The sequence below is a fragment of the Cibotium barometz genome, chromosome 12 (assembly GCF_041138505.1).
Source record: "Cibotium barometz isolate CiBa-2024 chromosome 12, ASM4113850v1, whole genome shotgun sequence".
Lineage (NCBI taxonomy): Eukaryota > Viridiplantae > Streptophyta > Polypodiopsida > Cyatheales > Cibotiaceae > Cibotium > Cibotium barometz.
The window spans coordinates 16,724,788-16,796,876 of NC_141057.1; the positions used below are offsets into that span (position 1 = coordinate 16,724,788).

Sequence of the window (72,089 nt, forward strand, 5' to 3'; positions counted from 1 at the left end):
GGAGCTTCTCTGTACCCAATGCTTTGGTGAAGATGTCAGCTACCTGATCTCTGTGCTGACATAAACAAGGTCAAGGTCTCCTGCCAAGACCTTCTCTCTGACGAAATGGTAGTGGACCTCTATATGCTTTGTACGAGCATGAAAGACTGGGTTCCTGGCCAACTGTATACTGCTAATGTTGTCACAAAAAATGACTTGTCTATCCATTGATAGACCCAAATCTGCAAGTAGCTTTCTCAACCAAGCTACCTCACATGCTGCCATAGCAGCTCCTCTGTACTCGGCCTCTGTACTCGATAGAGCAACTGTAGGCTGCTTCTTGCTGCTCCAAGTCATAGCAGCACTCCCCAAAGAAAACATGAATCCACTGGTAGATCTTCTATCTGAGATACTACCAGCCCAATCAGCATCTGTGTACCCATGTACACATATCTCTATCCCAGTCTCATAGAATAGTCCACAATGCAAAGTAGACTTCACATACCTCAGTATGCGTCTCACTGCATCCAAATGCGCTTTCCGTGGAACCTGCATAAACTGACTCACCAACCCAACAGCATAGCTCAAATCTGGTCTGGTGATCGTCACGTAGATCAAATTTCCTACTATGCGCACATAGTAGGATCCTCCAAGATCTCTCCTGAATCTGCACTCAACTTGCCATTCTGATCCAATGGCACAGAAATAGGCTTACAGCCTGTCATACCATACTTGGACAACATGTCCAAGCCATACTGTCTCTGCAGTAATCCAATACCATGTGGTCACCTCTAATCACCTCAATGCCCAAGAAGTATCTGAGCTCCCCCAGATCCTTCATCTCGAACTTCTGTCTAAGCAAGATCTTTACATCAAAGATCTCTGCATCATGGTCCCCCGTAATGATCAAGTCATCTACATAGATGATAATAAGCACAACTCCTCTATCACCATGTCTCACATACAGCGAGAAATCTGCATTGGCTACATGAAAGCCAATAGTGACAAGATATTCAGAAATCTTGTCAGACCATGCTCTTGGTGCTTGCTTTAAGCCATACAAGGCTTTCTTCAACCTGCAAACATGCTCGGGGTGACCCACATCCTCATAACCAGGTGGCTGCAACATATACACCTCTTCTTGAAAATCCCCATTGAAAATCCCCATGCAAGAATTCATTCTTTACATCCATCTGATGTAAAGACCATTGCTTTGACGTAGCCACTGCTATCACAACTCTCACCGTTGCCATCTTGGCAACTGGGCTGAAAGTTTCCTCTGTACACCCACTTGCATCCAATGGCTTTCTTGCCTTCAGGCAATTGCACTAAATCCCAAGTTTCATTTCCATATAGTGCATCCATCTCCTCATCCATAGCTTTCTCCCAACACACATTTCCAACAGCCTCATCAATGCATGTGGGCTCTACAACCTGCACAACCTTTGCCATATATGCATAGTGATGTGCCACATAACCATCATATGTAAATCTCTGCACAGGGTTCTTCACTCTCCTTGATCTTCGCAGCTTTTCATTCATGGCTTCCATATCCTTCTTTACACCACGTGTTCTCATAGTAGTTGGGATCCCAAGTTCCTCATCCAGGCTCATATCTGAGCCACTAGACTCTCCATTAACATGAGAATGCCCTGCAGAAATGTCAGGCATACCAAGGGGCTCAACCACTTTCTCTTTTCCTTTACGTGATGTACTAATCACATTTGCAGGACTGGTATTATGACGTAGCCTGCCACTCCATGGTCTATCAATAGACCCACTAGATGAGGACTCTCCTGGTCCACTCAAAGACTGTGATTGCTGACCTGCATTCTGTGCAACCACACTTCCACTCACATCAGCCCCAACATCTTCTTTTTCAGCAACATACCAGCTGCTCATCTCATCAAAGACAACATCCCTGCTTACCCTCAACTCACGTGTAGCAGGGTTATAACACCTGTATCCCTTTTGCTCAAGGGAGTATCCAATAAACACACATTTTTCAGCTTTTGGATCCAGCTTAGTTCTCAGCTCATCTGGCACATGCACATATGCAATGCATCCAAAGACTTTCAGATGAGACAAATCTGGTTTTCTGCCAATAAACCTCTCCTCTGGAGTTACATAATGTATGGCTGCAGTTGGAGTCCTATTCATGATGTATACTGCTGTAGAAACAGCCTCAACCCAATAGCAATGCGGCATATTCTTCTCTTCCATCAATGCTCGCGCAATCTCAGCAATGTGTCTGTTTTTTCGCTCAGCAACTCCATTTTGTTGTGGAGTGCATCTGCATGTAAACTGTCTCTGAATACCATTCTTCTTCAAAAATTCAGAGAACTCATTGGAGAAGTACTCTCCCCCTCCATCTGACCTTAGGCACTTTACATATTTCCCTGTTTGCTTTTCAACCAAAACTCTGAAATTCTGAAAGTGAGTGAACACCTCACTCTTCTCCTTCATGAAATATACCCACACTTTCCTTGTGTGGTCATCAATGAAAGTCACATAATACCTACAGCAGCCTCCCATAGATATGGTCTTCGTAGGACCCCATACATCTGAATGCACAACATCTAGTGCATTTCTGCTCACATATCTGTTACGTGGAAACACATGCTTTGTTTGCTTCCCAAATTGGCATGCTTCACATATTTTCTGCATACCTTCCACTCTAAATTTTGGCAGCCCTGTCACAATTCCTTTTGTCTGCATAGACTTCAATCTCTGCACATTTACATGTCCAATCCTTTTATGCCAAATGTCTGTGTCTGCAACAATTCCTGAACCATTTGCAAACATCGCAGCACTCATTTCAGGCATGTCTACATTCAATGTAAACATTCTGCCCACTCTGTTGCCTTTTGCAACCAACCTGCACTTGTCTTTAAAGTCTTCAACATAACAACCATCAGGGTTAAACCGAACCTGCAAACCTTGCTCAATCATCTGGCCAACTGAAACCAAATTCTTTGTTATGTTCGGAACGTGAAGTACATCTGCAAGGTACTTCACTTTGCCATCCTGCATAGACAATGGCACATCTCCAACATGAGCAATTGGATGAGCAGTGTCATCCCCTGTTTCCACAAAACCTGGTCTTTCCGGGTTTTTCATCTCCTTGAACCACTCCCCATGACTTGTCATGTGGTTCAAAGCACCTGAATCCACATACCATACATTATCTTTTTGTGCTGCATCAACATTTTCAGACATGGCATTCACGACATGCTGCATAACAAACAACCTTTCATTATCCTCATTATTTCTGCTTGAGGATGCATAGTTGTTTTGCTGCACTTTCGCATTTTGCATATTAGCCTGCTTCTTATAACATTCTGCCTGCACATGTCCAGGCTTACCACAATAATAGCATTCACGTGCATCATTATACTGCCTTTGCCAATTTCCACGGCCTCTTTAACTCCCCCTGCCTCTGAATTTGCCTCTTCCACCTGCGTGTTGTTGTTGTTGTTGTTGATTCTGGGACTGTTGTTGTTGCTGCTACTGTTGCTGGTAGCCATTATTCTGATTACCTATTCGGCCACCTCCTTGACCGCGTCCACGGCCTCCTCTACCTCGTCCTCTTCCTGAACTCGTGTAGAAGGCATGTTGCTCTGAACTGTTTTTGCTTTGTGAAGACTGTTGGTCTTCACCCAAGCTCTTCTCTTCGATAATCAACATAGACACCAAATCTGTAAAGTTGGGAATGTTTTCCCGAGTCTGAATAGACGTCTTGAACGCCTTGTATTGTGGTCGAGACCACGTAGACAGACCTCCACCTTATCATCATCATCTACTGACACGCCAATAGATGCAAGGGATTCCACAATACCCTTTATCTTCAACGCATAGTCATTCACAAACATGCTCTTTTTCTCCACAGTAAGGAGTTTATTCTTCAACTGTATCTTGCGTGCCTTAGTATTTGTTTCATAAAGCTTTACCAAGGTGTCCCACGCCTCCTTGGGGGACTTGGCATCCTGAATGTGCCCAATCATGGTGTCCTATATACTAATGGAGAGCCAATACATAACCTTCCTGGCTCCTTGGTTCCAGTCTTTAAATTCTTTCACATCTGCAGAGCAGTCGGTATTTATATCCGGTATCTCCGGTGCCTCTTCATGCTCACCTTCTATGTAGTCCCAATAGCCTTTTCCCATCAGGAAATTCGTCAACCTGAACCTCCAAGCATGGAAGTTATTCTTATCAAGCTTCTTAGCCACAATCTGGGTTATCCCATCATTTGACATCTTGCCAAACACACAATTTTACCAGAAACAGCACTTTGGTTTTTTCTGCACAAACTGCTGTATTTTTTGCAACGGTACTGTAGTACTCTCAAATGTCACAACCAGTGACATTGAAGTCACAACCAGTGACTTCAATGTGCATACATACACCCAATGGCAACTGTAGACCTCTTTGCAGCACCCACAATGTCTGCACAGTCAATGTGTCCTCCTGCAGTTCTTAAAACAGAGTTCTGCAGAGAATCGATGACTTACCCGCAGTGCTCGAAATCGCCTGCTTTCTGAAAAACGGAGGTCCAGACGTGCCTGAAACGCGTTTTCGGCCCAGAAAATATTATCCGATATAGCTTTACTCCCGCGAAGAAAGCTCCTCAATCAGAGATCGTTGCCGGTGCCTCCCGTAGAGCTCCCGACAAGGGTGTAGTCACCAACACAAATAGGGAAGAGTAGTTGAAGCTCTTACCCTCGTACCGCTTCCTGTGGTTCTCTTGCTTGTAGCTCAGCCCTTAGCACGAACCAGGCTCTGATACCATGAAAAGATGTAGGGGGAAGAGAGCTTGAGCTCTTGCAAGCACACACACACACTCACAAAACCCTAATAGAGAACACACAAGGTGAGAGGCTGAAAATCTTCTTCTTCTTCTTTTTCACTCAACACTCAACACACCATATACAAGAATAAGAGTACACACCATATGAAAAGTACTCAACCAAATACATACACGGGTTCTCTATAGTGTGAACCCGACTAAATGAGCTGGCGCTATAACTATGCCAGTCTCTAAAATGGCTGTCACACAGCCTGTCATCCCACTGGCCGCATATCACCCAAGATCTCACCAACCATGCCAGTGGTGTAAGTGTGGGGCCTATCCCCCAGGCGGGTCATCAGTGTCCACCGCCTCACTAGACGAGCTTGATATCTCAACACGGTGGGTCTCTTTCATGGAAAACGGGCACTACGGCCACACAGCGCGACGGCCGTGTTGGGTTTGTTTCGTGGGGTGTATCGTTGTTTTGTGTTTTTTTTTTTTTAAATAACGGGCCGGGCCAGCCCTCGCCGCTTCGGGCATGGCCGCCCACCCGTGGGGAGTGTCCACAACGCTGCCCAGTCTGGCCGGCGATCGCCTGGCCGCCCGCTGGGCCGGTCGCCTAAGGCTGGCCGCCTGCCTGGCTGCCGCCTGGGCTGGCCATTTGGGCTGGTCGCCTGGGCTGGCTACGCCTGGGGTGATCCACACCTGGCCGGGTCTCAGCAGGGCGCTCCAACTCTGCCCGCCCGCCATCCACCCGCCCAGCAACACCAGCGCCATCGTCAGCTGCAGAACTACGAGTGGTGGCGTTGCAGCCGTAGGTTTGCCCACAATGCCGTCAATCACCGCCTATGCAGGACTACGAGTGGTGGGCATCATTCCAGTCAACGGTACTGCTCCTGGCGTTTCCAAGGGAAGCCCAAACGTTGCATTGCCCGCAAGTCGTGGGGCTGGTCTTCGCCCCCCCACCTCCCCCACACACAGTATAGAGGCGGCTTCTCTTTCTACGAAACGAAATTGATTCGCAGACAATTTCAATGCAGAAAAGAAAAAAAATGAAAATTGCTTACCTGCGTTTTGCTTGCTGTGTGTGACGGGGGGAGAGAGAGAGAGAGAGAGAGAGAGAGAGAGAGAGAGAGAGAGAGAGAGAGAGAAAGAGTTCTTCCCTTCAAAATCTGTCTTGGCCGCCTCCCTCCACACACTCCATTGGAGATAAGGATGAGAAGATGAATTGTTGAAAACCATTGAGTGGGCTCCGGTCATCACGGGCGGACTCTGACGACCCCATCGAATCGATGCTCTGATACCAGTGTTAGATACCCGTAACGCCGCTACTACGGGCGTTACCACAGGAGGTGATGGCCTCTGGCTCACCACCCAGCCATAGAGGAAGAATGAGGATTGCCTCTCATCCCCCAGGCTATATAGTGTGTGGCCTGCCGTCCACACTAGCCTGGCCGCCCATGACTCCGCATGGGCGTCCTCTCCCACTGAACCCTGGACATGGCCATCCGGTCTGCCGCCGTCGATCAGGCATTACAGCCTACGTGACAATTATTATTTTGTCATATGATATGTAACCTTAGGGAAAGAAAATGTGACTTTTGGGATCTTAGGAGAAGTTGGAATGTCTTTTGGCGTTGGATATAAATCGGCAGTTATGTTTGTGCGCAAAGAGGATGTAGATGGATGTAAGCGAAACTGTGTTTTGTGCGCAAAGAGGATGTAGATGGATGTAAGCGGAACTATGTTTTGGGCAATAAGGAAGTCAGCAAGTTTGTCAATTTGTCGGTTGATGTTTATGTTTTTGAAGCTTTGACAGTAATGTTTATCAGTCTCATTAATGGAAGGTGTTCCTCTCTTTATAGTACTCTGTACAATGTTGTTTATCTTTGTTTATCTTAGAGAGAATGTGGAAGTTAGAGTTTTTTTTTGTCAGATCATAAGGATAGGTTCTAGATTGTACTTATCGATATGGTCGAAGTAGAAATTAGATACACCATTGGAAAGTGGGAGGTAGGTGGACCCAAATAAGTGGGTGCTTTCTAAACACAACCTAAAATTTGTTTGAAAAAATTAGTAAACTTGGGTAAAATGAGATTTTTATTCTAGAAGAAGCAAAAATTCCAATAGAAATGTCTACTCCATGATCAAGGGATAGGATGTCTATAGTCTCTCTAAGTCATCGATATGACTTTTATGCATGGGAATTATGGAGGGGACACTTCCTTGGAGGAATCATATGCATTTCCTAGTACGAAGTCTATTCCAAAATAGTTACAAGAGAAGCTATTGGAATAGCTCACATATGCATTTCCTAGTACGAAGTCCATTCCAAAACAGTTACAAGAGAAGCTATTGGAATAGCTCACATTTGAATTCTGTCTAGCGAGGCCCTCGAGTGGGATGCTCTACCCTTATGTTAGTCATCCTTGTAGCTATTTTGAGTGTTTATAAGGGGTGGGAATCAGAGAGAGAGAGAGAGAGAGAGAGAGAGAGAGAGAGAGAGAGAGAGAGAGAGAGAGAGAGAATTTTCCAAAGCATTTATAGTAGATAAAAATCTATGCCATGGGAGTCTGAGAGAGAGAGAGAAAGAATTTTCCAAAGCATTTATAGTATATAAAAATCTATGCACCATAATTAAATCAACATAAAAAAGAGAAAGTTTGAATTCTATCATAGCGAGGCCCCCGACTGGGATGCTCTACCCTTATGTTAGTCATCCTTGTAGCTGCTTTGAGTGTTTATAAGAGAGAGAGAGAGAGAGAGAGAGAGAGAGAGAGAGAGAGAGAGAGAGAGAATTTTTCAAAGAATTTATAGTAGATAAAAATCTATGCACCATAATTAAATCAACATAAAAAAGAGAAAGGATGAATTCTGTCATAGCAACACCCCCAAGTGGGATGCTCTACCCTTATGTTAGTCATCCTTGTACGTGTTTTGAGTGTTTACAAGGGGTGAGAGAGAGAGAGAGAGAGAGAGAGAGAGAGAGAGAGAGAGAGAGAATTTTCCAAAGCATTTATAGTAGATAAAAATCTATGCCATGGGAGTCTGAGAGAGAGAGAGAGAGAGAGAGAGAGAGAGAGAGAGAGAGAGAGAGAGAGAGAGAGAATTTTCCAAAGCATTTATAGTAGATAAAAATCTATGCACCAATCAACATAAAAAAGAGAGGTTATAGTATGTGTTTGAAAAGGGGATACCAACCAAAAAGTAGTCAATGACCCTCTCACATGAATCTTGATGCAAAGTGGAGATCGTAACTATTAATGATTTGGAAGATTCTTGTTCCTTTTGTGGTGGCTATCCTTACCTTACTATCCTTCTTTTGGCTTTTCTAGTGATTGTTGATGCAACAATTGATTTTACCAAGAAGTGCTTGAAATTATATTAGTATATGCTCTAGTTCATAACCATGCAAAAAATTCAAAAGCTTACACTCATAAGGGTGTCACACATTACTTACTTCAAAAGCAAACGTGGAACTTACACAAAGGATGACATTCTTTCAAATGCCATCGTACACTTTCACATGTTTCTCTCTAAGGTTTGTGGTGTGCTTTCATATGTCCAAATAAATATATCCACTATGAATAAATATGAACGCTATCCAAAATGAAATAAATGTCACGTGTTGCATAAAATCAAGTAATAATCCATCAACACACAAAAGTTAAGTGTCACAAAATCTTCCTGAGCACTACCAGCTCACCTCTGTTATCCAATCCAAGGATCTGCACTCACACGAACTATGCCAATTAATTAATGAATTAATTGATTTAAAATATAAATAATCATACGTAACTCAATAAATCAAGACGATGCAACCCATACTCTCACACATGTACATCACCCATGTATGTGCAAAGCAAGCTACTATTGCTGAAATTTAGAAAGCCATTCCAATCTAAACATGTATAGGAGAATTTATAAATAACGAGAAACATGAAAATATTAAATTCCATCAATTTACTCCTCATGGGGGTAAGAAGAAACTATCCTCTGTTTTTATAAAATCTGAAAAAATCATGGGCGAGTATGAATATAAGATGCAATCAAGGATAGATAGGTAGCACGACACGAGGGCCTCTTCAATGGGTTAGCCTTTATTCCTCACTAGATATCTATGATAAATATTTTATCTTGTTGTTGTTGTTTGCTCATAGTCTAAAATAATTTCAGATTCTATGATCTCATAATCTTCGTCGTTCGACGAGTAATGGAGGGCCATTATATACTATATATGTGGGAAGAATGCCTCTAAATGGTCTCAATAGATTAATTTAAAAAGAGTTATGAATACACCAATGGAATGGAATATCCAAAAGAAAAGCATTGTTATTAATCTTTGTGTTGAGAACCCTGAATGGGCCATAAAATAAAGGAGCTGATTTAACTACTGGGTGTTTCTTTACACTTTTCAATCTTCTTTTTTTTAAGCGAAGCAAACATAACCACCTTCTTGAAAAGTGACTACCTTGCATTGCTTATAATAAGGAGCTCTACGAGGTGGTTGACTACTAGAGGGAATCTTAATGGTATGATCTTTTGGGTGAGATGTAGCTAGTCCTGGGTTAGGTCATCTATAGAAGTATCTTTGAATTAATCTAGAAAGCTTGTTGACTATGTCACAATTTGTACTTGGTTTCTTCAATTTTGTTCATGTAAACCATGTAAGATTTCTCACGTTTCCTTAGTGTATGTTTTTCTTAAGTGTGTGATAACAATGGATAAAGTTCATAACATCACTATGAAGAGTTAAAGTTTCATTATAATAAGTGATCCACATCATGTGTAGTAAATTTGATGATTAAACTGATGAGACAAAAATGCATGCCTAAGATGATATCACTAGTGTGCAAAGGTGCAATCAAGAAATTTCTTTTCCTTTATAAGGACCAATGGCAATTTTTAACTGTCTAATTTCCTTAGTACCATTATAACGTGTACCTTGAAATGTAGACTTGACCTTATAGAGAGATGGATGTATCTTTAATTGTAATTTTGTAACAACACGTTTAGAAATAAAACCATGGGTGCTTCCATCATCCTGCAACACTACAACATCATGACCATTAATTTTACCCTCATTTCAAGCAATGAATAAGCTAAAATAGGGTTACCTAGCAGGTCATTTTGTTTGGGGTCGTTACAATGATTGTGTAGCATGTCTTCAGACCAATTTAGAGCATAGTCACTATCTTTGTTAGGCACCTCCTCAATGTTGTGAAGTTAAGTAGCTGGCTATTTTGAGCTCTTCCAACATCAAGCAGTAAAGTGACCTAGTTGATTTCACTTATAGTACATAGGGTGAGGCTTTTTTTCAGTATTAGTGTTGTGACTAATAGGCAGGGGTTGAATTACATTGCTTTAATCATTAACAGCCTTCACATTTTGAATAGGAATAGTGTGTGCATTACTAGGTGCTACCCAAGGCTTTCTATTTGCATTAAAACCATTAAAAGAATGTGATCCAATTGGAGCACGTTAGTGATGAGGAGCTCAGGATATCATTACATGACCTTTTGGCCAGACCATCAAGATGCTATGTGGGATAAAGGGACCCCTGCATGGCAGTGAGACAGGTGAGCCATGGGAGGAGATGAAAGAAAAGAAGAAGAAGAAGAGAAGAAGAGGAGAGAGAAAGAGAAGAAGAAGAAGAAGAAGAAGAAGAAGAAGAAGAAGAAGAAGAAAAAGAGAAGAAGAAGAAGAAGCGGAGGAGAGAAAAGGAAAACAAAAAGAAAATAAAAGAAAGAAAAAACGATTATCATCAGCATTGAGATTATGTATTCTAGCCCCCTCGTTAATAGATATAAGGATTGCTCTAGTGGCATCATGAGTGATGAGATCAACTCAAGCATTATTATTATTTTATACAATTTTGACAAATCGTTCGATTCCATGGTTTTAGATATTTTCTCAGCTCCGCAAGGGCTTGTGATTAGGGTAGATTATTTTCATATTAGGCACCTAGCTCAATGCCATTATTATTCTAGGATGTGTGATTATTTCTTAAGCAGTTTATGTCATAATAATGAAGATAATAGTCTTGAAATTGTGCATGACGGTAGGCATGTTGTTATTTATGGTGTAAGTATGAGGTGTAGGTTATATCAATGATCTCTACCATGGAGCCATGTTAAGTTTTCAATAATTATCATCTCGACTTACACACAACAAGTCCTCATCTTTATCGAATAATTATGCTTTTAGTTATTCACAAATTGTTTTAAATTATTTATTTCTCTTAACTTTTTCATTTTGTAGCCAATAATACATCAAGGTAAGACCCTCTTACTTTTGGATTTTATTTTACATCATCAAGTTTTATTTAATATTTGTTATTTAAGTTTATTTCACTTAGACTCAATATAATCGACGATGATGAAGAATAAGACTACCATGACGACTACTCTACCATGATCAAGTTTTATTTAATATTTGTTATTTAAGTTTATTTCACTTAGACTCGATATAATCGACGATGATGAAGAATAAGACTACCATGACGACTACTCTAACTCTTAGGGTAACATATTCATTTGATTATCTCTACAACAAATTTTATTTAAGACTTTTTGTAAATTTCAAGGAGAGTTCGTATGCAACAAAGTATAAATTCTTGGAGGAACTGGCCCTTCCATCTTGAACTATACTTTATGATTTTTTCACTATGTATTATTCTTGTGATATGGGACACGAGATTAATCATGTGTGAAGTATTCCAATGCATACTTATCTCTAGATTTATGTGGGATAATTTCTGATGGTATGGTACGTTAGAACTAATTACACATAGAAGTCCTTGATATAATGTCTCTTTTACGTGTCTATGATGAATACTTAGTGAGATTTATCTATAAAACAGATAACTTATCACAATTAAGTGCTGGTTGTGAGTGAATCCAACCAACTATGATATATGTGATACATGTTAGGAATGTGTGAGTCTAATTGTGAGTGAATCCAATCAACTCTTCTAAATTAATTTTTGATGAGGGTGACCTAGTGTGGTATAATAATTAAAAGCAAATCTGATTCTTTAGAGGGTGACCCTAGTTGTTGTGAGTGAATCCAACCAGCTATGACACATGTGAGATGTGTGATGTACTCTATGAATACATGACACGTATGAAGACATTGTGAGTGAATCCAATGTAGGATTTTGATTGTGAGTGAATCCGATCAACACTAAGACATGTGTGACACGTGTAAACATTATGGGAGTTTCATTGTGAGTGAATGCGATAAACTCCAAGACACATGTGACATGTGTAAAGGTTCTATGAGTTTGATTATGAGTGAATCGATGATGTGTGTAAAGACATTGGGAGTGAATCCAATTAATTATTGTGAGTGAATCCAATGTGGGAGTGATTAATGTGTTTAATCTCATGTGTGCTCTGAGGATGGTTGTCTCCTCAAACGGGAGGATTGTCTCACGGTAGTGAGATTTTTGAAATATTTTATTATCATTCTTTAACAAAAAGAAAGCTTGTAGAGCAAGCTTGGACTAAAATAGCCATGTAACCTATTTTTGAAGTAATAAAAATCTATAAATACTCAAACGGGAATGCTTTTGGGCACATGCTTGGGGAGGCAGTTGGGACCTTATATGGTGTTCTCTCTCGGGCCTATCTTTTTAGGTTGGCACAGTTCTCGAGGTCCCATGTACTTTCCCATTTCAAAGGCATTGCTCGAGGATGAGCGGTTTTTATTGCTTATCTTGAAGTATTTGTTTGAGGAGTTGAATTCGGTTTTCAATGGTTGGTTGTGGAAGTGGAGAATTGGAGAATCCACCATCTCGAACATTAGCATCTTCATTGTTAGTGTTGTCTCATTGGTGGCTTGATTAAATGCAGGGTTCAAATCCATTGGGTTGACTTAAAGAAACTTGATTCAACACTTATAAGTGGCAAAGAATTGTGGTAAATTGCTTTAAAAACCTTAAGAAGATTTTTAGCAATTTTGGGTAAATTTTATACCTTTTTGGGCGACTAGTGCTATTTTGGACTAAAAATTTATTGGATTTTTTTTTGAAAAATACCATGATTGATTTGGAACCCTTGGAGAGCTTCCAGAAAATTTCAAGCATTCAGATCTTGCACCAAACTCCATGTACAGGTGATTTTTAAGCCTCAAAACTTAAAAGCTTGTATTTTTGAAACTTGAAAACCATGGTTTGAAGCAAAAACGAAATTATGGTTGAGGGAAGCATTTTTGTAGCCACCACTAGCCCTTGATTAGGAGAAGGAGATGAAAACCAAGCTTTGGGTGATGTAAAAATGGTTTAGCAATTTCCAAGCCTAGCCAAACACATCTATGAAGTCCGATTTTGAAGAGGATTGAAGAAAGTGGTTTGGCATTTTGAGTGCATTTGTGAAACCAAAAATGGTTTTCCACCTCCTTTTTTCCTTTTGGTCATTACCCAATGGACATAAAAACCATTTAATTCTTTGAGCTTTGAAAGAAACCTTCAATTAAAGGAACTTGCCTTTATGTTTCTTCAATTTCTTCCACTTGTCTTTAATTGTTTCTTCAATTTCTTCCACTTGTCTTTAATTGTTTCTTCAATTTCTTCCACTTGCCTTTAGTTGTTTCAAGTTTATACAAGTACTTTATGTTGGTTAAGGCTCTAATACCATAGTTAGACCCTTCAATATTAAAGTACATAAAAATGAAAGAGTAGAGACCAAAACACGACATTGGGTTTGATTTTCACCCACATAAGAGTGAACCCACACTTTTTCTTGGTATATTTTAATTATATTGACTTGAAATAGCTTGTGGGGCTCAAAATAAGCTCCCTTTTATAAATATATTGATTTTAAGCAAAAATAGCTTGCTTTATTGAACATGCAACCTTAACTACTCAAAAGAGGCGTGAACCTTTAACCATATAAATGTGTACAACCTTTGTGATGTCAAATATCCATAAGGAAGCTTTCATATGTCCAAATAAATATATCCATTGTCAATAAATATGAACGTCATCCAAAATGAAATAAATGGCGCACGTTGCACAAAATCAAGTAATAATCCATCCACATATGAAGTTAAGTGTCTCAAAATCTTCCTCACCACCACCACCATCTCGTCTCTGCTATCTAACCCAAGGATCTACACTTCATGGACTATGCTAATCAATTGATAAATTAATTGATTAAAATTATAAATACCATACGAAACTCAATAAATTAAGATGATGTAATCCATACTCTCACGCATGTATAGAATCTCCTATATATGGGCTACTATCACTCGAATTTAGAAAGGCATCTCAATATAAACTTGTCTAGGAGAATTGATAAATAATGAGAAAGATAGGAATATTGAATTTTATGAATTTACTATAGGAATATTAAATTTTATGAATTTACTCCTCATAACAGATTACACCACGTCACTTTGTGTAAAAAAAAGTTAATGTTCCAATGAGCTTGGCCTTCCTTGTATAGGCACTATGCCTAGGGAGGGGGAGTCCTTCACATGTATGCTTTTAGATGCTTGCAAGTAATAATCCACTGACATCCGAAGTTGAGAGTCTCAAAATCTTCATGACCACCACCATCATCTCGTCTCTATTATCTAACCCAAGGATCTGTACTTACATGAACTATGCCAATCAATTGATAAATTAATTGATTAAAATTATAAATAACCATACGAAAGTCAATAAATCAAGATGATGCAATCCATACTCTTATGTATGGGCAAAGTAAGCCACTATCGCTCGGGTTTAGAAAGGCATCTCAATATAAACCTGCCTGGGAGAATTCATAAAATAGGAATATTAAATTTTATGAATTTACTCCTCATAACAGATTACAAGTCACTTTGTGTAAAAAAAAGTTAATGTTCCAATGTAGCTTGGCCTTGTATAGGCACCTATACCTAGGGAGGGGGAGCCCTTCACATGCATGCTTTTAGTGAAAACCAGATGTTTGCAAAAATGCATGAGCCCTAATCTTCTACTAGGCTAGTCATGTAGTCATCTTTCTATAAAGAAAGAAACTGAAAAGGGTGAGAAAAAAGCTTAAAGCCCATGATGTCATCCACTTGTTAATAACTTTTTAGAAAGGGCTATCTATGTACTGAATAAAGGAGCAACAAAATTCCATTTGTAAATGAATTAGAATTTGCAGCTTGTTTTCTTTTAGCCTCTTTTGTCAAGGGAGACTTTTCATAGAGCCTCTTTTGTCAAGGGAGACTTTTAGCCTCTTTTAGCCTCTTTTGTCAAGGGAGATTTTTCATAGAGCCTTTTCATGCAAGAAAATTTTGTTGCCTGCCAAACCAGATTTTGAAGGACTTGGCGGCTAGTTTTTGACTCCCAACAACATGTAAAAAACACAATAAGAAGTAATTTGATTGATAGAGAAAAAGAGGGATGTGGGCATATACTTTTTTGTAGCTCATTGGTGCATGAGGTGACTTGTTCATCTAGATCAAAGAAGGTGGGTTAAGCACTAGGCCACCAAATGTTGGTGAGGTTGGACTTTCCCCCAAAGTCCAACTAGCTATTGCCCACGAACCCTAGATTAGGCATTTAGTTGCAAGCCAGAAGTTGGTGACAAAAATCTTGCAATAGTTTTTTTGAAATAAAAATTGGAAATCCCCTAGATAGGCATAAGATTGTAAATCCTTTTTGCTTTTGCAAGAGGTTCGTTCGGAGAGGGATTTCATTTTTTATTCAGGCTATTGCTTAATGTGCTCTAAGGTTCATATTGCTCTCTCTCTCTCTCTCTCTCTCTCTCTCTCTCTCTCTCTCTCACATAAAAAACACGTATCATAAAAAACACGCCGTGAGAGGCAGAATCGTCTTATCTCTTTCTCTCTGTTCGCTCTCTCTTTGCATCATTGTCCTCTCTCTCTCTCTCTCTCTCTCTCTCTCTCTCTCTCGTCATAGCGGCAACGTTCTCTCTTGCTCTCCCTCTCTTCGGGGGGCTTTTGCTCGGATGGAAAAGGTGATGTGAGCTCCTTTTTAAACCTAGCACAGAAGCTTCGAGAGCCACCAAGCATCCAAAAGGAGAAATTTAAAAAACCCGCGAAATAGAAAAACCCAATGCATGTGTCAAACTTTCCCCAACCTTTAGAGCTATTTAATTAAGCTAAGGTTAAGGTAATTCTCAACTAATTAATTAATATGAAAGAAAATATTCATACACCTTGTGGTGTGAAGAGGAAGAGAGAGATTGTCAATTGCCTTCAAGTGTGTAAAGACCCTTAAAAATGCTGGGGTGGGGACAATCATTGGGTAACTCCTGCAGCTTGGTATTAGATTATTCCACGTGCCCAAGTTTGCAGCTATGCAAATTTTTAAAGCCCCATACATCGTAGGCATATGATCTGTGTAGAGAGAGAGAGAGAGGAGATGGGGTACAGGGTTAAATCTGCGATCTCTGGCAACGACAGTGGAGTCCCAAGCTGTGATCTCTTTGTTGAGCCTTCGCTGCCTTCTCCAGAATTACACTCTAAAGTAAGGTACGAAACTAGCAAAACTTAGCACAGGCTCTAGCCTTTCTGTTCTGCGTCCTTGCTTCCCAGCTTTTGAAGCTCTTCTTTCTTTTCGTCGTGCCGCCATCTTGTGTGGCTGATGGGTTCCTTACCTTGTGTGACGATGCTGTCGGTGTCCACAAAGGTCTTTAGTAGCTCCTCTGCATCCTCGGGATCAGCTAAGTCCTCCAGGGTTTCTTAAACTCTGCTTGCCATGGGTTTTCTTAAGCAAGCATTTTTGTTTACAGTAATTGTTTTTTGTATACGCAGACATGTATGCCGAGCTTTGATAGAGGAATGGGCCCATATGGTGGATGATGAGCTATGTGTGACCCATGTGTCCGGAGGGATCACTAATCTTTGTAAGTCAATGGGATGCCTTTCCTCCCCCCACACACTCACACACAGAGCGCCTCCACTTGTACGCTCATTTCCTGCATTCAGTAGTGAAAACTTTATCAAAAGGATCATTAACCATGATTGCATGCTCAAATTCAATTATTTATCGCGAATTCCATCACCCATTGTCATATGTTTCAAATAGATCAAATGAGCAACCGTCGCCCACATTTACATGGGTAGACAATATCACCCATCACCATGCATCTAGGAGATTGAACTAGCACAGTCACATATATTTGCATGTTATGGAAAGATTGAATCAGCCAGAGAGGTGCAAGAAATAATCCATTTACTTTTGTGAACATTCTTCAAAGATGTTAGGGTATATTATGTGACATTTAAGGGTTGTACCCTTTCCATGTATGGTTGAAGATTGAGCACTCATATCAAGAAGGATGAGTGATCCCAAATATTTCTTTTTCCACTTTACTCAAATGGATGACTTGGTTCAAAAATGTCAGAATTTTTGCTTGTCTGATTTGTGAGAATAACTTTCCACTTTGTTCAAATGCATGACTGCAATTAAAAATGTCGAAATTGTGGCTAGTCTGAAGTATATTTATACTGGCAGTACTGAAGGTGTCCGTCAAAGTAAGTGAAGACGAGGATGATTCAGTGACAGTGAGAATTTTTGGCCCCAACACTGATGCTGTTATTGACAGAAAACGGGAGTTTCAGGTCTGCCTTTGTTTAACTTCTGCTGCTGTAAGCACTGGCCGAGGGCTACATTTGAACTGTTAGTTTTTTTGGCCTGCATATTTATACATGCTAGTTTGTGTGTGTGTGTGTGTGTGAGAGAGAGAGAGAGAGAGAGAGAGAGAGAGAGAGAGAGTTATATTATTGTCTTCAAAAGACCCAAAGGGTCTATGAGACCAAAATGATGTATATACAGTGTCCATGAAATCTCGTGTGTGTATGTGTGAGAGAGAGAGAGAAAGAAAAGAAAGAAAGATATATTAAGCGTCTACTAAAGACCCAATGGGCCTATGAGACCAAAGTGATACGATAATGTCCATGGCATATCTCATCATGGAACGGAAAATAAAATAGAAAGAAAACATAAACATAGCTATCTCACTGGGAGAGAGAGAGAGAGAAAGAAAGAAAGATATATTAAGCATCTACTAAAGACCCAATGGGCCTATGAGACCAAAGTGATACAATAATGTCCATGGCATATCTCATCATGGAATGGAAAATAAAACAGAAAGAAAACATAAACATAGCTATCTCACTAGGGTGATACAAAACTGTCCATGGAAACTCATCATGGAATACTAAGAACATAGAAACATGAGAGCAACATCAGCTCTGAGTAGATGGTATACCACTCTCCAAAATATCAAGCATGGGGCTAATGAGTATGGCCAAGAGGTCTCCCTTAGCTATGTCACGTGGAAAGGTAGCTCTATGGTGGTGGAACATGTCCTAGATCTGGAGCTGAAGAGGTGATCGTGGCCGACGGGGGGGGCCGAGGGCGTTGGGCATGCTGGAGTGTAGAGGCTCAATCCGAGGTAACTCCTCTCAGGCGAGGTAGGTCAAGAGCAGCTCGTGGAGGGTCCACAAAATCCACTATGTCGGTGTCCTCCACCTCTTGGGTTCGGAAGAAATTGGTGATGGTTGGCTGGAGAGGGAGGGGACAGGGTGGTTGGGGCCGAAGCACTCTTAAGAAGGTGTCCTTGTGTCTGCGGAGCTCACGCAGGAAGAGGCCTAGGCAACTCTGGTTTTGGAAGTCAATGATCTTGAAGAGTGGACCAAATCCCTCACGAAATAGACAGTGAAACCTCCCGCGGATCTCATAGTATACTGGGCAGTGGCATATGTAATTCTCCTTCGTCTCAACCTCTGTGTGGCATAGTTGGCAGATCCTCTCCTGTTTGGGTCTCCGTATGAGCTTCCCGGCTCTAAAGATGCGCTCAGCTCTACTTGTCTCCACTTTGAGGCGGTGGGATGAAACCCGTATCTGGCCAATCGCAATCCGCATGGCATGGGACATGTGAACACTCAAGTAGCCCGGCTGCTGGATGAATCCATCCTGAGTGAGTGTGAGAAAGTGATCTCCGTAGAAGTGCATCTTCGTGGGGAGCTCCCGGAGGTGTGATCCATGTGCAATGTGTGTAGAGGTTGAGAAGATCTAACCGGATAACCCAGTTGGTATCCTCGTGAGACAGCTAGAGAAAAGGTTAGTCCAAACTGTACTGAAGGGAGAGTAGGCTGTCCATGCGGAGCCCATATACTGAGAACCAAGTGAAAACTAGTGCATACCATACTCCAGAGTGGCCCTCAAGTGCTAGCTGTCTGGAGGACTCCAGGGCAAGCCTCGGGTACCTATGGGGATCCATGTGATTGATGCGATGGAGGTATGTGACTGTCTGGAAGAGTGCATCCACTATCATCGGGGCTGTAGCAAACTCTGCCTGGATAATCTGGTGTGGGACTGATGGTTTGCTGCAGATGTGAGAAAGAAGAAAGAAAGAAAGAAAGATATATTAACCTCTACGAGAGGCCAAAGTTGGCCTATGAGACAAAAAATAATACAACTGTGTTCTTCCGGTCATCGGAAGAAAAGAAAGAAAAGAAAAAGTGTGCATGTGTTTGGATACAACTGTGAATCATCATGGATCGGTGGAGCCCATATACAAACAATATAAGGGGGGGTGGGGATGTGGATGGAGTGCTAAGGCAAGATGCATCTCTATATGCTGAAGGGGTAGTACAAGCATGCTATGCAGATCTATGTCTAACTCCATCCAGTGCCATAAGAGGGATATAAGATATCATACATCGCCGATGCTGAGGCTGTGAATGGCGTGAGCATGTACCCTGAGTCTGAATGAAAGCGAGCTAGCCTCTCCTGTGTCTCCATCTGGTGTCTCATTCGGATAGCTGCTATCTCTCGGTGATGGAGTCGGGGTGCTCTATGTCCAGTCTGTCTAGGTCTCCTCCTGGCTCTCAATTCCTCTGCTCTCTGTGCGGTCACCCCACGTGGTACATCAGCTGGCACTGGCATAGCTCTCTGGAAGAAATCTGTGAGCTGGGACTGTCTCCCACCCCTAGTGGGAGCGGGTGTCTGGAGGAGTCTCTCGAGAACTATGAAGCTCTAGTGGTAGTGGGCTCTTTGGTGCTGTCCATGTCTCCTGTATGTAGTGCTGCCATATGTCCTGTCTCATCACTCTGTTCCTCTCATTGAGAGAGAGGTAACCCCGTGGAGCAGACTGATCATACTGAAAAGTGGCAACCGCTCAATGTCTATCCCATGATGTGAGAACCACTGTAGCATCTGTGCATACCAAGATCCAGTGTGTCCAGTCTCGGCCATCTGTCTGGATGCCTCAAAAGCTCGGCGGGATAATCTCTCCGTGGGCATCTCCCTCATCCTGTATATAAAGGAGATCGTCTGGAACAATGCCTCCACTGTCATAGGTGGTGCAGCAAACTCAGCTCGAACAATGTCGCGTGGGATGGATGGTTTGCTGCGTATCATCCTCGAGAGCATCAAGATCTGTGGTCTCTCCAGCTGTACCCATGTGGAGGCTGCAAGCCCTGGTGCCCAAACCGCTGCTGCATACATCAAGGCTGGTGTCACTAATGTATCAAAGAGCCACCCTTTCGTGCGGGGTTCCTGAAAATGTGCCTGATGACACTGACGCTCAAGGCCAGCAAGAGCTGCATACCCCCAGGTCACTCTGTCTCGGACTGCCTGAGCCATGGAGAAGCGTCCAGCTGAGCTAGTAAATGTGATGCCAAGGTAAACATAAGAGCTCACCACCTCGACCCGCCCTCCTGCTAATGTGAGAGTAGTGTGGCTCCTGACTGCGGGTGAGGTGTGGAAGATCATAACCTTGGTTTTCCCAAGGTTCACTGTGAGCCCTTGCTGTGCGCAGAAGTCATCAAGAGCCACAAGGTGTCTTTGAAGCCCAACCTGTGTGTCGGATACCAAGATGATGTCATCAGCATAAAGCATAACATGGACAGTAATACCTGATAGCTCAACCCCAGAGCCTCCTCCCTGTGTGATGTAATCGACCACCTCATCAATATAGAGCCCAAAGAGTGTGGGGGAGAGCGGGCACCCCTGCTTCACACCAATGGTGCTAGCAACTGTGTCGGACAAGCCTCCTGGGCATCGAACTCTCCCAAAGACCTGCTCATATAGCCTGTATATGCCCCACATCATGTCTGAAGGTATGCCTAGTGTCTGTAGTCGCCGAAAGAGGCGCTCTCTGGGCACAGTAGCAAATGCCTTGCGGAAATCCACAAAGCAACAATAGAGCCGTTGCCTCCGTGCCTTGGCCTGATCAATCAGGCACCTCAATGTAAAAATGTGGTCGATGGTCGAGAAGGCTCGACGGAAGCCTGCCTGGCCTGCTGCTCTCAATCCCCCAACCTCTGCATGAGTGCTCAGCTCTGCCTCCAAAACTGTCCCGTATAGTTTGGCCAATATATGGCCAATCATGATGGTCCTGTAGTTCTCGGGGTCTAGTACATCTCCCGCTTTATGGATCGGCACAATAGTGTGCATCGTCCACTCAACCGGAAACCCCTCTGACAGAGCTCTGTTGAAGAGATGAGCAAGAAATGGTGCCAATGTATCAATAGCATAGATGAGATGCTCTCCCTGTAATCCTGTATGATCTGTCGCCCGTCCATGTTGGAGTCGGCATATGACCCTCCTAACCATAGGTGGGGTGAAGAAGGTGGAGACTGTGGAGCATGGCTCTGTGGGCTGTGGTATAGGGGGCTGTGCAAGCACATCATAAAGTCTCTCTGCATATGTCTGCCAGGTCTGAGGATCGGCAATAGGTGTGGGAGGACGGGGCTCTCTGAGTCTCCTCCAAGCAGCAGCAGCATCTCTGCTCATGAGCATGTGATATGTGTCCCAGTACTGAGCCTCCTCATAAGCTCGCCGCTTACGGCGGGTGAGAGTATGCATCCTCCTGCCTGCCTGCCTCTGGGTGATCTCCCCGCGAGCCCTCTGCACTCGGAGACTGCGGTAAAGGTTTCTGCACTCATCATCATACCATCGGTTCTGGGGCATGCTCCCAGATGTAGGTGGCCGTCCTGTTTGTATGTGGTATGGGAAACTCCTCGCGGCTACGGAGTGCAGTACATGTGAGAGCTGGGAGGTGAGCATGGCCATGGGTGTCGATGGATCTAAGGCAAATAGCTGATCATGAACATGATACTCGTACACCTCGGCTATATATATATATATATATATATATATATATATAGAGAGAGAGAGAGAGAGAGAGAGAGAGAGAGAGAGAGAGAGAGAGAGAGAGAGAGAGAGAGAGAGAGAGAGAGAGAGAGAGAGAGAGAGAGAGAGAGAGATTTTATTAATGTCTTCCAAAAGATCGAACTCGGCCTATGAGACAAATCGGAGTACCTGTATGGGGTATCCTCTGTCATCCCAACAAAATGAAAAAGTACTGAATAAAAAAGTTGAATCTGGGTGTGTAGGGGATGGAGCTCTATTACTAGGAGAATGCAAAGCTATATGCATGGAGTATACAATCATGATATACAACCTAGCTAGCTCCATCCTGTACCATACTGGGGGTATAAAATGGTATACATCAGTGAAGGGGGTGTCCACAGCTCCCTGAAGAACATGCCTGGGTGTGCTCTGAAGCGAGCCAGTCGCTTCGCACCCTCTCTGTGAAACTGAGCTCTGATCTCTGTCATCTCTCTCTGGTATAGGCGTGGTGTCCGAAAGCCAGGTGTCCTCTGTCTCCTGCGGGCTTTAAGTGTCTCTGCTCTCTGGAGAGTAATTCCCTGCCGTGTAGGGGCTGAGAGAGAGAGAGAGAGAGAGAGAGAGAGAGAGAGAGAGAGAGAGAGAGAGAGAGAGAGAGAGAGAGAGAGAGAGAGAGAGAGAGCTGTATTAACGTCTACTAGAGGCCGAACTCGACCTATGAGACAAATCAATGTACAATTGTCAATGTCTTCTGGATGTCTGGAAAAAAAAGGACAAAATGAACATGAAATAAGCTATGAAAGTACTGAGCTAGTGGGGGGGTGTGATGGATGGAGCACTACTGCTAGAGGCTCAGTATGCAACCTATATGTGTAGGGTATACAAGAATGCAATGCAGATCTGTCTAGCTCCAACCAGTACCATAATGGGGGTGTAATATGTGATACATAGGCGATGGCGAGGCAAGTGAGCTAGCCGCTCTTGGATATGGTGTTGATGTCGAGCTCGTATCTCTGTGATCTCCCTCTGATGTAGTCCGGGAGTCTGGTAGTTGGTGCTCTCGGTCTCCGTCTAAAGTGTAACCCCCTCCTGTGTCAGGGTAGGCACTGGAACACAAAGTTAACCGTTACTGATCCTTGTGAGCCAGTTGATGCCTCGCAGTACCGAAAGTTGATTGGTTCATTGATCTGGTTGCTGAACACCAGATTGGACTTGAGCTTCTCCGTGGGGCTGTTGAGCTCTTTTATGCAGACGCTATTGAAGACTCATTGGGACGCAGGATTGCGGATCTTGCGGTATCTGCAGAGTACGAAGGATCTGGGACTCTTTTACACAGGAGGGAATGGAGTCAGGCTCCAAGGTTGGAGTGACTCAGATTGGGGAGGAGATCCGGACACGAGGAGATCTACTTCAGGATACAGTTTTATCCTCGGCTCAGGAGGAGTTTCTTGGAGTAGCAAGAGGCAGCCAACTATTTCCCTTTCTTCGACAGAGGCAGAGTACCGGGCTGCTTGTGGTGCTACGAATCCGTTTGTACCGGACTATGTTGGTGGTAGTAGGTGGGTTTGCAGGAGCTGGAGATGGTGTGGCAACTGTGGCAGAAGGTGCTTTGTCGGCTTGTTCCGCTTGCCATTTGTGGCAATCCTTCTTACCATGCCCTATGATGTGATAGAAAAAACATCTGTTTTCTGATTGGTATTTCTTTTGCTCCTCTGGAGGAAGATAACCTCCAGTAATGCGTGCCTTAGCCTTTTCATCGGGGGTTTTCTTAGGTTTAGATTCTTTATCCTTCTTACCCCTTGAACTGGAGCTATTACTGCCGTCCTTCTTAGCATCTTTAGAAGATGCATTACCTTTCCTTGGTTGTGCAGTAGATTGCTGCTGCTGGGGTTTAGTACTGGACTGGGATGACTGCTTGGGCTTGTCTCCGCTCATCTTCATTTCCTCATTTTGAGCGAGAGTCAAAGCCCGGTTATATGTACTGGGTTCAAAGTTGCGAACTGTGAACTGGATGTTGGGATCCAATCCACGAATGAATTGCTCCATCTTGGCCTGCACAAATAGTCCTAACTGCTGTGCTAAAGTAATAACCTTTTCGAAAAACCGAAGCACTAGAGACCCGTTCTGTTTGAGTCCATAGAACTCCTCTGCCAGACCGGTCATATACTGGGGCGGGAGAAATTTGGTCTTTAGGTCGTGAACAAACGTATCCCAGCTAAAAGTTGTGACACTTGTGGTCTGGTCTGTATGAAGATTAGACCAGTGCTACCACCAAGTGATTGCCTCACCTGTGAGGTGGGGAGCCGCTATGTGGACTCTATCTTGAGGATCTGTGATCCTAGCTAATGGAAAATGAGCAGTAAATTGATGAATAAATTGATTAATTGCTAAATGATCACACTTACCATCATACTTACTAAAATGACTTCGAATGACAGTAGTTGATCGTGCGGGCTGCTGGTTGGCGGCACCTGAGGCTAGGGAAGCTGAAGAGAGGTGTTGGTATCTAAGATGCATGGCCTCCTTTTCCCTTTGGTGCTTGAGTAACATACGTTCTCGATCAAGCTCTCGTTGGTGCTCCCTAGTGATGAGTTCAGCTTGACGCCGATCTTCTTCGATCTTGCGTTGGGCTTCCTCATAGCCCCGTCTATATGCTTTTTCTTGTTGTTTTCTTGCTTCTGCTTTTTCTTCTCTCCGTCTGGCTTCGTCTTCTCTTCTTTGTTGTTCCATTTGAAAGAAGAGGGAGATGTAGTCGGGGGCTGCTGGAGGCGGAGGAGGACGTGCTGCTGTTGCCTCCAAGAGTTGGAGACGCTCCATGAGAAGCTGGTTCTGAGCTCTAAGTAGAGCTATGGTGTCTGCTGCAGTCAGAAGAGCAAGGTCTCCTTCGGAGGAGACTTCTTCCGACTGATGGGTACTCTCCTCTTGTAGACATGATGCTGAAGTCGGTGGTCGTGCCGGAACGCAATCTGACCATCCAAGGATGCCCTCACGCTAGGATACAGTGCGTGTGGACAAGCTGAATCTGATACCAATGTAACATGCAGTGGAAGTATTCGTAATTGAGGATCCTGTCACACAAATGCTCACACCGTTTTCTGTATCCTGAGTTTCGCGAGTTTAGCAATCCACTATAAGACTTCAAACTTCAAGAGATTTGAGAGAGAGAGAGATGGAAACTGTACACCGCATGGGGTCCCGAATTACCCACTGAAGGGCCCCCTATCCCGTTACCGGAATAGTATGTGCTTTATTACTTTGAAGAGAATGAGGGTGGACTTTGACGATAAGTCAATCGCAAGATCTCTGAAGACCAAGAGTCGGGCTGAACTGTACATGGCTGTAGAAGCACCAATGATGTCCAATCTCGAGCCTATACACTCTTCCCAATGAAATGAGGGAAGGTTGCAAATATGAGGCTGAGATAGGGGCTGTTTGGGACTGTTCTAGGCTATGTTTGAATGCTGTAAATGAATATGAATGCTGAGTTTTACCTTCACCGATTGGCTGTAGCAAAACGATGAAGAGATGAATGCTGAAAACTGGTTGTATGCAGAAAACGCAAGGTTTACTGATGGCTGAATGCTGAGAACTGCTGCGTTTTGATGATGGATGCTGAATGCACATGCGTTGATGCTCCTAGTGGCTGAAGGATGAAACGCTGGCTGAAAACGCTGAGGGCTGAAGTGCTCTAGATGCTGAATCTTCAATTGTTGATGCTCCTTAGGCTGAAGGCTCCAACGCTTGAGACTTGATTGCTGAATTATGATATGATATGAATGAATGGTGCAAAGGCAATCCTATTTATATGAGTGCTAGGTGCTAGTCGGTTGGCTGAAGGGCTGGCCGACTGTAGCTATTTTATTCTCCACGACTGATGCATGCTAAATAAATGATAGGTGCTAGTCGGTTGGCTGAAGGGCTGGCCGACTGTAGCTATTTTATTCTCCACGACTGATGCATGCTAAATAAATGATATTACATGCTGGAAATTATGGGAAAATGCCAAATAAATCCTAATAAATATTCTAAGGCTACCAGATGCTATTTCAAGGCTTCTGCAATGAACTATATGCAATGGATGAATGATATGCAATATGCAGAGTGCTTTCTAATGCAAACCCCCAAGGTTTCTACTGACTCTACATGCATGAATGCATCTCTTCAAGTGGGTCAAGGGACTTGGACTTGATTGACTGATTGTCTAAGGCTGAGAATGACCTACGTAGCTCGTGCCTGACTTATCTTGGACTGAGGATTACAATGGGGTCACGGCATACGACAAATATCATCCTAAAAGGTACTAATACTGCACAATGTTGCATTGATGGTGATGAGCCAGCTTGTCACCATGCACTACAGTGCATAGTGCATGTGACACTTTCCCAAAATAGGAGTCACCTCGGTTGACATTCCTTCAAAAGTGGCACCTGCAGTAATAGGAGTTCCAAACCTATCCGGAGGGAGGTTCATGGCTTCAACCACTCGAGGATGGATGTAATGGTGGGTAGCACCACTATCGAAGTGGATAAGCACGGGTTGGTTTGGCACTTTGCCCCAAGCTTTAAAGAGTTGCATCTTTTCTGGTGGCTTGTCATCTTGATGTTGGAATTCTTTTGGCAATGTATTATTTTGGGGCGGTTTGGCTTCTTGATTTGGTCTATTACGACATTTTGCAACCATGTGTACGTTCTTTCCACATTGGAAACATTTACCTTCTTTGACATACTCCTCGAGTCTCTTGTGGAATAGCTTCTTTTGTTAAAATGGGGGTTTATCCTCATTCTTGTTCTTCTTTTCTTGTGTCTCATTCTTCGCTTGAGATCCTCCTTTGAACCTCTTGTTTTGGGATGAATCTCGATTCTCGTTCTTCGATTTGTCCACCATCCAAGGCATATGTAGAGCTTCGACTTGCAACGCTTTGTCTTGGGCTTCTTCCAAGGTTTTAGGTCCTGCCATATAAACTGCTTGCATAAGCTTTGGTTGCAATCCATTGAAAAAACTTATTCATTTCCATCAATGATGGGATGGGAGTATATGAGGTAAACTTCTATGAGATGGCTGAAAAATTATTAAGATATGCTGCCATGCTTTCTCCGGCTTTTTGCTTTACCTCATCCTATTCATTTTGCACGTTTGCCTTGAAGTTTGCGGGAAGGAACTTTTTGTTGAACATGGTTTTGAAATCAGTCCATGATGTAGGCTCGGTCCCATCTTGTACCACGGTGGCATCTTTTAAATGCATACGGGCCATGCAGAGTTTGGACTTTTCGGAGAAGTCCTCTCCTCCAAAGGTGGCGTCAAACTGTTGATGAAAGAGAGGGCTTTTTGGGTGTCTTGCTTTCCATAAAAGGTATCAAACTTTACGCTTTTCTCTCCCGGCTTGAAGTCCACTTTGCCGGTTGAAGGCTCCTTTGCCTTCTTCTCTTTTGCTAGGTTTGAGGAAGTTGCATCAGATAGAGCGGGTCTAGGGGTAACCTCTCTTTGTCCTCCATGAATGATGGATCGGGTAGCTTTGGGCTCCTCTTTAATGGTAACCCCTTTAGCTCGTAAGTTTGCTTTGGTGGCTTCCACACCTTTAGCTTCAGAGGCGTGGTCTATGATAAAGTCTTCGAACATTTGAGCTCTTCTGTAGTCTTGTTTCTTCTTGGCTCTCCAAGCTAGGAATTCTTCATCTTGGAGATACTGTCTGAACTTTTGAAAATCTCGGTATTCTGCTGATGTCATGGCTGCAGTCTCATGAGAGATAGATTGGTGGCCTTGGATCCCTTCTTGATGTTCTAGGTTGGCTTTGTAGTTGTTCCCTTCTTGAGGCCCTTGGTCTCCCTCGACTATTGACATGGTTCTGTCACCCCATAAAAGATTTCTTGAGTAGAAATCCTTGCTCTGATACCACTGTACGCCCAACAGAGCGTGCAGTGATAGATTCAACCATGTGTAGAAGAGTTATAGATAGAGAGAGAGAAGCGGGAGAGAGAAATGGGAATAGGGGTATCACAGAGTACACCCTGTTGAGCGGGGAATAGGCCCCGTCCCCTTTTCAAGAATTTATTTCAGGAACAATCCACGGGCTTTTCCAAGCCAGGACCAATACATCAAATGAATACAATATCAAACAAGAGTGCCGATGTCGAGGTTGGGCTGAAGTCGATGTCGAGGCACAAGATATCTGATGCCGAGCTCACCACGAGGATGACCCACAAGAGTCTTACACCGGGCTAGTACCAAGATATGAATCAATTCTTTGTTGCTCACAAAACTCTCACAAGGAACTTGGGGACGAGATGTTGAGAAAGATGCACGGCTGTCCAAGTTTCTTTCACTAAAAGAGAGGAGGTGGTGCTTCTTTAAAGGGTGGTAGTCCTCCAAACACAGCGGCTGAAAAGGTGGTACTGCTGGAGGTGGCAACCAACAAGTGGTGATGGAGGAGAGCGAGCAGTTCGGCCGGCGGAGGTGGCGTGGTAGAGGCGGTGCTCAGCGGAATCAGCTTTGCAGAGGTGGCAGTGGCTGAGCTACAGGCAGGGTAGATGCTAAGTGTGGAGAAGAGGATAATAAGGATGATGTAGAGGGGAGGAGAAGATGTAGAGGGGAGGAGAAGATGATGACAAGGTTCTTGCTCTCCCCAAGGTGGTTCTCCACAAGTTCTTCTATATCTCTTCAAGAGGGTACAAGCTTCTTATATACTTGATAGGAGTGCTTGCTTTTGCCAAGCTTTGCTTTTGTTTTATTTTCTTGCGTTTGCTTAATAAGGATGATGTAGAGGGGAGGAGAAGATGATGACAAGGTTCTTACTCTCCCCAAGGTGGTTCTCCACAAGTTCTTCTATATGTCTTCAAGAGGGTACAAGCTTCTTATATACTTGATAGGAGTGCCTGCTTTTGCCAAGCTTTGCTTTTGTTTTATTTTCTTGCTTTTGCTTTTTCTTTATTAAATATCATTAATAATATAGCCAAAGTTCTTGATTTGTGCTTTTACAACTTCAGGGCCTTGCTTTTTGGCCATGGAGCTTCTTTTTGAAAAAGCAGCTTTTAGCTTTTTGATCTAGTTTGATGTCCTCTTTCCAATGGTGCCCTCAGCTTCTTGTCAACATAGTTTGACTTTTGCTTTTTCTTGATTTTTGACCAAGAATGGTGCTTTGCCCAATGCCAGCTTTAGGACCTGTGTTCCCATGTATCCATCAACCTGTCCATGTGTCCGGGCATAAGTTCCATCATGTGGAAGCATGGGAAGTTGAAGAGCCATATATAGGCTAGAGTGGCACCTTGTCATAGTCATCTCCTCCGGCTGGTGTTTTGGGAGGCAGCTCACCGGGAGATGGGAGCCCGGTGGAGGGATGCTGCAATGCCCGTTGGGGGTGTTCGTGGTGCTCGATGGTGATGTGTCTCCTACGTGCGTTAGTCTTCTGCTGCGCATTCTGACATGGTATCAGAGCCAGGGCATGTGTGGTCTTGGGCAGCTCAGGCGTGTGTGGTCCTAGGCGACCCCCTCGCGCCTCGGTGGCTTGCGGAGCTCGAATCGAGGGAGGGTGTTGGAAGGTTGGCGATTTGGAGCGTGTGATCTTTGGCTAGAAGAAGCCTTGGATTATCCCATAAGTGGAAGCATGGGAAGTTGAAGAGCCATATATAGGCTAGAGTGGCACCTTGTCATAGTCATCTCCTCCGGCCGGTGTTTTGGGAGGCAGCTCACCGGGAGATGGGAGCCCGGTGGAGGGATGCTGCAGTGCCCGTAGGGGGTGTTCGTGGTGCTCGATGGTGATGCGTCTCCTACGTGCGTTAGTCTTCCGCTGCGCATTCTGACAGTTTCTAGGCTCATTTCCAGCAACCCAACATGAAGAGGTGGCTCTGTGACACTTTGGTGACTCCAGCAGCCATGTATGGTGCAGCCTTTTGGGGACCCGAGATCTAGGAGGTGATGACTTGGGGAGAGTCCAGAGGCTTCAGGTGATGATGCACTCATGAATGACTAGGTGCAAACCATCAGTTCCCCATTCGATTATCCCGGCAGGGTTTGCAGCTACTCGCCTAGTGGTGGATGCTCTTTTTTAGACAGTATCCTACGTTCAGTGAGTGTACACACTGTGCAGAGATAGGCTCTTGAGGCTAGCACTTGAGTCCTCCCAATAGTTAGTGGAGACCGGGAATGGAACATCTTGGTATGCTAAGGTCACGTTGTGGTTTCTGGCACATGGATTTCAGATTGACCGTCTCATCCCCTTGGATTACAGTCTTGACTCCCCGTTCCTTCCACTGACCCATCAGGAAATTAACCAACTCATTCGCACCGATCTCACGGGACTGGAGGTATACACTACATGGGTGGCTCCTCAGCAGCTAGGCACCAAAATGCAGTTTTACTAGGATCATTTTCTCCACCTCATAAAAGAATGCCTTCATCCAGAAACCCCAATATGTGCTCAGACATATGTCACATGCGATGAGGATAACTATAGGCCAAATTAGGGTTTCCTCACATCGCTTGTGGGTGGAGAGTGGGAGAGCTATCAGGATTAATAGGGCCAATGAGTATGGCCAAGAGGTCTCCCTCAGCTACATCACATGGAAAGGTAGCTCGATGGTGATGGAGCGTGTCTTGGATTTGGAGCTGATGAGGGGAGGTCCGGTCTGAGGTAAGTCCTCTTAGGCGAGGTGGGTCCATGGGATCCATGGTATGGGTGTCCTCCTCCTCTTGGGTTTAGAAGAAGGTGGTGAATGTTGACTGGCGAGGGAGGGGTCGCGGTGGTTGGGGCTGAAGCTCTCTAAAGAAGGTGTCTATGTGTCTGTGGAGCTCGAGCAGGAAGAGCCCTAGGCAATGCTGGTCCGAGAAGTCAATGATCCTGGAGAGTGGGCCAAATCCCTCATGGAACAGATAGCGAAACCTCATGCGGATCTCATAGTATACTGGGCAGCGACATATGTAGTGCTCCTTTGTCTCAACCTCCATGTGGCATAATCGGTAGATCCTCTCCTTTCTGGGTCTCTGTAGGAGCTCTCTGGCTTTGAAGATGCGCTCAGCTTCGTGTCTCCACTTTCACTTTGAGGTGGTGGGGTGAAACACGTATCTGGCCAATGGCATGGGACATGTGAACACTCAGGTAGGTCGGTTGCTGCATGAATCCATCCGCAGTAAGTGTGAGGAAGTGATCTCTGTAGAAGTGCATCTTTGGTGGGATCTCCACAGGTGTGATCCATGTGCAGTGGGTTAGAGGCTGAGAAGATTTAACAAGGTAACCTGATTGGTGTCTTTATGAGAGAGCTGGAGAAAAGGGGATTCCAAACTGTACTGAAGGGTGGGAGGCAGTCCATGCGGAGCCCCTATCCTGATAACCAAGTGGAAACTCGGGCATACCGTACTCCAGGATGGCCCTTGATTGTTAGCTGTCTCGAGGACTCCAAGGCAAGCCTCGGGTACATGTGGGGATCCATGTGACTGATGTGATGGAGGTATGTGACTGTCTGGAAGAGTGCATCCACTACCATGGGGGCTGCAGCAAACTCTGCCTGGATAATCTGGTGTGGGACTGATGGTTTGCTGTGGATCATAAAGGAGAACATCATGATCTGGGGCCTCTTATGTAAAAAAAAAGCCATTGAATGGCAATGCTGCTGCCATACAGATCCAAGACTGCCCCAACTAGCCTCATGAATGGTGTGACTATATTTGGAAGCCTTAACCTGGTATTGAAGACACTGGCACCGGCACCTTAAGGTTCTCTTTCAGGTTTACTTGATATGATTTGGAACTTATTAGGGTTCTTGTATACAAAGTGTTAGAGAATTTCTGCAATGTCTTCTGTTTTGTTAGCCATTGTAAAATATGCCCTATTTTTGCATTCTCATGGGTGCAGTTAGGAATAACTTACACCAACTGTGTAGGCCATCTGCTTTTTGTCTGGTGCAGGATTCGGAGCAAAGCTGCTTGGAGTGTTTCAGAATGGCATGGTGCAATCATTCATTGATGCACGGACCTTAACCCCAAGTGGTATTCTTCTTAAACTTTTTAGGATTGATCTTCATATCAATGGTTACATTCAGAGCAAAGGCCAACATGGACATAGCCAGGAATAGTAGTCTTCAGTAAGGGCAGACCATTGAAGTATGTCTGGGTCTATGTTTTGTAGAAATGACCACACCCACGCTGGCTGCGCTAATTGCTAAGGAAGTGCGGAGGCTACATGAATTGGATATCCCTGGCCCTAAGGATGCACAATTATGGATAGATCTTTCCAAACTCCTTGATAAAGGTCAAAATATAACTCTGTTTGTGCTGAATTGATGGTGTTTACTTTGATGGCCTTCTAGTGACTAGTTGTTTCATGCAGCTTCAACTCTATCATTTGAGGACCACAGAAAGCAGCAAAGATATGCATCAATATCGTTTGAAAAGTTAGGAGAAGAAATCCAGGCTCTGAAGGTGTATCTTCTGTGTTTCCCGATTTTTGAAGGCATTTTTATAGGTAATAAGGTTCATGCTATTCCTTCCTTGTGTATCTGAACCAGCCGTGATCAGCTTGGCTAGTGGAGCTGCATCAAAGACCTTCAACAATATAGCTTCTGTCCTGAGTGTTCGCCTCTTAATGACACCTCTGAGGGTGAAGATATTGTTCAGTGTGGAGTGGTCTTGCCAAAATTCTACTCGGTCCATTGCTTGAACTCCCCATCCCTCTACCCACTCCCTCAAGCATGCCTCTACTGATGATTTTAGAACTTAGCCATGAGATGGCCAACTTCCGTGCCTTGTGGATGGGTATAGTGGTTTTTTGGGGGAGACCTTGGCAGACATATTCATTGAAAAGTTTGGCTAAAATTGGTGTAAGGGTCTTACAACTGTGATCTCTTGCCTTATACATGATCCGGGGTTGACATGCTAGTGTCCCAAAACATATCCTTTATGCAGAGAAACTTTTTGCTGAGGCTCATGTCATGGAATGTAGTTATATCTACAAGGTACCCCTCACTCATGCACATCCTTTAGGTCTCTAGTGGCACCACGTGCGTGTTTGACCATGTTTTCATGCTGATTCACATATTTTGCCTTACACCGTCTACTCACTAGTGCATAGTCGTCAATTTTGATTTTCTGTTTGTTGCATGTGGCTGTTGCACTATAGATGTATATTGACAAACTATTATTGTCTCAATGATCCTTTTGTTAGGCGCGCGCGCGCCTGTGTGTGGTGTAACGTTGGCCCTGTTTTCTTTTGGCAGCTAGTTTTTCTTTTTTCATGTTATCTTGACATCGAGGCTAGTCATGGGTCACATGTACCATCTTTTTGGTCTCATAGTCTCTTCGGTGTAAGATGATATTTAATGTGCGGTGTATACAAGAGAATGCTGGCAGTCTGACAAGAATTAGGATCTTTCACATCACAAAACTTTAAAACTCAAATTGCACAATAACAGAGATAGAGAAGAATAGTGTATTACTAAAGTGATAAAATAGATGGCAAAGCCCCACACCCGTGTGCTGCTGTGAATGGGAGCTTCGATGGCTGATTTGGAACTGCTAAGACAGAGGCTGCATGCTAGTAGAAGCTAGGCAGTAAAATCACAATGATGACTCATGAACTTTGTGGAGAAGGGGTTGGCTGTGTATCTATACAGGCTTCTATACGCGGGGCGGCCATGATATGTGGGTGCCACCATCCACGGTCATAGTCGGTGTCACTGTCGCAGTTAGACTCGGCCCATAAAGGTGAATTATATAATGCTATGTAGTTTCCCCACCTCCCACAGCCTTCGGGCTCACCTTGGGCCATGTTTGGGCTCCACAATGTTAGGACAGGGTGCCCAAGAGTAAAGTCTACCTACTCCATGTGTGGACTGTTATGAGATAATGGTCTAGTGTAGCATGCAGCCTATTTGGTAATGTGCCAGATCTAATCCAAGCCATCTTTAAACCATTTGGCCATCCTCCATAGCGACTAGGAAGTGCTCTTTGTAGAAGTGAAGCTTTGTGGGAAGCTTTTGCAGAGAGAGCCATGTCCGACTCGTGTGAAGGTGAGCCAGCTGTAGGCGGTTGATCTCTTGCTGAGAGAATTTCCAGAAAGGTGCATCTAGGCTTCACTGGAAACGGGGACACGTAGGGAGGTGGGGTGCACGATCCATCTGAAGATGATGTGAATCAAACCAAATCGAAATGTGAGAAGATCAACATGTATGGTGTCCTTCTATGCAAGCGGATTGGAAGATTCAAGTGCTAACCATGGGAGGCGGTCTCTACCTACTGTGCATACATGGTAAATGTAAGTGATGCTCTGGAAAAGAGCATCAAGGATGACCGAGTGGGACTGCCTTAAACTCAGCAAGCACAATCTCATGTGGTATCGATGGCTTACTCCTTATCATGCTTGAGAACATCATTACTTGCAATCTCTATCTCCCAAGCCTGGCCAAAGCACCATACAACAGTTCTCACAAATCTGTCAAATAGCCAGTCGTAGTATTTGGCTCCTGGAGGTGAATGTGGAAGCATTGTCTCTCTAATTGGGTTAGGCCTGCATAACCTCTTGCCCGTCTTGGCAGCCCGAGGTATACATATGAAGGGACAAGGTCAGTCGCATTGCCTCTGTACATGAAAGACTATCTAGATGCAACTTGATGGAAAGTGTTAAAAAGCATGATATCACAATGATGCTAAAGTGCATTGAGGTGTCTCTGCAGCTTCTTAACTAGCCGAGATCTTGTGTCCCCAGGATAGAGGACATGTGTATTTGACCCCAATGGTGCCAAGGATTTCCTTGACAGGTCTCTTGATGCCAAGACCTATCCAGTCACTGACTCATACAAAACTATCACACCCATCATCTCCAGTGGGGAATGGAGCCCTTGCATATAGTTGAAGAGCCGTGCTCTTGGAACTCTGAGAGAGTGAAAGAAAGAAAGTTATATTAACGTCTGCGGAAGACCCCAAGGGTCTATGGGACCATAAATAATACAATGGACCATGGATATACTGAGCCACGGAAGAAAATGGAAAAATGAGAAAAACACCACTGCGTGTATACATCCAGATAGTAGATGATTATCCTATGATCCCACCTTAGCCACCAGTACCAATCTTAGGGTAGAAAGAGGGCCAGGCCTCTGTGATGGGAGCATGTCATGTTGGTGGAGAACTTCCTGAATCTGTCTTTGCATGGTGGAGGGTCCTTATGCTCTGGGTTGGGGGCGTTTGGATTGTAGAATGGATCGGGCTCTCTAGCTAAGAACTACTATGGGGCGTGATACCAGAGCGTTGATATGGGTAGTGGGCTCTGAAGTCGGAGCAAAGGCACTGGTATGGGTGGTGGACTCTGATGTCTGTGCGTGTACACTGTACCACAAAGGAATCTGTGAGGCTCTCTAGGAGGTGTATGTCGGAGCTGGGCTTGTCTGTGAGCATGCTGCCTCAACACATCCCTATGTAAATTGGATGTCAAGACACATGTGAGAGAGAGAGAGAGAGTGATGTGTAAGCTGGATGTCAAGACACATGTGACTCAAACCAACTGGTGTTGCGTGCATACCAAATTACCAACAACTGCTATAACTCTCCTGTGCCAATTGTCTAGAGGACTTTAAAGCTAACGGTGGAGGCAATCTCTATGTAATGTATAGACATGTATGTATGTGACGGCCTGGAACATGGGGTTGATCTAAACTCAGCCATTACTATGGCATGTGGCACTGATGGCTTACTTGTGATTATGCGTGATAGCATCATAACCTTTAGTCTCTTTGTTCTCCTTCAGTCCTCCTCTCCCAAGTCTGGTTGCACAAGGAAGATGCTCCATGGACCATACATCACCACTGGGCGAACCAAAGAGTATCAAATAGCCAACATTTGGTACTAGGTTCTTGGAAGTGAGTGTGAAAACAGTCTCTCCAAATGAGCAAAGCGGCATATCCCTGTGCTAGTCATGCCTGGGTGGCCGAGCGCATAGTGAAGAGCGGGCCAGTAAAAGTGATCCCCAAATATATATATGATGTGGCCAACTCAACCTTATCTCTTTTGTATGTGAAGAAATGTTTGGTTGGAATCGAGTAGGAGGTGTTAAAAAGCATAATCTTGGTCTTCCCAAGATTTACTGTGAGGTCTCTCTTATAACAAAAGGCAATACATTAAGGTGGCATTGCAATCCCTTGGCCGAGTCCAAGATGAAGACTATATCATCTTCATATAAGAGGATACATATCATTGTCTGTGTTATCTGCGAAGAGTATATGTATGCTACGTGCAAAGAGGATAGGTATTATTGTCTGTGCTAGCTGCGAGCTTGTGACCCGACCGGTTGATGAAACTGGAAATCTCATCAATGTATAGCACAAAAGTGTCGAAGAGAGTGGGCAACCCTATTTGACCCTAGTAGTGCTACTGATACCTCCTGGTGTTTGAACCCTGCCGGTCATAGGCTCACATAGTGCCATGACACTCCAAATGATCTCAATTGGGAAGTGGAGCTATTGCAATCTTTGTCTCTGTCTCTCTACTAGAGTACCGATTTGCCTCCAATACTGTCTCATAGATCTTGGCCAAGGTATGGCCAATCATGATAGTCTTGTAGTTATTGGGGTTCTTAGGATCTAATGCTTTATGTATAAGAACAATGGTGTTTGTGGCCTTCACAATTTAAACATAGTTGCCACAAAACACATTTCATACCCTGGGAAAAGTATCAAACACGTTTCATTCCTCTTTTTTCAGCTCCATTGTTTTCATAAAAAAAAATGCGGTTGATATCAAATAGCAACATGCCTCATACAAGAAAACCAAGAAAATCCACCTCAACGGCACTATATAATGAAGTTTGGTCTCTGGATTTTCTATTTGTAACTTATTTCAAATCTTCTATGAGAATTAAAACTTAGGAATGAGGTTTGCCACTCCAAAATATTATTTTTCATGATGGAAGAGGCAAAATTTTCATGTTCTATAACAAGGATTTTAGCATGTTTCTAAATCAACACTGGAATTTATACCTTCCCTAAGTGTATGAAACGTTTTGTAAACGTAAGAAATGTTATCGAAGCACGTTTTATGAAATGCTTGGCAACTATGAGTGACGCAAAGCCCTATAGAAGAGTAGGGACTAAGGTGATGGATCCATGTGCTTAGTGCTCAGTGCAGAATTCTTCGTGATCCTTGGTGTCACAATCCTCCAGAGATGTCACGTGCATCCCAAATCCAAATGCATCCCGCACTTGGATGCCACTGTTAGCAGTCATCTCCTGTCTGTACACTATGTCAGGGCCTCTCTTGTGGGTGTGCCCGCCCAGTTTTGGTGTGTCCCCATTTTTCCTCACTTCCATGTATTTTTCCCATTTTTTTCTGGGTGTGGGAGGGCTGTCGGCTACCTCCATTTGCTGGCTGATTGATGGTTTTAGCCCCGACCTGTTGTTCTGCCCTAGCTGATTGCGATATGCTGGCCGACTGCCCATATGCTGGCCGAATGGGCTTGATCAGGTCTTGGGCTGCTGTCGGCTGTTTTAGTGCTGGCCGACTAGCAGCCTGGGGCCATATAAAATGGCCCTTGCCCCCCCACACTTGTCATTCAGTATTCCGGGATTTATTGGTGTATATATAGTAGAGTTACACTAGCTTCTCTCTCTTGTATCTGTGTATTGCTCTCTACAGCAATTGTCGTCATTTTTGCCGTGCTTTCTGACATGGTATCAGAGCCCCAGGTGGCTTGAAGCTTGGAGACAGTTGGACGTCGAGGGTTTACTGATTTAGGTGCTGATTGGAGACTGTTTTGGGCTGTACGGGACTTGGAGATCGGGTAGAAGGCGGCCATCGTCGTTGGACAGCCAACTTGCATTCTATTTGCAGCCTCCTCTTCTTCTTTTTTCGCGCCCACCCTCCCTCCCTTCACAAGACCTTGTGAACCCTTGAGATGGCTGAGAAGCACGTGAGGATCTCGACACTCCCCACGTTCCTTGTGGACCGCTAGTTGGAGGGGAATAACTACGGCATATGGAAGGTAATGATGGAATTTGTTTTGGAGTCCTATGACTTGGTTGACTTCATTGTTGTTGGGGTTCCACGGCCGGAGTTGGGGAGGAAGGGGAGTTACCCTCTATTCAGAAGGAACGGGAGGCACAAGCACAATTATGGGATCATGTTAATGCCAGAGTTCGTTCTTTCATCTTCTTCAATTGAACACCACAGGTGATCAATCATATAAAGCATATGACGCTGGCCAGAGGTATTTGGCAGCATTTGGCTTCTCTACAATAGGGTATCACCCATGAAGAGAATCTCCTTGGAAGTTCAGATGTGGGTGATGAATCCTGCAAAGTCGTCGACGATGCAGGAGCACATCAACAAGGTGCAGGCAAGAAGTTCTCTAGGCAGGGAAAGAGATATCGTCAGAGAATATGGCCACAACGCTGCTGTCACATTTGACCTCTCAGTACTCAGTCTTTTACTCTTCTTTGATAACCAGTGGCAGACTCAGCACCATCACATGCAAGGAGCTTGTGTCCATGGTATTGGACCAAGAAGGGCGATTCATGAACCCTGCACAGGGCGGAGGTTCTGAGGCCTTGATTGGCCAATGGTTGAAAGGCCGTAATAACAACAATAAGGGCAAAGGGAAGGCTTCATCGGAGAAGTCTTCTGAGAAGAAGCTCGATTCAGACCGAGAGAAACTGAAGGCCGAGAGGACCTGTAATGATTGTGGCGAGAAAGGCTACTATTGGAGGAAGTGTCCCAAGCGGGCTAGGAAGAGTGCTGATTCTTCAGTTTCAGCTGTAAAGACTCCCGCCTTTGTGCACTTGGAGATGTTGGACACCGATTTTTTATCTTCTTCGAGTGAGGAGGCAGTTGGCTTCACCGCCAAGGATACTTGGGAATGGATTCTTGATAGTGGTGCTTCCAGGCACATGACTCCTTCCCGTGACTTCTTTCAGGATTTGAAACGGCAGTCAGATCGCATTTTCATTGGCGACAATTCCACCATACCGATACACAGTGAGGACCGGATGGAGATTGTTCCCGATGGCAGAGGGGGGAAGCATTCCTCTCGTGTTCTTTACGTCCCCGCACTTGGTTTTCATATGTTGTCAGTGCATGACGTGTGCAAGACTGGCTTCTAGGTGGAGTTTGAGGAGCATTCTATTGCTCTACGGGACCGCGAGACTGGCCAGGTTGTTTGGGAAGGTGGCGTGCAGAATGGTATATACAAACTCTCCGCACTCTCCTCTTTGATAGGTTCTCAGATTGGTGATTTGTGGCATTTTCGGTTTGGCCACTTGAATGTAGATGCGCTGCGGCAAGCTTTCCGGGACCAGATGGTGGTTGGCTTGCCAGATGTTGGCAGCAGACAAGGATGCTGTAGTTCTTGCATTCGTGATAAGCAGCACAAGGAATCTTTTCCGAAGCAGGCTTCCAGGCAGGCTTCGAAACCTCTAGAGTTGGTACACACTGACCTGTGTGGACCTATGCAGACAGCATCCTCGGGAGGTTCTTTGTACTTTATGCTGCTTGTTGATGATTGTTCCAGATTCACATGGGTTTATTTCCTTTCATAGAAGAACCAAGCTTTTGCTTGGTTCAAGGAGTGGCATGTGATGGTGGAGAAAGAGTTTGGCTTACAGATTAAGACTCTTCGGGCTGACAAAGGAGGAGAATTTTCTTCCAATGCTTTCGTGAGATTTTGCGCGGAACATGGCATCAAGCGGGACCTGGCCAATACAAGTTCGTCATCAGAGAATGGAGTAGTTGAGCGTAAGAATAGGACTATGGTGGAGATGGCGAGAACAATGCTGGAGCATCGTGATCTTCCTCGTCCACTTTGGGGAGAGGTTGTGGCTATGTCTGTCCATATCCTCAACCGTTCTCCGACGACTTCAATACCGAACATGACTCTCTTTGAGGCATATTTTGGCAGGAATCCTGATGTCTCCCATTTCTGTGTGTTTGGGAGCGATGCATATGTTCACATTCCGAAGAAGCAGAGGGGGAAGCTTGACTCAAAGTCCCAAATGCTTGTCTTTGTGGGATATAACTCTCTTTCCAAGGGATACAGGTTGTATGATCTAGAACGGAATGAGGTGGTTATCAGCAGGGATGTGGTCTTTGATGAGCATGTTCTGGTTTCCACTGTTGATGAGCCGCCACTTCTTGGAGACCCAAAAGATTCTCATGATGATTCCCAGTCGATTGTTCTAGCTGGACAGCCTCAGTCAATTGAGGAGGTTGAGCCCGCAGCTGGAGATGAGCCCTTGCAGAGCAGCAGGAGGCTCCGCGTTCTGTTTGAGTACCAGGTGTCACGGAGCCTCCCTCTCCGAATGGACCACAGAGGACGGACCTCGAAGATAGCAGAGAGTTCGTGATAAAAGTCATAAAGCGGAGCTTTTACAGGTAAACTATGCTTTGATGTCTCGTATCATGCAGGACAAAGAGCCCACTTCTGTCAAGGAAGCCCTTGCGTGTTGCCTTGTGTTGGTGGAACAATAGAGAGTAGATGGTAGGGAACATGGGCACTTGAGAGGGTAGTGTGAGTTGTAAGTAAGTCTACACCAACAATCACTTGGTTTGCAATACTGTATTCATATGCATTGGTATGGAAATCTGGGCAGAAAGGCCCATGACACTATGTACTTGATTCTCCCAAGATCAATATACTTTATTTGAGGGAGGGGCCGACCGTTCTGGCTCATTGTGTCTCTTGTCAATTCAGCAAATTACTTATTGTATTGAGCATGTTGTCCATTAAATCTTGGTGTATTTAAGTGTATTGATTAGCATTGTGTTCAACCAAGTTACATAGACCTTGGATGACTTCAATGGGATGTACCTTACAGAGGGTGAGGGTGATCAGATTTCATGTGCATGAGTGGTACATTGACCCACCTCCGGCCAAGGTGGCTAGGGAGAGATTCTGGCGTTTATGGATCCAGGAGAGTTGGCCCATCATGCACCTCTAGTGGGACCCGAGGGAGTGGACTTGGTGTGATCCTGCAGACAGGGAGGAGACTCTGGGTACCTCGTTTTTCGCATACACCACATGGCTTGGTTGTAGGATCTAGATACCAGAGGTCGAGGGCACTCCCGTAGCAGCAGGACACTAGCAGTCTTAGGGCCTCTCATCGCGTTTTCTCTCAGATTTTTGGACGAGGCTCTTGGACAATTTTCTACCTCGGAAGATCACCCTCTTTTTGTGGTTGTTGGCACATAGGAGTTTGACAGTTGGCATGTGGTTGGCCATTGGCGGTAGACTAGTAGCACATCCGAGATGTGGCCCCCAGGAATCTCAATGACATTCTCTTTGGGATTGCCCGAAGGCTCACCAGGTTTGGGAGCGGATTTTCTGCATCTTCACTATGGACAGGGCCTCTTCCCGTACTATTACATGGGGCACTGCCGCTTTGGCTTTTGAGGCTGAGGTTGTCATGGCTTATGAAGAGGAAGGTGGGGGGCTAGCCCTTCAGGTCTTTCACCTTCGCATTTTGATCGTGCCAGTCCTAGCCCCATCTACTGGTCACTGGACTCCTGGGTCTTACCAGAGATAGGAGATTTGTAGTAGCCATGCATTTGCCCTATCAACTACTTATTTGCTATACTAATTCTTTCTATTTGCTACTTCCCTTAGTGCTAGGCTTCACTATGGTTGAGTCTGCCTTGCATCTCCGGAGATTTGACAGGAACTCAGTACGAAGGGTTTTGTGTGAATATATGCTCTTATGTGTGTGTGTGTGTGTGTGTGTGTGTGTGGAGTGCACGTGTGAGAGCATATCTTGATACAAAGTTCTACACCCACTATTGGGCACTGATGATGTTAGTGGGGATGTCATAGTGTCTAGTTGTCACGTGCACACCCATCAGGTGTACAAGTGGCATGGCATCATCAAGCATTAATCAGGACATCTAAGTATTATTTAGGCATATATCAGCATAAGCATGTATATGGGGGTGTTTCAGCACCAACATCAGTACCTTAGCCTTCATGAGCATGTAAGGCATTTAGTTGCATCAGGTCGGGGCTGTTAGCACCAGCTGACAGCACATGATGACCAGCCGACAGCCTTCAGGATATTTATGGCAGGTCGTGAGCATATAGGAGCTGGCCGACAGCTTAATAGCTGGCTGACCAGCATCATTCCCACATATATATAAGAAGCGCATCCATTCAGTCCATCAGATCTTAGTTCAGTTGATAGATCATCCATCTCCTCAGCGTTTCCTTCCCAGGCAACAAGGAGAGCATCATTACATCAGCGTTTCAGCATACAGATAGCATCGCATCAGTTCCAAGCATTCCCTTTAGCGTTTCCTTCCCAGGAGACAAGGGAAAGTCAGTGGGACAGCAGTTCATCCAGCATATAGTCATCAAATCAGCATATTCAGCACCATAGGCAGCATATTCAGCATATAGTTTATCATTCCTACCTCCTACATAGAGGGAAGCCGGCATTGAAGGGTGGACCTGAGCATTGGAGCAAGGAACAGTCCTCATCTTCAGCATTCAGCCCATCCATCTCATCCCGAGAAGGATCTTCATCTAGGACAGCATCATAGATCTATTTAGATCTCATTGTAAACCCAATTATCTAATATAGCTGCATTGCATTGCATTGCATTGACACTATTTGTAAACCCATTCATCTAATATAGCTGCATTGCATTGACACTATTTGTCTATCTCTTAAGCATCATTAAGTGAAGTTTAGTTAGCCTAAGGTTGTGTTTATGACGGTCAATCTCTCCCATGTCACACTAGTCCATACTATGCATAATGGAGTTGATAGTTATAGTCTTGTGGGTTGACTACCATGAGTATATAACATGCACATTCCTAAAAGGTGAATTTGGGCATGTTCCCGGAAGGCACCCACACTCCGCTTGCGGAGTTCATTAGGAGCATCTGGCTCGACATGATTCACACCCTCCATGGCTAGTGGGGGAAGCTTGAGGGTGGTTCAGACCGTATGCAGAAGGGTTGGGAAGCCTTCCTGAGGCTCTGGCAACCTGGCCCTTTTCTGAGAGATAGAGGTGGTGAGTCCACTTGGCACACTAGACCACCTGTTTGGTTATTCCCTCCCCCACCCCTTGTATGAGATAGCCTTCTCCTCATAGAGCAGCTAGCCGGAGAAGTGCATCCTTCCTCCCCTTTTGTTCTTTGGTCCTTGCTCCATACATGGATACGAGTTTGTATTTAGCCCTTCGAGGCGGTTTTTTGTTAACTAACAGAAGGATCTTGTTTTCGGGGAAAAAAAAAAGAAAACAGTTGTGCACTAGGTACAGGAGTACGTTGGGGTTGCGCACCAAGTGGTTGCAAAGAAGATGGTTGTGTGAATAAAGGTGGAGGTGGGGGTGGTGGTGGTTGTGCAACCACTAGTTTGGCTGCCTGGGCAGCCAAGGCCTTTGCCGTGGCTTCCGCTATTCGAAGATCATGCTCCCCCTATCTCATCACAAGCGTTGGTGAAGAGATGACTAGGGTTGTTTCCCTACGGCGTACGACGGCTTATTGTACGGAATACCATATGGTGCGATACCGTACGTACTCGTACGGATTCGTATGGATTTTCAAGGAAAAAATAACTTTTCTTCCCGAATTTTTTTGGGAGGTAATGGTCTTTTTTTTGCTTATCTATGGTTGTTTGAGCTTCCTCTGTACTATGATGCTTCCTTCCTTTCTAAAATACTCCATATCTAGACTTGGAAATACCTAAGTTTATAAATATTTTTTTAAAACACCGTATTTTATCGTACGACAAGGAAAAAAATTATATTGTACCGTATTTTCCCGTACGGTATCGTATCGTACGAACCGTACGGTGTCGTACCTGGCTGGCCGTCTATTGTAGCACCTGCTGGGCAGCTGTCTGATGTATGTTTGCCCTCACACATGCAAGATGACCTGCCTTTTGCTGCAAATGCTGACTTAGGATTGGTTTGGACCTCTTGCTGCTTGGGTTAGTGGCTGAAGACTGCATTTGAGAGTTGCATTCACCATGCATGTGTGGAAGAATGCTGAATGCCTGGGAGCACCCTTGTATACTGCTTATGCTGCTGGCTGACGAGAGCAAACAGGTGGACCAGCCCTGAAGGGCTAGTGTTGGACATGAAAAAGGCATAAAACTGCTTTTACACTAGGCGCCCTCGTTATTTGGTCCTTGTCTTTGGCTGTAGGCACCTTTTCCCGTGGCCCCCATGTGTGTGTGGCCGATGGCTGTGAAACTACACCGGCTAGCTGTGAACATCCTTGGACACCGTCTTGTCAACAATATGCACGTCACACTTAATATGTAAAAGCCACTTTGCACATAACAACTGAATGATTCATTATTGCTCAAGATAATCTGCAAAAGAGACAAGCAGTACACCATCATTGGGCTTGCTAACGGGCCAACAAAACCCCCCCCCCCCCCCCCCCCCCCCCCCCCCCGCCCCCCCTCAATACTGGAGTATTTAAATCTGTACAAAGTTCCAAGGGCTTGCCAGCCAGATAATCCAATGCAATGCAAGTATGCCGACAAGTTACCCAAGCAAAAGTGTGTCGGAGTAGAATGTCGATGTAGGAGCCATCTTGACTTGACCACCAGTCTTGTACACCTGGAGAGGGATGAACATGAAATTGTCGTTTTGTGACCAGGCACAAACAAGTGCTCTCATACTTGAGCCTAGCTCATCCTCTCGTAGAGACTTCGAGTGCACAAATAGGCACAAGTACACGAGCAGGTTTAAGAGTACACTCTGGCACAGTACGAACAGTAGGGTTTCTAGCAGGTACAGTAGGTAGTACAAGAGGTACAACAGGTACAATAGGGTTCCGAGCAGTACAGTAGGTACAATAGGGTCCCCAGCAGCTACAGCAGGTACAAAGGGTTCACAGTTAGTTATAGTATGTAGAGAAGGTGACCACAGTAAGTACAAAGCAGGTACGGAAGGTGATACAGTAGGCGGCTCCAGCACAGCTGGTACAGTCGGGTACTGCTGATACAGTAGGTGCTGAGTCGGGTATTGTTGGGACAACAGTGCTGGTACAGCAGGTACAGTAGGCGGGTAAAGCAGATTCAGCAGGTACAACAGATACAATAGGCGGCTACAGCAGATACAACAGCAGGTACAATAGGCGGCTACAACAGATTCAGCAGGTACAGGAACTATCCACAAGGGGAGCAGTCGACCAGCAGAGAGAGAGAGAGATAGAGAGAGAGAGAGAGAGGTGCTCAACTTTCAGCCAGGGAGAAATGAAATGTCATATTAACGTCTTCAAAAGGCCAGAATGACCTATGAGACAAAAGTTACAATCAAAGGTCCAATACAAGCTCTATGTGGAGAGAGAGAGAAGGGAAAACCCACGCCCACCTCGAGGAGAGGGATTAGGAGAGAGTGGTGGAGAAGATGTGGGAGAGGTGGTGGAGGTACCTTTTATAAGGATTTGCACACACTGCGGTGACAGATTTGACTTTAATTGCACCCGACCAATGGCCTTATAAGTGCCCGGGATGATATTACATCATACAAGAAGGTGACAATGTGTGCGGGACTTGCACGACACTTACATGTGTGGGACATGCATGACACTGACTGTGACTACCTCTTGGCAGTACACTGTCGTCTTGTCCCTAGACAATGGGCTTACAAAATGCTTGGTGTTCGTCCTTAGGGCCTTGCATTTGAGTTGGTACGATATGCCCACGGCATTGAAGTGTGGAATGCATGTGATAGGCGTGGCTCCTATGTGCGGACTCCCATACATATCCAGACACCTCGGGTAGCCCCCTCTTGGGGCTCATGTGTCTCTCTGTAGAAGATGATGTCTCTTCATGTGTAGGTCTCTCAAAAACCTCCTGGATCGGACCAAAGGGTTTCATTGCAATTCCATGTGGCCGCCGAGGACTCCTCATCAAGCAATATAAACTTCTCTGGTTTGGGAGAAGCCATATCACCAAGCAAGCGCAAATTAGCACTTACAAAAATCAAGTCATTGACTTGTTTTGTCCCAAATTTGTTCCTCTTCTTGGATGCAACATGGCCGAACACACTCCATAGCTGCACAATCGGAGGGGAGCTTGCACCTTGAGACAAGATCCTTACTGCCAATGATTGAAGCTGTGGTGTACGAGCTCCATAATCCTCCCACCATATAGCAGCCCCTATCTTAAACCTATCTCTCTGTGCATCAGCCGATCCAAACCTTCCCAACTTGCTGCGATAAAATCCAAGTTGGTCTTTCACCAACCTTCGTTTATCTGCATCACGAACCTGCCTAGAAAGCACTGTCTCCCAACCATCCATCACCTCATCATCGGCCTCTTGTCCACATTCTTGGAACTCGGGATCCAAGACATACGCAGCAGCATGCATAGGAGAATGATAACCATTCCATCGTGCTTCACATAATTCTCGAACCTCTGCATATTTCTCATCAGACAAGCCCATTTCCCCTATTTTCTCGATCATTCGGTCAGCCCCCTCATAAACCTTGCCAATGCATGGCTCCCGTCCATCTGCAATCTGCATCAAGCGCATGATCGGCTTCATCATATCATTGATAGTGTTGGCTTCATCCCAAAATGTGAAGTCTTGTATGGTTCTTGCAACCTCTATGCCGGCTCTTGACCGAGAAAGAGCCCATCCCATCCACTCATTGCATACAACCAACTGCTTCAAAGGCAATTGCACTTTGGATAACCTCTTCATCATGAGAAAGTTATAACCAAACCGTGTCTCTGAGTACTTCAAGAGATCCTTTTTGGGCGATCTCTTGCGGAATTCATTCAAAATAAACTGATGGTTTTGAATGAATATTATTATCTCCTTGTCTTTTTGAATGTGTGGATCAACCCATGGCAAGCTGCCAACATCCTTCAATAAGTTGCTCAAACAATGAGCAAAGCATGGACTAAATGTGATATGCGGATACCTGTCTTCAAGCTTAAGACCAGCTGCTCGATTTGTTGCCTCACCATCAGCTAAGAACTGAATAACATTCTCTGGTCCAACTTTCTCAATACCTTCAGCCCACTCTTCCACAAGCTGATCTGCAGTTTTCCCAGTCCCAGAAGCATCATGTGAGGAAATGAATTGCATTCTTCCTCGAGAATAAGCAACCATGCCATGAATGGACCTTTTTCGAGTGTCACTTCAACCATCTGCAATAAGTGACACACCATTCTTTGCCCAACTTTCATGCACAGACTCTAAAGCACATTCAATTGCAGCTTTCTCCTTTTGCAACAAGTCTCATACGAAGGAGGCTTGTATGTTGGGCCATACCGTGCAATCTCCTGGACCATTTCAATGAAATATGGAGTCCTGGCAACATTGAATGCTACATGATCATGATAAAAGAACCTTGCAACAGCTGCATCTACCCTCTCTTTCTTGCGGGGATCCCAAGTTGCTCCGAAGGTTTGCTGCTTGCCGGAACTTGCACCCATAGACTGCGAATCTTGGGAAAATGCAAAGCTCCCAAGTCCTCCATACTGTTGTCCATCTCCCAAGTGTACATCTTCCCCATGCCTACTGAAGTAAGATGCATCAATTGCCGGTTTCTTTCGTGCACATGCTTTCTCCTCTTCACTTGGGTACTTTGCCAAAAGCTCTCTACGCATTTCAGGTGTTGTCCCTGGGCATTTGTTCACTTGTGCTTTTTCATTGTTTACATGGCATAGATGTGCTCTCACACGGTTTGCTCCTCCTGACTTCTCTTTGTTACATTGCTTGCATTTCCATCGTGTTGCACCTCCCTTAGATGAATACCTTTCTAGCCTTTCAACCTCGTCCCACCAAGTAGCATTCGAAGCCGATCGCTTTGAACCCGAGTAAGCCATGATTTCTGCAAATTCGGGCAAAAAGTTGAATAGACTTTCAAAGTTAACCATTACAGAGAAATGAGTCCTTTTTTTTTCTTTTGTTTAATGGGGAGAGACTGTGCAGTCCAGATTGTGACATAGGTAATTTTTAAAACACCAAAAGTTCAAACAATGAAAGAGAGAGAGAAGAAAGAGAAAAGCTTGCTGCCTTGCCTTCTAAAGATGTAAAGTGTTGAACTTGAGTCTTGATCACTCAGGCCCAGGCAGATTGCACTGTTGCTGCTTGCAGGTTGATACCAGGCACAGTGTTGAGAACTTGAGTCACGAGTGTACTACTGTAGTCTGTTGTGGACTTGTACTATGTAGTATGTAGACTGCAGTAGAATGTAGTCACTAATGTGTACACTCAGCACTGTAGTATGTACACGGCAAGGGCTGGGGCGACTGTAGTGCCTGGTACAGAACAGTACGGGCAGGCAGAACAGTACGGGCAGTGCCTGCGGGGGCGACAGCAGTACAGCCTACACGGCCACGGCCCACAGGTGACGGGCAGGCTGAAGTTGACTAATGTTGGGCAGGCTGCAAGTCGGCCGACGGCGACTACAGTACGGTTTTGAACTTCCGAAAAGCGACGGGCGAAAGGCGTACGGGCTTCTAATTTTTTTAAAAAAAATCCACGTCATCGTTCTCACGTGGGGGAACGGCAGCCCAGCGTTCCATCTCCCATTCCACCAGCGTTCCACGTACGTTTCACCACCTCAACGTTCCTCATCCCGTTTCCATCGTTCCCTTCGTTCAGGCCTTGGGGGAACGCGTTCCACCGTTCCCAATGGGGGGAAACGGGGTTTCCCTGCTACTATGGTGCTGAGAACTCTGGGAAGAGACTGAGCTTCGATTGCCTTGGCATGAAAAGCACAAAGAATGCTGAAAGCATGCAAAGGCTGGATGCCTAAGCACACATGCTTGACTGTTTGCGTGAGAACTTGGTTTGTATCTGATGATTTATGGACTGAGGGTGCTCGCCTTTTTATATTTCCATAAGGATGCTGGTCAGCTGGTTTACCTGCTGTCGGCATGAATTAAATCTTCCACGACTGAGCTATATGCATTAAATGGGTTGTGGGCTTGTCTGGCTGCTGGCCAACTGCAGCTCAGGAAACTAGGGCTGCCGACTGGGCCTACTGATGGTTGAAGGTGTTTACACCCCTCGCAAGGCTGTCCCCTCCTTGGGGCTAGCCATAGGGCTGGCCCCTGCTACATGAATGCAACTAACATGCCTCCGATGCATTCTACTCCTAGGCTGACATCTACATGCACCTACATGAGGACTACTTGCTGAATTCTCCAAAGTGGGTTAAGAGGACTGACCTGACATTGACCTGGCAGACCTCTATGGTTGGGAGACTGAGCAGTCTGAGCTACATAGCTCATGTGCCTGACATGTCCCAACTAGGGCTGTCATACGACAAATATCCTATCAAGGTACTACTTCTGTACATGTTTCTTGCACTATTGATGAGCCAATTTGTCACACTGTACCACAGTGCATGGGTGCACATGACACTTGCAATGGGGTGAGATCATGGATCTGTGTGGAGCAGAGAGTTGTCCTTTTTGCTAAGAAGGCGAAGCAGAATTCCATATGTTTGAACTTGAGGAGCTAGGGTCTCTCCCTGGTGAGGTCCTTCCCCGTCCACCAAGTGTCTATGAAAGGGGTTCTGGTGATGCCCATTTCCGGCACAAAATCTTGACATCTTCCTCCTGGTGGGAGGCTTGCAATAGCTTGGAGAGTACATGAACGATTTATAGATTTGTCAATATCTTAGATATGTTTCCCAAAGCTGGCTTTAAATTATAGGGTCTAGGAAGGGAGGGAGGTATTGAGGTTGCAACAGCTTGAGTCAAGGAGTAAATGGATGCTTTCTAAAAAGTGTGTTAGTGTCTGTGATTTGATTTCTTTGTATTTTTCTTTACGAACTTGTCATAGTACCAGCATTTTGCTGTATTGATGAACTTTTCAAAGTTTTTGTATATGCTTTGCTAGTTTTATTATTTTAAAAGAAATTCTCCATCTCTTGCAACAGGATACCAGCGATTTGTTGAAGGCACCGGTCGTATTTGCTCACAACGATTTGCTTTCTGGAAATCTGATGTACAGTGATGCTGAGGGTGATTTTTAGTGCTCTCTTTACCCAATGCCATTGCTAAGCTTATTCTTTTCAATATACACATTATTTCCATGTTCAAGGTTCGCTTGCAGGTTGTAAGACACTTTCTCTTTTATTCAAACCTTCAGATAAGCTTTACCTAATAGACTTTGAATATGGCTCCTACAATTTCCGTGGATATGACATCGGGAATCATTTTGCGGAATATGCTGGTTTTGAGTGTAACTACAGCTTGTAAGTCTCGAGTCTCTATTGTTATTGTTGCAGTGTTGTGTTATTTGACTTCTTGTAAGACTTAGTGTCTTCTAATTTTGGCCAAGAAAGCTTGCTATCTGCAAACCATCTTTGACAGCTTTTTGCTTTACAGATATCCCGACAAGGAGACACAATATCACTTCTTTCGGCATTACTTGAGTGCGGGGAATCCTGACAAGGTCAGTATTGTGAACTCTTGACTGTTACCATGTCATATGGCTGGATCTACTGCAGTTTCCGAGGAAGATGAAGTTTTACCTGGACCACTCTATGCCCAGTCCTCACAAAAGGCCCGTAATGCCTCGAAATGCCTCTGCAGCCCCTCTGGTGAATCAGAAATAAGAACAATATCATCTGCATACAAGAAGATCGGTATCAGGGCTCCTGCCAAATGTGCTCCTGGTCCTCCGTGTTTGTCCATGTAATCCGAGATCTCGTCATCAATGTATAGACCAAATAGAGTAGGAGACAATGGGAAGCCCTGCGTCACCCCGATAGTGCTGTGTATGATCTTTGAGTCACCTCCTGGCTGCCCATTTCCCTGCCTTACGTGCATCCAAGTTGCGTGGCATGCACTCCCTCCTGTGTGCCACCTGTGCTAGTGTGAGATCGTCTTTGAGGTAAGTCTTTTCTCCTTATAGTGCCCGCCTTTTGGTAAGGAATGCTTGCCTCGCCTCCAACCCCGCAAACTTGAGGATGAGTGCGTGTTCCTTGGTGGTGTCTTTGCCCACCCTCCATGCCTCAACGAAGGGGGTATCAGGGATTTCCAGCTTTCTGCATAGTGCTATGGCATCCTCTTTCGGCGAGGCTCCTTCCTTCCATCCCACCACTCTCACATTCAATGCTCTAATCTTCCTTCTTTTCTCCTCTTCGAGTGTGTCATTGATGATGTTTGGGGATGATGGTGGGTTCCATTGCTTCTTGGCAACTTCAATCCAGCTCCCCGCTTCTTCCACTTGTTTCTGTGTCTTCTTAATCACCTCGGCCCATGTGGTTGCCTCGTTTGCCGTCTTCTCCTCTTGTTCCTGGAGGGTCTTCATTTGCTCTCTTAAGTGTATTCAGCTCATCATTGAGGGATAGTTGAATTTCTCCTCCGAATTGAGTACGTGCCCTCAAGGTCTTGTTTTCCACTTTAAGGGTGGTGACTTGGGCCTCCAGCTCCGTGATTAGTGAGATGTGGTGGCTGGTTTTTGCGTCCAACATTTGGACCATTTCCTTTTGCATCTTGCTTAGCTGAGTTGCCATGTATGCCTGCATGTTTGACAAAAAAAATGGGAATTTTCAAAAATCAGGTGAAAAAGGTCCAATGAATGCTTCTACAGTCGTAATAATTTTGGAGTTTTTTCGGTAAATTTGTGCAAAATAATCTAATTGAACCGCTACAACTACAAAAATTTGAGGCTTTTCTGAAAATCAGCTATCTTCACCAAATTGAAGCCCCTGCACCCACCAAAATTTAGGGGTTTTTTATTTTTAGTAAAAAATTGACTAATTGAAATCTCTTACAGTACATTGAACGAAAAGTGGGTCCTTTGCCTTGGTCCTCGAGCCAGGCTGTCGGATCCAAATGCACGAGATTGACGGTACTCTTGCTCATAGTTGGCGTACAGCCGTATGATACAGTACAGTATGATACCATATGAGAGTTTACCGTACCATATGAAATTTTGGAATATGATACGGTAAAGTACGGTTTAAAAAAACACCTATAAATTTACAGATTATCAATTTGAAAGGATAGAGAGTTGAGAGGTTGTTACAAGTCATGCCTCAATTCTCCAAATCCATTGAGATTCCATCCTGGTGGATAACATGTCTCCATCAAGATTCCATCCTCGGGAATAACATGTCCCAAAAAAGAAAAATTGACCATGAATAATCGGGTCAAGTGAAGAGCAGCTATGGTACTAGTGGGAGCAGTAGGGGGGGTAGATGGTTTCGATGTCGTTGTAATTGTTGTGGTAGAAAAATCGACCCTCTCCCTGTCCTTATCATTCTTCTTCTTCATGTTCTTTGGACAGTCATTTCCAATATGCTTAGTTGGAGCACTCTCCATCAGCTATCTTGGCAGTTGGCACGATTCTCTTCAAGGGTGAGGGGAGTCACCGAGGCTCCCCCAATTGCCTTCCTTACCATCCTTGGCCTTGGAATGGATACCCTTGTCTTTGTCTTTTTGCTACCCGTGTTGTTGAGTCGTAGACTTGGAACTCTTGTGTCTTGAGGGTCCTAATAGCAAGACCATAGTTGTCACATACGATACCGTATAGTTCATACGATACGATACTGTACTGGAAAATACGGTACAATATAAATTTTTTTCTTATCATACGATAAAATACGGTGTTTAAAAAAAACACTTATAAACTTAGGTATTTCCAATTCGAGATATGGAGTATTTTAAAAAGGAGGGAAGCATCATAGTACAGAGGAAGCTCAAACAGCCATAGACAAGCAAAAAAAAAGACCATTACCTCCCAAAAAATTTAAAAATTTTCGAGAAATTTCTGAAAATTTTTGTATTTGGAAAAAATCTGTACGAGTCCGTATGGTACCGTACCGTATGGTATTCCGTACGATATGGTGTCATACGGCGTATGGAAACAACTATGAGCAAGAGGAACCTCATCCGAAAGGTCATAGAGCCGATGTGCACGAACATCTATGTGAAAGGACGGTTTCAAACCATCTTCAAACACTCAATTTTCTTCGATCGCCGATGGTCCTTCAGAGCATGAGCAAACGCTACCAAAAATGTGCAAGATAGTTGGTTATCGATTTGCCGTGTTTCTACATAAAATGCTCCATTGTTTCTTCAAATTACATTGGTAATCCATGAGAACAAATTGCATAAAGACCGCCTTATGATAGTCATCCCAACAAGTAACAGAGTGGTCTTCCCACCACAAGAGCATGGCACTTGTCAATGCGGTGCATACCAAATGGAGCTGAAAAACATTTGAATCACGTTGGTGGCCATCCCGTGCTACTTCTCCATCCATCTTCCTCTTGAAGTTGGGAGGCTTTAGAAGCTTCAATGATTGAGTTCGTTCCTCACAAGGCATGGAGGAAGAACTCGGCAAACCGGTAGTATCCCGAGGTCGAGCTGGTGAAGGTGAATGGGAACTATTTGAGCGGTCGGTGGAGAGGGACTCCAAGGAGACTAATAGGACCACATACCTAGAAACCCTATTAGGGTTAGAAAGGATAGTGCTAACTAGGGATTAGGATAACCCAAGATTAAGGGATGTAATAGAGACCTTCGACAGCATGAACGTCTCTCCTGCTGACCTTTTGCAGGTGTAGAATGATGACTATCGGACCGGGAGGGAAGCTCGTCAAGCACATCCATACTTGCATCGTAAGGAGTGAAAAACCCTCCTTGGGGGAGATTTGCCACGTCATCCTCTCAGAGGTGCTTGTGGCCTTGTTGAGAAGCATGAGCCTCTGTAGATGCCAATCTGGAACAATAGGCACATGGGGCGCCATCTCTAGCCTGTCGAGATGATTAGACATGGCCTCCTTATTTGTGTTCAGGCGCTGAAGCATCTCTGCAAGATGTTCGGAATCCATGATACAAAGAACTAGGAAGTAGGGAGAAGAGAACCCAAATAGTGACTTTTTCCCAAACCAGACTTGTGCACTCTTGGAAGCTAGGGGCTCTACCCTGTCCAAGTAGTCAACTCACTTGGGTGCTAGAAGTGAAGAAAATTGACGGTTCCCTAGGCTCTGATACCAATTGTAGAGCTCTTGTGCCCATGTGCTAGGGCCTGAGAGTAGAGAAAGAAGAGAGCATTGGAATTCAAAAACATAGCACACACAATAGCTTTAAACTAGTGTATTGTATTATGCACAAGAAAAAGGTGTTACAATTGTATTCAAGTACAAGAGAATATTGTCCATGAAATACAGCCCAATGCTCTGCTTAAGTTTCTCCTTGGACAGCTCATGCTCCAGAGAGTCGCTTTGTAAGGCTTCAACGCAGAGAATTGCGTTCTGAGAACTGCCCACGATCTGTTTGGAGTCTGGACTTGGCCAACTGTCTGTCCACTGGCTGACTGCACGTGTCACCTGCGCTTGTCAGGCTTACGCACATTGCCTGGATCTAGGGAACTGATGCCAGACTACTCCTTGCTTGAGAGATGTACCATGAATACCATAATCACAGGAAATGTCGTTCCCTGTGGTCTAGAACGGCGTTTCCTTTTCATGTGGAATGCCGAAACGGTTGGGAATGGCTGCTCATTTGGGAACAGTTTGTGCCATTTCAGGAACGGGATTCCCGTTTCTTGAACGGCCGTTCCATGTGACAGCCTCGCATGCTACGGCGGTCGTGCTGCAATTTAAGGTACCAAGGGTACCTAAGGCACCAAAGGTACCTAATATAGTACCTAAGGTACTAAACTACCTTCAAACGGATACTTGCCCTGTTGATAAGGGTTGAATGAAAAAAAACGGGCTGCTACTTTATGTGCGCTGGCCGCTCCTCCCTGGGATTGAACAGAGACTCCAGCTCCTTCAAAGTTCACACGCCATCCTTGATTCCTTCTCACAGGCCATACACAGCAGTGAGTAGTGTGTTCCTCCTTTTCTTCTCCTTCAATCATCAAGTCTCATGATGTATTGTGTTTATCATGTTTTAAATGAAAGATCAATAGCTTTTATATATATATATATATATATATGTTGACATGCCATTCCTATTCCCGTTCCCATTCCCTAATCCCTATATGCCGTTCCCGTTCCGGACAGCATGGGCCGTCCCCGTTTCCGTTCCCATTGCATTGTGACTATGCTAAATACTCGTAGGTGTGTCACAACTTTCCTGGTAAGTGGATATTGTGCATAGGTACCCTACCTATCATGACGATGACACATGATTCACTCTCTTGTTTGGATACATCATTGTTATTTGTACTTGCTGCGAATATGGTGCTTATTTTCTCTTTCCATGTTCGGACTTTTAGCCTATTCATGGCACACTCATGTTACTGCATGGCATTAAAGATGCTTTGGTGTTCTTAGACAATGATAATCTCTCTGGGTTTGGGCTGTTGTCATGTGTGATGCAATATGAGGATCAGAGATGTCTGAGACTATTCTTGCTAGAGGTGCATCATCACAGACACCACAGACTTTTTTGGTCCTCACCATACTATCACATACTTTTTTGGTCCTCACCATATGATCAAGCTGCATGCTGGGTGGCGGGACACCACAGACATGTATCCCAGAATTTTTTGGCCCTCACCATATGATCATGATTATTGATACTCAGTCCTGACAGACAGATCTTGGGAGAGACACACAGGTTCGCTGCAGGAGAGCACCAAGCTCGAGGTGCACTGGCCCCACACATGGAGTCAGAGAGAGGGCACTATTCCTTCTAGGTTCTTTTCTTTCTTTTTTTCCAGAAAGGAGACTTCTATTAAGTAAGAAAAATTTTACAAAATGGAGATTTCACACCAAGCAAGGTGGAGATCTCAACCAATGAGGAGCCCTGTGCTGCAAATAGGGTCCCGAATGAGAGGATGTGAAAAAGATACCAATGTCCCACTCTCTCATAAACTGGCCGCGCTTCCTCTCCGCACCCCTCGAAGATCCCTGGATTCTGGCCCAGGTAGCCATAATGGTGTGAATAATATCACTCCAAATCCTGCAAAGACACTGAGAAGCAAGAACGGGAGTACCCTCAATGGCCTCGGTGCATCTAGCCTTCCAGATATTCCAAGCTGAGATGCTAGCAATAATCTCCCAAGAACTGTCTAACCTCTGTGCCGGAGGGACAAAGTGTGAAAATGGCAAATCCTGAAGACAACACTGCCAAGCAACTGCTTGCCTAACCATAATGGCCAAGCTCCTGTCATTCCCCTCGAACCTCAGCTGAGGCCCAGACTGTGTCAACCAAATGATAGAACCAAAAGAAATGATAGCATCCCTCTTAATCCTACCAAAGGGGTGTGCAATCACAGACCAAACCCTCTGTGCTTCCCTGCATTCCCATAAACAAGGTGTTCCTTCTAGGTTCTGGAAGCCAGTCACCCTCATCCTGAGAGATCCAGGCCATCTGTTGCACATCTCCAGATCAGGGACATACTATCGTGCCACCTAGCAACCTCAGCAAGGGAGGTGGACATCAATTCCTTGTATTCAGTAGGAGAGGGTGGCACATGATAGTACCTACCTGTATTACTGTACATGCAGGGCTTTACGTAGTATGTGGACCCTGTTTTCTTAGACAGATATGACTTGTTGTTCTCTCTCCCATGTTTTATGTCTTACAGTTAATACATGGATCACATGTACTGTTGTATGGTCTCACAGAGTCTTCTGTTTTTTTTAAGACATTATTAGAATTTATCTCCTTTAGCCAGAAAATACATGTCATTTATAGAGAAATTCTTCTCTTGTTTGTTGTCATGGAGCTCTTTATCTGTAGTATAAATACAAATATGGAAATAAATAAATTATATATAGAGGGGAAAGGGGATCCTTTGCATGTGACCACAGAGTTCACAAAGCTTTGCTTATGCTGCTGGCATGCTGAAGGTCTGCCCATCTTGTACAACCTAGAGAAGCAATCCAGATTGCTGGATGAAGATCATGGACGTGATCCCGCTACACACAGGCTGGCCACACACAGAACCGCCCATCTTGTATAACCTGGAGAAGATCATGTGCGGGAACCCTTTATACAACACGTGATATCGGCTCATCCATCACATCACACTGAAGCGCTCATCTTTTTGAAAATCTTGGGCATTCACAAAGCCTCCATGGGACATGGAATGGCTAGCATTCTTCATCCAATCAAAAGATAGCTGCACTTTTTTGTGGAGGGCAGGCACAGCATGAAGCCCTTTTTTGCAGCCAATTTGTGTGTAAAGGTTGTGCTACAGACATTCAAGTACTTTCTGCATTTTACTAGGAACACCACCTACCTCCAACCTAGGGCGCAGGCAAGGATGACGAATGGAAGTCCCGTGCATGTGCTTGTGGCCATCCTTAGTAACCTTCATAGCTTTGCAGTAGTGCTTACATGTTGTAAGCCCTCATGTTCATGCAGGTGACGGATGCAGAACTCGAGGAGCTCTACGTGGAGGCCAACTTCTATTCCCTTGCAAGCCATCTCTTCTGGGCTGTATGGGCTATTGTTCAGGTACAATAAAGAAGTATGGACTCAGAAGCACAAATGATGTATCTTTTCTCAAATCCATTTTGTGATTTGAATGCTGTGTTTTCTTTGCAGGCCAAGTTTTCTCCTATCAGCTTTGATTATCTGGACTATTTCTTTCAAAGGTTTAGAGAATATGAGGAGAAAAGAGATGAGTTTGTTGCGCTCGTGGCCAAGCATGTGGACAAAGGGGAAAAATGAGTAGCTGTCTATTGATGGCATGGAAGCTCTCTCATTTGTAATGCTGCAGCTTTTTGTTCATTGTGCACGTACATTCATGGCACATACATGTCACGTAGAGATTTGACATGCATACATCATGTATGCATCAGCAGTTTGATTTTATTATTATTTGTGATGTGTTGGGTATGCCTGATATAATTTACAAAGCTTTTTTTGTCCGCGAAATTGATGAAAAATATCACGAGTGCACACATAAGATGCCACAAATCTTTTAGCGTTGTGGAGATAAATTCTCTCTTATTTCCTTCTTTCTTTGGAGGATGTTCGTTTCTTTAATCCCACCCCTTAGGTGGGGTGAGAGGGAGGGGATGGCTCGATTGGAACCCTGCCCACTTAGCAGGGCATGAACACCCTACGACTTGTTGGGTTATATGTTATAAAAGTAGGTGTTGGACTTTGAACTCATGCCCTCTTTTTAATGTATATATAATTTTTTAAATTGTAATATTTTTTACTTCAATGTATGGTTTTTTAATAGAGAGCCTGAAGTGGATGCAAGCATAAAAAATGACAACCTTCAAAAAACGAAGACCTACTGCAAATTTGAAAGGGGCATTTGGCTTTGCCATCCTATGCGAGATAATACAGAACCCAGTCCTCCAGTTTTGAAGAAGCGCTATGCATCAAAGAGCTGACCATCTTCAACCCTTTCTCAGGAGCTGTGCAGCTTGTTGATAGTTATGCAGCCTTTCTTCTCCAACATTTCAAAGGCCAAGATTGCCAAAATTGTATGTGAAATTATTGATGTTGTTGCCATAATACGCACTTCAGAGCTCCAAGTCTCCCTATGGAAGGAGATGTTGAAATGGACCTGTGCAAGGAAGAGGACCTCATGATATTTCTAAGGTAGGTCTTCTCATATGTAGTGAGGGATAAATCTAGCCAGCAACCGCTTTCCATCCTCTTCTTGGACTTTGAAAAAGCATATGACAGTGAACTGAGACTTCTTGGAAGGCACGATGGCATGCATGGAGGACAGGATCAGAGGGATCTAATACTTGTATAACGAGGTCCATAGCAAAGTTTTGGCCTATGGGGGTGAGGTGTGTGTTTTCAGATTTCCCTGCTCGGTGCAGCATGGATATGCCCTCTAGCGCCTTTACGCTATCTCATAGTAGCAAAGGCTATGAGCAAGTTCATTGGGCTACCCTAGGAGTCTCAAGACTCATATTACCTCTATGTATAGAGTAGGTTATTGGACTCAGAGCCATTAAATATTATTGTAATGTTTTTGGGGGCCGCACATGCATGTCTTTGTGCCTTTCAGACAACCTTGGAGTATGCACGTCAAGCACTTAACCTCGCATGCAAACTTTCAGCGTATCTTGGACCATCCACCCCTCTCTAACCCGGTCAACAAATACTTGGGTGATGCAAGGACGCAATTAGGGGGTATATTAATCACATGTAAGGTGACTATAGAATATATAAAGCTTATTATGAGCTTAATATAGGGAAAGTTTAAGGACTTTGTGTACATGCTTGCCAAAGTGTAGTAGTAGTGGTTAGACCATTTTTAAGTTTGGCCGGTGCAGTGTGAAAACTAGTCACTTGTATGTAAGGCAATTTTGATAGTCAATAATACACATTTATTCATTTATTCCCTTGCAAGGGAATATTTATATGCTTCTTTTCTTCTCTACTCTTGCTTGCATGTGTTCTATTGGCTCTTTGCATGGTAGGATGATTTGCTTGTTGGAATAGGATTGCTTGTAGGTTGCTCCCCATCCCATTAGCTTCTTTTTCATCCACCTTTTCTAAGATAGAACCATTGCAAAGGAAATTCCCTTTTTGTCTCCATCTAGGCATAGACAGTTCTACCATCCCCCCCTTAGCAAAGTAGCATTCTCGTTGACAATAGAGTGAGGATGCGATGGGCGAAGGACACAACAGACGAGCTAGGACACCCACATCGGGAAGTTGCATTTAGGGAGTCATATTGTGGCTCTACGAAAAGAGCCAATGACATGACTTGGTAAGTATAAGGTAGAACTTGACTTGAATAGTCATTGCCATATTTATGTTTGAAAATTGTCAATTCTACTATATGATCTATGGTTGATTCTTACTCAAATCGAATTCTCAACGTCAACAAGGAATATATTTTTATATTTGAGAAAATAAAATAAGAACTTGTAAATATACTATTGCGAATGCTAAATGAGCACATAAGCATCCGTTAAGAAAACCAAATATATACATTAAGTCAATGCAATGATGGCTTTAAGTGAATCTAGGCACAAAACTTTACATGCCATTTCACTTTACCACCTTGATGAAAAAAGTAATGGAAGGGAGGCTCACAATTTATTCACATGTTAAAGCTTCTTTTTTTTTCCCTGAAAAAGAGACTTTCATTAAGTATTCAACTGAACAAAGGGAAATCTCAACCAATTAGGTGTCTTGTGTGCCAACAAGGTTCCATATGAATGGTTGTTAAAAAGATGACATAATCCCGCTCTCTTACATTGGCCATGCTTTCTCTTTGCATCCCTCAAAGTTCTTAGATTTTGAGCGAAGTGGTCATGAGGGTGTGGATGATATCACTTTGAAACTTGTAAATGCAATATGACTCATAAACCAAGTGGCCTTAATGCATCTAGCCTTCCAAATGTGTGAGGCTCTAGTGCTAGCAATAATCTCCTATGGATTGGATCCAATCTAACCTTTATGTATGACATATTCTAACTCCAGCATGTCTTAAAGACGGCATTGTCAAGCAACTCCTTGATTGTTCATAATGATTAGATCCTTGTCATTTCCCTTGTACCTAAATTGTGGGCCTAATTAAGTCAGCCAAATGATAGCACCAAAAGAAATGTAAGCGATGATAGTACCAAAGAAATGTAAGCATCTTGTCTCATCCTTTCAAGGAGATATACTGTTGTCCAAATTCTTTATATTCACACTTCCATAAGCAATGGTAGACTAACTTTGTAGCTCATGCATATCTCGAGCATGCTGGGCTAACATTCACAGCAATGACCAATGTCCACTAGTTGGTGGAGAGGCCACCAAGTCGAGAAATCTGTGTTCTCTTGTAAGAATGCCACAACCTCCTCCAAAAAGTCCTATGAATTGTAGGTGTGATACCCTAAGCCTCCTAATGAGGTTTAAGAATAGGGACTACATGAATGTGTTGTGGGCAAGATGTGTGGCGTTCCACGTGGTATAACTAAAGAAAGACATGCTTTTCGTCGAGTTGGTAGCATCTTTCCACGCCCACTCACCAGGGCTCAAGGGCATCTGCCATACAACCACAGGCTCTAAGTGCCTTGATCATACTTGGGGCAAGATTAATACAAAATTGCTTTCTAGTTGCCAAAAGCTCTCAGAGGACACACCATTAAGTTCTCAATGATATCTTGCACATCACATCTCTCCAAATACCATCCATCCTGGACAAAGAAAAAGATTGGAGTGTCATCCTCTCATGGCATGGGCGGGGCCATAAACTGTAGAGGTACAAGTCCCTGAGAAAACTTCAAACCTCGAAGTGATGAAACCTTTCTAAGGTCCTTGTGATCTTGTGGTTGGGTATGATAGCATCAATATGCACAATCCTTTGGCTAGTAGTCCTTAGATGTTGCATGAGCACTCCTCTTTGATCCTTTGTGAGGCTTTTAAGTCTCTTCCAATACAACACTAGGGGAAAGAGAGAAAGTTTACTTTTAATGCTTATGAGCACACATGCAAACTATTGTGCTAGGGGGATGCTAATGCAAACATTGTAGCCAAGGTATCTGGCAATGTATCCTCTTTCACTCCAAGTGAACCCCATATCCAAACCCCAATCATCTTGTGGAAAATCACTAATCCAAATTTTCATTAACTTGGTAATTAATGGTGGCTCATACTACCAAACAAAAAACATTATAGCCTTCACTTCATACATGTTTTCATCCAATATAAACATTATGTGAATTTTGTTTTCCTTTGTAATCACACGGCACTGGTTATTGAAATCTTCTACATAACATCCATAAGGGTTAAATGTCACTTATAGATCCTACTCAACCAATTTGTCTAACAAAAATCAAGTTCTCGCTGTAATGTTGGGAACATAAAGTACATTAGCTAGGTACTTCATTTTGCCATCCTAAATAGACAATGGTACCTTGCCAACACATTTGGTTGTGTTTTCATTGACAAGCTTGAGACCACAAGGCTTGTGTCTATGAGTGCTGGGCTAAGTTGACCCCATGAGGCTTGTGTTTATGAGTGGGCTAAGTTAACCACAAGACTTATGTCTATGAGTGGTGGGCCTCCCAATAATCCTTAGTAATTATGCTGACACCAACACTACTATTTAATATCGTAGAGAAGACCATTATTCCTTTGTACATGATAGGTAACACGATGTTCATTTCGTCACTTTCAAAATAGTATCTTAGCTTGTGTATGGGTACTTTTGGCTATCGTTTTGGTGGGTGCTCGGTCGGCTCATCCTCCTTTCCAAGTTGTCGAAAGTGGCACATTGATCCTGATCCTGTCGAGGTGGCTACAGATTGGCGCCTTTGGGTGTATGGAGCTCGACCTTTAGCCTGCTGACTACAGTGGGACCCTGGGAAGTACTTCTGGTGGGATCCCTATGCGCCAGTAGAGGGCATTGGCTTCTTCCAGTATTCTGTGCGTTTGGGGCGGCACATCCTTTCCGGCAGACGAGCTTCCACCCCAACGGGCAGGAGAGCACTGGCATCTTCAGGGGCTCTCTCAGGAGTTTTTATCAGATTTCTGGACCAGGCTTTCGCTGCTAGCCTACAGGCTCGGAGGATATCGACTTTCCAGTGGCTGGTTGCACACCGTGGGGGGTTCAATTGTATGGACTCTTAGGTTCTCATTCATCGAGTCAGATAAGACTCTATAAAGTTGGGCATTACCTTGTAAAATTAATGAAACTCAGACATATGAGGACCACAAGGTTGTGAGGCATGCTATGTCCCATGTGGGTGCGATATTTGCACTAGCTTGGTTCGTATTACTCTAAGGTGAGCTTGGACATGTCAATGTATAAGGGATGTACACTGAGGCGTGGTGCCTCTAAAGGAGGCGAGACGAAGTCATTGCCAATCACGTCAAGTAAACATTACAATGACTATGATGACCCATGGTGGAAGGCCCTTCCACTAAGTCCTCCTTCAGTGCATTTTGCATCAAGGGAAGGGAGGGATCTCTTGAGAATGGTTATGGGTTTGGTCAAGGCTTGTGGCATGCTCTGAGTTTCCCTCCTAGATTCTATGATTGGATTTTTTGTAGGGTCTAGATACGCTTAGGTGGGATCAGTGGTTTTGTAGGGTCTAGATACGCTTACGTAAGTATTGGTTCTTGCACCTCAAACGTTCTTAGGCTTGTTTCATCATCTCTTTCTCCAACATGGGGTTAGGATACTTCTTGAGTTTCTTCAGAAGGTTTTTATAATCAATGGGCTTCTTTTCTTTGGGAAGAGAAGGTTTAAGGGGAAGATCACTTGCTATCTTGACAGGAGAGGCAGGTTTAGAGATCTCCTTCAAACCACTTTCGATACTCTCACGACTTCGTTGTCCTTTACAACTGATTACATATTACTTTTTGTTTGTTCTTTGAGGTCTTTTTTTTAAAAAGAAGAGACTTCTATATTAAGTATGAGAAAAGCATACAGCAATCACGGCTATAAGTCGGAATATGATCACCCCAATATGTAAGGTGATCTCAACCACCACTAAGGAGCATCATGGTGCCATGAAAGACCTATGGGACTAGAGGAAAAGAAAATTCCATGGTCCCACTCTCACCAATGAGGCGTGAGAGTAGGGATCCTATGCATCTGTTGAATGATGAGAAGCCTAGCATTCTAAAAAATGAAAAAAAAAAGAGATGGCTTTTCAATGGATCAGATGAATCAATCCACTCCCACTCACCTGGATCCCATTGAAGATATCTGATAGGACAGCCACCATACAACCACAAACACCAAGAGCCATGAGTGACTATCTAAGGAGAAGAATCAATGAACCAGTGCTTCCCTGAACGACCAACAATCCTCACCTAACTAAGCTAAGTGTGTGATATCCCCTCTATGCTACATCTCCTCAATCTTCATCTAGGCTGTTGAGAAATGTGGTGCCAAAGAGCACAAGGAAAATATAGAGTGAGTGTGAGAAGCCACATCACCTAGTGAGAATTATCCCACATGCGAGAAAGGCCAAGTTGTATTCTCCTCATATAAAAGGAGGACATTTCAAGCATTGGAATACAAGCACACCATCTCAAGTCTTTTTATGAGTATATGTTTCCATCATGTAACCTAACTGAACTTGAGTCTAAACTTAATTAGCACACACTCATCACAGTTTGGTATCCATAATTAGGAGAGCTCAATCCATAATTTCAACTTGGTATCAGAGCCACTTAGGGGCTGACCATAGCAAGTGTTTGATTAGAGTGTTCTTTAGTCCTTTGTAAGTGATTAAGTTTCAATTAGAGCATAGTGTTGCACTATATTCACAAACACTCTGTGTGAGTTTTGACAATTAGCAAGGTGCCTTTGTCAACAAAGAGATAGTGGTTTTCTTGCTAGTGGCCCCAAAGTTTCATCATGACAAGCAGTTATATTTCTGGCACAGGAGCAACTGGCAACGTTCACCTCTAAAACAATCAAAAGAAAAGAAATAGAGAAGAGTAGGGCAAGCAACGCGACCTCATTCTCCAAACGAGAAAGTTTTGGGTGATATCTTTTATAGAGTTAACATATGCAGCAACAACACAAAGCCAAGCGAGTCATGACAGCAGTAGTAGTTGGTACTCTCACTGTAAATGAGGCAAAAAGAACTACAATAGTATCTGCGCAGCAGTTGCGCGAGAGCAAGTAGAAAAGATGCCTGCATAGCAAAGAGGCGCACAGGGCATCAAAGCCCAGAAGAAGCAGGTCGCAACTACTGCTGAGGCCATGGGCATTGAAAGAAGACTGAAGACGAAGAACCACAGTAAAAGAAAACGGCGAGCAGACAACTGCCTTTGTAGTGCGTAGTAGAAAGAGTAGAGCTGAGAAGTAAGTCAACAGCAGCTGAACAAGCAGTCAAAAGCATACTCAGAAAGCAGCATCGTAGCAACATATCGAATGGACACACCAGAGAGCAGAAGGTAGCGTAGGGAGAACACCATCAACAACCAGGCAATCACTCGCAGGGTAGACCAGGCAGCAGCAACCCATTTCTGAGATCTGTAGCACCATCGTCAATTGTCAAGTAGCAGTAGTGGCATTCAAGAAAAGCCGATAGCCACACTTTTTTTTAAATAAAAAATAAAAAATAAGGAAGTGATAAGGTTCTCTCTTAACGTTTTTTTCTAAGCTCTTGGTGTAAAAGAGCCTTTCTAAGGGTTTCATATGGGCATCTTACTCAAAAATCATCAAACAAAGGCTTTTTACACATGCTTATCATGGCAACATTGGCAACAATGAGTTCTACATCATCTCATGCATTTCTTACCAAAATGGATTTCCACAAGATAACAATCATCACCATCATCATCGACATGTTCAACCTCGTCATCGACAAAACTCTTCCATCAAACAATCTGGTTAAAAAGTCTTCCGCATCATCATCAACTTGGGCATCACTAAATCCCACCAAAGCTCTTGCATCTAACCAAATGAGTATGCAAGTGTAAGTGTGCACAAACAAAACATAAGTTGCAACAAAAAGCAACAAGAAAAGCAACAATGAAGAAGAAAGAGAAGCTGCAAAAGTCTCGCATCAAATATTCCCTCACTACCAATCTCATAAACAAAAATAAGTGGTTATAAAGGCCAAAGTAGCCTAGCACAAGGAGAGAGAGAGAGAGAGAGGAAGAGTGAAAGCCTAAAAATTATACCCAATCTACCATTAAGGGGGGGAAGTGCCAAAGTAGCACATGGGCCAAAGTTGCTCACAGCACATAGGGGAATGTAGAAAAGAAAAAAATTCAAAGAACATTATGTAACCAACATCCAACCACCTTGAGTAGCCCAAAGATTTGGCACCAAGGAGGAGGGGTGTTGAGAAATGTGGTGCCAAAGAGCACAAGGAAAATATGGAGTGAGTGTGAGAAGCCACATTACCTAATGAGAATTATCTCGCATGCAAGAGAAAGGCCAAGTTGTATTCTCCTCATATAAAAGGAGGACATTTCAAGCATTGAAATACAATCACAATATCTCAAGTCTTTTGAGTACATGTTTCCATCATGTAACCTAACTGAACTTGAGTCTAACTTAATTAGCACACACTCATCACAATGAGTCTTGTTCATTTTTAACCACCTTAGATTAGTGTTATCATTAGTTGTAAGATTAGTTTATCTTTAGGTAAATGTCTTGACATTAGGAGAGCTCGATCCATAATTTCAACTTAGGCATGATAGAATAGATGATGCAATCTATAGCCTCCTAGCCCAAGAGAGCAATGACTTACAGAGGTACACCTATCCTAGAAAAAACTCGTAGCCATCTCGGATGATAATCTCCATGAAAAATCCCAAAGAGCCACTCATGCGGTATAGCTGCATCAATTTGATCAATACGTATGTGAGAGCCCCTAAGATGCTGAATGGATGTAGCTCTCTCCGACCCACCGGAAGACTTCTGAAGGCAAGAACTATACATGCACATCTCTCCCATCCTAACCCCATTGCATGTAACGAGATGCACCAACCTGCCTCATCCCTAATGAACATCTGGATCAATAATACTGAGCGCCCTCTCTTATCTGGGCTAAATAACTATAAGCCAAGCTAGCCTAGCATGTGTGTCTGTGGTGGTGACATCCAAACTCAACCAAAGAGAATTGTGGATCAACGTCCGCAAACTAACCAATGCATGCACAAGAGAAGCACCAACAAGAGGTAATAAATCAAGCCGAGCAAACAATACCTGATTAGCCACCAATGCTTTGGAGGTTGAATTCAATCTCCTAGAGCTCTAATGAAGAAACTTCTTTCGAATACTCAAAATTATCAAGGCAAAATATTGTGCGGGAGAAATATCAACCCTAATCTAGCATCCCAAGTAGTGCATCCTCTATTGCTAATCCAAGTAAAACCAAGCTCTGCACCACCCTAAGCAACTCTTGGCGGGTCACTAGTCCAAAAATCAACAGATTTGTGCCAATTAATGAGGGTACCTACTACCTATAGCTAAACAAAACTATTTTGGAAGGAACATAAACATGTGTGTGAGGCCTCCAAGAACATAGATGTGTCATCAGCTAACTTCAAGTCAACCATCTCCTCTTTGAAAAGATGCAGGGGGGAAGAGAGCTTGAGCTCTTGCAAGCACACACACATAATCACAAAACCCTAATAGAGAACACACAAGGTGAGAGGCTGAAAATCTTCTTCTTCTTCACTCAACACTCAACACACCATATACAAGATAAGAGTACACATAATATGAAAGGTACTCAACCAATACATACACGGGTGCTCTATAGTGTGAACCCGACTAAATGAGTTGGCGCTATAACTATGCCAGTCTCTAGAAAGGCTGTCACACAGCCTGTCATCCCACTGGCCGCATATCACCCAAGATCTCACCAACCATGCCAGTGGTGTAAGTGTGGGGCCTATCCCCCAGGCGGGTCATCAGTGGGGCCACCGCCTTACTAGACGAGCTCGATATCTCAACACTCTTGACTCTACGAAGAGGCAACCTTAATCTATAATATCGGCAATGGAGCAGAGGAAGATGCCATGGCCTTTACGAGTATGATATATAATAATGGGGCTAAAGGGCATCCCTATCGTACTGAGCGAGAGATCTGAAACCACTCACCTCTATCATTGCAAGTGAGCACACTACTGTGGGCATCACGATACATGCATGAAACTCCCCTGATCCATCTCTGAGAGAAACCTATGTGGCTAAGAGTACCCTCAAGGAAGTCCTAATCCACTCTATCATAAGCCTTTTCAAAATCCAAAAGCAAGATGGCTAGAGACTGATTACTCGCTTTGCCCATTCCACGGCCTCCCAAAACAATAAAATGTTCTTAGGATGCTCCTCTCGTGTAAGAATCCATTCTGAGTATCATGAATGACATCCTACAAAATCGGCTGCAATCTAATGCTCATTGTCTTAGCAAGTATCGTATATGCAGTCTGAAGTAAGGTGATAAGCCTCCACTGTCCAATCATGGTCAAATCCCCACTCTTAGGGATAAGGAAGATAAGCCCCTCAGTGAGAGAAGAAGACATAAAACCTATGTCCCACATCTCCTAGAGAGTCAATGTGATCTCTGCCCCATTCTCATCTCAAAAAGTAATGAAAAAACTAGGGGAAAGACCATCCTCCCCTGGACACTTACCCATGAGGTAAGGCATGAAGAGCATGACTGAACTCCTGCATAGAAAAAGGGGCATCAAGAACAACACACATCTCTTCAATAATCAAATGTGGCAATGCATTCAAAAACTTGTATTGATTCAATGCTAAGAAGTTGCGATAGAAATTAGTGGCAATTTGTCTAACCCATAAGAGGATCGGAATGAAGAGTGCCATGTGAATCCTACAGTTGCCTGACAAGATCTCTGGCATGAGATGGGCCATAAATGGCAAAGAAGTGTTTGTTACATTTGCCAACCATCTGGGTCCAAAAGGATCCCTAGGCATGGTAGTGGTACTCCGCACGCTACTCAAGAGAATGATGAAGCTCTATCCTAACAATACATAATAAAGAGTCTACAACCCAGTGTGCATGAGGATGTTTCTAATAGTACATAATAAAGAGTCTACAACCCAGTGTGCATGAGGATGTTTCTCATGCTTTCTCTGTAAGGCAGTTAGACTAGACTACGTCTATTAGCCCTTTCTAAGGCCAAGGCCTCCTGCCTCTCATAAAGGTCCCACATTGATAATAGTCGCTAACATCATGGAGAGCAAAGGCTAGACTTTGGGAGGCCCGTGAGAAATCTTGAGACCTCTATATCAAGCATCTAAAGTGATAGCTCTATATTTTAGAGAAAATGATTAGGGATGCGTACATGAGGTGCTGATCCATGGTGACTCGAATCTCTAATGCATAAAACCATTGGACAATGATCTGAATTTGAAGTGCCTACTATAATAAAAGTATGGGCCCCTCTGTCAACAAGCACCCAATCATCCACAAAAACTAGTCTAGCCGTGCATAAATACATCCTGCATCCCTCATGAATAAAGAAGAGTGAATAGTCTGCTTGAAATGTCATCCTCATGCCAACAATCTCTGCCATGAATGGAGAGTATAAACCTCTCCCAAGATGCTCTCTCAAGAGGATGCACCAATCCCTCAAGCCCACCAATTTTATCCATTGGCATCTCAACCATGTTAAAATCCCCACCAATAATCCAATGGTTGGCATGAGGCATCAACGTAGTGAGAGATTTCCAAAAGGAAATCCTCTCACCTCTATGGTTAGGAGCATACAAGTTAAGAATACCAATGCGTGTAACACCCTACATATAAGAAGGATCCATGGCACTCTTGTAGGTAAAATGATACCATGTTCAATGATGCAAGGAAAAACCACAATTGAAATAGACATACAAACACCACCTTTGGTACTGAGGCTGGCGACCAAAAGGTGTGTCCCGAAAGAAGCTTACCTAATCACCCACACTAGCTAACATCCAATTTATACTCTTGCAAGAGCAATACAAATATAAGTCCACTTATAACTACACTATGAAGCTAAGTCTTGATAATTTGTTTCCATCGAAGTAGAAAAAAATCCCTAAGACCTTAAATGTTCCATGAGACAATCCTCATAATAATTTAGAGTAGAAACGATGAGATCTCGTGGTGGTCAACGAAGGACCCCCCCTTTAGAGACGAAGATACGTCTTGCATAGGTAAGGGATGGAAAATCTGACAATGAAAACCTTACCTCTCGTTCCCACTCTGGGAAAAAGTTAGGATTGGTCCTCAAAACTAGAGAGATACCATGATAATGCAACTGCGCAAAATCATTCTCAAGGGTGCAATCATCATGCACTTGTAACGCCTTATCCTCCAAAGAAGGATCCACATCTTGTGAGGCATTGAAAGAGAAGAGTGAAGCACTTGATAAGTTCATTGAATTCAAAGCATTAGTGGAAAAACAGTATGGTCAATGGATCAAGTGTTTGAGGACAGATGGTGGTGGTGATTACACATCACATGCATTTTGATACCTCTTGAGAGAGCATGGGATAAGAAGACAAATTACATGCAGGTACACATCTCAGCAGAATGGTGTTGCTGAGAGGAAAAACAGGATCATTGGTGAGATTTCAAGAGCTATGCTTAATGAGAAGTCTATGCCAAATTATTTTTGGGCAGAAGCATGTGCTCCTGTAGTGTACTTGTTGAACAGGACTCCTACCACAGCTATACATGAGAGTACACCTATTATGAGGATGACAAGATTTAGGCCAGATATTGGTCACTTGAAAGTCTTTGGATGTGTTGCATATGTTCATGTACCAGATGAGAGAAGGAAATTGAATCCAAAGGCTGAAAAATGTGTTTTCATTGGGTATGCGCAAGAGAGAAAAGCATACAAATGCTATAATCCAGTGACAAAGCAGGTTGTCATTAGCAGAGATGTGATCTTTGATGAGATAGGAACTTGGTACAAAGAAAGTGAGCATATCATAGTTGATGACATAGATGCAAATGAGGATGTGAATCTTTCTATGCAAGAATCTACGAGTATGAGTGGACCACTTGAGTCATCCAGTGATAATGTGAGTCCATTGTCAGAAAGATTGAGACGTGATGTGAGCACTGAGAGTAGTGCTATTGTGGACAAAGGAAAGAAGAAAGTGGAAGGTATTGGCATTAGGACTACAAGTTATGATTCATCAAGCTCAGAACGCCTTGATGAAGAATTGGGGATTCCAAAAATAAGAACTCCAGGTGTTAGAAATGATAGGTATGTGCCACCACATGCTAGAGCACATGAAGCTCGTAGTAGTGAGCCACCAGTGAGGAGATCACAAAGAGTGAGATACCTAGTACAGAGGTTCACATATAGGGGTTATGCTATGCATTATGCATATATGACATCCATGGGTAAAGCATGAAGAGCCTGGAGACATGGGATAGAGCCATGGATGAGGAGATGGATGCCTTGGTGCATAATGACACGTGGGATTTGGTAGATTTACCAAATGGCAATAACGTGATTGGCTTTAAATGGGTTTACAAAGTGAAGTGTAAATCAGATGGTTCAATAGAGAGGCATAAAGCAAGGTTGGTTGCAAAAGGATATACACAGACACATGGTTTGGATTATGATGATACATTTAGCCTAGTGGTGGCTAAGATGGCTACAGTTAGGTTTGTGATATCTATGGCTGCTTCTCATGGATGAATTTGTTTCAAATGGATGTGAAGAATGCCTTCCTCAATGGTGAGGTACAAGAGGAAGTATTTATGGAACAACCAGAGGGGTATGTATACCCTAAGTATCCCACACGTGCATGTAGATTGAAGAAAGCATTGTATGGTTTAAAGTAGGCACCAAGAGCTTGGAGTGACAAAATAAGCAAGTATCTTATGAGCATTGGTTTTCATGTGGGAAACTCCGATTCTTCACTTTATGTGAAGAAGACATAGAATGGATTGGTTGTAACAGTCATTTATGTGGATGACTTGATTGACAGGTGATCATGGGAAAGACATTAAGGATGTGAAGACATCTTTAAGCACATAGTTTGATATGAAGGATTTGGGTGAACTCAGATTCTTTCTTGGTATTGAGGTGACAGGACATCTCATGGTATATGGCTGGTGCAAAGGCAGTATGCCTTAAACATGTTAGCAAAGTATGGAATGACAGGTTGTAAGCCTATGATGACAACTTTGGAGCAGAATATGAAGCTTATGGGTTGATTTGGGTGATGAATTAGAAGATGTCACCATGTACAGGAAAATGGTTGGTAGTCTTATCTACTTGACTATTTACGAGGCCGAACTTATGTTATGCTGTGGGACAGGTGAGTCAGTTTCTGTAGAGTCCCAAGAAGCCTCATTTAGATGCTGTCAGGAGGATTATGATATATGTGAAGACCACTGCCCTTTTTGGTCTATTTTATGAGTCAGGGAAAGAGTTGAATGTGTATGGTTACACAGATGCAGATTGGGCAGGAAGTTCATATGACAGGAGATCTACTAGTGGGTATGCGTTTAGCATTGGGAGTGCTGCAGTGAGTTGGAGTAGCAAGAAGCAACCCACAGTTGCCTTGTCTAGTACTACAGAGTCAGAGTATAGAGGTGTGGCTATGGCCATATGTGAGGTGATGTGGTTGAAAAAGCTAGTTGGTGATTTGGGTCAGCATTGTGATGATAGAGTTGTCATACACTGTGACAACATGAGCAGTATACAACTGGCTAGTAACCCTGTCTATCATGCGAGGACCAAAAACATAGAGGTCCATATTCATTTCATCAGAGAGAAAGTGTTGGATAGACAAAATGATTTGTCTTATGTGAAGATAGATGAGCAAGTGGCTGACATATTCACTAAGTCACTTGGGAAGAACAAGTTTGAGTACTTCTGAGACAGGCTTGGAGTACGCGAGATGGATATCATGAGCTTGAGGGGGAGTGTTGAAAAGTGTTGATAGCCCAAGCTTATCTTCTTCATCTATGGCTGTACATCATGAGCTTGAGAGGAG

General features: G+C 43.9%; 1 protein-coding gene across 4 annotated transcripts; it reads left to right on the forward strand.

The window, feature by feature from the left end:
• The first annotated feature begins 15,937 nt into the window (after window positions 1-15,937).
• EMB1187 (Protein kinase superfamily protein) lies at window positions 15,938-57,579 on the forward strand. Of its 4 annotated transcripts, none has more exons than XM_086806148.1 (11): window positions 15,938-16,243; window positions 16,526-16,617; window positions 17,229-17,335; window positions 31,724-31,829; window positions 31,969-32,091; window positions 32,170-32,261; window positions 49,681-49,765; window positions 49,893-49,998; window positions 50,132-50,198; window positions 57,083-57,175; window positions 57,266-57,579. In XM_086806148.1, the coding sequence occupies exons 1-11, from the start codon at window positions 16,104-16,106 to the stop codon at window positions 57,389-57,391; spliced, it is 1,137 nt and encodes a 378-aa protein (XP_086662274.1). In that variant the 5' UTR covers window positions 15,938-16,103; the 3' UTR covers window positions 57,392-57,579. The 4 variants fall into 4 exon arrangements, with proteins under 4 accessions (XP_086662274.1, XP_086662278.1, XP_086662275.1 ...); XM_086806152.1 differs by having other exon boundaries at window positions 16,049-16,238; XM_086806149.1 differs by having other exon boundaries at window positions 16,050-16,243; window positions 16,401-16,617.
• The last annotated feature ends 14,510 nt before the right edge of the window (window positions 57,580-72,089 follow it).

Bases quoted from the DNA above. Each gene is read 5' to 3' on its own strand.
- EMB1187 (XM_086806148.1), top strand. From the start codon at position 16,104: ATGATCTGTGTAGAGAGAGAGAGAGAGGAGATGGGGTACAGGGTTAAA. The intron at 16,244-16,525 runs GTACGAAACTAG...TTGTATACGCAG, and splicing joins GAATTACACTCTAAAGTAAG to ACATGTATGCCGAGCTTTGA. The intron at 17,336-31,723 runs GTCTGCCTTTGT...CCAACTGTGTAG, and splicing joins ACAGAAAACGGGAGTTTCAG to GCCATCTGCTTTTTGTCTGG.